Source organism: Oncorhynchus mykiss, chromosome 28 (genome assembly GCF_013265735.2).
Source record: "Oncorhynchus mykiss isolate Arlee chromosome 28, USDA_OmykA_1.1, whole genome shotgun sequence".
NCBI lineage: Eukaryota > Metazoa > Chordata > Actinopteri > Salmoniformes > Salmonidae > Oncorhynchus > Oncorhynchus mykiss.
The window spans coordinates 14,600,961-14,672,698 of record NC_048592.1 but is presented as its reverse complement, the minus strand read 5'-3'; the positions used below and the strand labels follow the sequence as shown (position 1 = coordinate 14,672,698).

Below are 71,738 nucleotides of genomic sequence, written 5' to 3'. Positions count from 1 at the left end.
AACATCTGTATTTCTATGAACTATTGATCCCTATATTGATTACACATGCTCAGTCTTTGACTCTCTCTGTGTGTTTTACCTGTGGATCCTCAAGCATACCTTTGAATTAGTACCACACAAAATTACTGTGGTGTTGTTTCTCAGCAGGCAATTCGCTATGTGTGTTAAATGTCTTGTATATTTAAATGTCTAACTGAGTGATGAATTAAGAGCATAATTTATGAAATTATTCACCAAATAAAAGTTTAAATGCAATACATCAGGGGGCTGATAGGCTTATTAAATACATTTATTTGCCATGAATCAAATGCCTCTTGCTCGATCTCCCTGCACTCTTTCATTTACTAAATGTATTCATCTATTCTCTTTCATCCATCTGCGATGTTATCCAACCTTTGCTGTATCAGTGTAATTGCAGTCTACAGAAAGTGTCACCGTACTGTGGTCATCTACTCCTAAAACTCCATCGATGGTCTTTTACTTTACTTGATATTACTCTTGGTACATTTTGAAAACACAGACAAAAATGGCATGTTTTGTAATGGATTAAATACCATCTGTAATTATTGTCCATGTTAAATTAATAATCTTAACTGTTCAGATTGAATGATTTTTTACACATTTTCCAAGACCATGCACAAGAAAATCTCATTTCCGTAACACTTGTAAAGTAAAAACAAACAAAAAACATAGGAAGGTAGAAATGTTTTTTTTTAATTTTTTTTAAATAACATCTGGAGAGTTTCAAAAATATACGTTTGATAAAATGACAGTTTGAAAAAATGACATTTTGATTTTAAATATATTTCCATTTGAATCCGTTCTCATTACTGTAACGTGTGGCATGTTCATAACCTGGATTGTTTATTATTTATGTTTTAAACAATTATTCTAATTATTGTTTCAAAAGTACACAAATATAGAGAGCAAATCATTTTATGTACAGCTCAAATATTTTGAATTCTGTAATAATATTCTAGGAATATTTGATCATTGATGTTGCATTTTGGTAATGAGATCCATGTTACAGTAGATGAGAGACTGCATTATGGTAATGAGCAAATGAGCAAACAGTGCTTCATCAAGAGCAAAAAATATATAATTTTTAAACATAGTAACAATCTGAAGCATTAAGCAATGCTTTAATCATCACAACAAAGGAATCATTAACTCCCCACCACTGCCCAGCTCCTCCCTATTCCTCTTGTGTAATTTCATGCACATCTAAACTCTATTAGCATGCAATTACAATGCAATAACATGATTACAGTTTTACTAGTGTAGACTTACAATGTTACAACCAACGCCTAAAATAATGCTAATCGCTAACTAGCTAGCTGGCTAGCTAAATGCCATTTAGCTAAATGCACTAGCTAGGGCAAAGCAAACATTAGCTCTAATACAGGTTGTTACAAGTGGTGGTGCTACAATCTAGATCAGCATGTTGTTTGTGCAACGGCATGTTCTGAATCAGCCTATTCTAAAATCTTTGTTTAAATGCTATTCAAATGTGATTAGGGTCCCCTGGGAAACATCAGCCAACACTTTGGTTCCTACCCTACCATAACTCCTACCTGGCTTTTTCATTTGATGTCATGCCAAACAGCACCAACCATAGAATTAGAATAACTAATATATTTCTGTGATTAAAACAGTTAACCCAAGTGTTCTGATCTATAGCGCAGGTCAAATCGCAATCTTTGGTTGAAAAATAGCAATAAGATGTTTTTGGGCCCATATCGAGCAGCCCTACTAACAACTTGGTGACAGTATATGCAAACATTTGGTGGCACAGAAAGAAAGGAAAATGACTATCTTCTTCAGGAGATGAGCTTCAAACGTAAGTAGGGATTCACATTGGCCCAATGTAGGCCAAATCTCAATCAATTTAAAAAATCTATTTTTCTGGTGCTTCTAAATTGTATGTGGTGCTCCTAACATTTCTACCAATGAAAAACAGTGTTACCATTGAACATTATTAAAAAAGTATTATTATTATTGTTATTAAATCATTATTATTACAACACAGGCATGAAAGCAACGTTGTGCATTGTTACCAAACACTTCTGTAAGGACAAGGGAGTCGGCAATAACACTCTTGTCTGCAACCTTTCTCTATATACCTCTTTTCCTTTCTTCTGTACTCCTCAAGAAGCTCTAGATTCATGTACAGTTACTATCTATGCTTTTCCACCCTGGCTTCTGATGCAGCCCTCTTTCCTTATCTGCCAATCTTAACAACAAGACGTTTAGATTAACACAATTGTTCTGTTTATTAGACTACTACATCACTACACAACCCCTACATTTTGAGTCTGTCGGATGTTTTGATACCTGAAAAGTAGACTTATGGGGACAGTTCATCCAGATTGCATCATTGGTACATCGGTTTCCTTAACCTGTAAGCAGTCATTGGACAAGGTAAGACCGCATTCTCTGCTTTGGTTTTGTTTAGCATTTTATAGCACAAAACCAATGCAAGGGGGTTATCCTCAATATAAGCATTTTCACATTCCAAGTCCAAATCATCCCAAAGGTGTCAACAATTGATTGCCTCAATAAAGTTGCCTCAAGATGATTTGGAAATGAAAAGCGAAAAAATGCTAATATCAGGGATTTTCACTTGCATTGGTTTTGTGCTCTGAAAGCTAAAAAGGAGACAGTGACCAGGTAAACAAAACCCAAGCATGGATTGCTGTCTTATGTTGTTCATAGACTGCTGAGAGGGTAGGGAAACTGATATGTCATTTGTGTGTTTAAGTCCACATCCCAGGGCATTAATTGTGTAGACACACCTCTATGCAAAAACCCCCACATGAATAAGAAAAGATAAGCAGCAAATAAGATATGGAAATCATATGGCGTTCCTTTTTTTTCCTGTTGGTGTTGAGGCATACAGCTGGCTCTACACAATCAATTTGCATAAAAGTTAGTAGAGGTGCTGATTAACGATGAGTAAGCTATAAAATAAAGATAGTCACACACTATGTATAAGCTCCCAGTAATGTCTATGGGTAAACCACCGTTTCGTCAACCTTCTTGTACTCAATCTGACAATTGATCTTTTGACGTTTGAGTGTGTAACGCCCCTTTAACAGTTTACATCAAAGTTTGTCAGGTGTTTTCAGATCTCAAAAGTAGCACAATGTCAAGAGTCCACTACGCATGCAAACAATTAGAACATCGTGCTATATGCCTCCACCCCAAATGAATAATTGTATTTATTTTTATTTGGATCCCCATTAGCTGTTGAAGAAGCACCAGCTATTCTTCTTGGGGTCCACAGAAAACATAAAACAGATCAAATACAGAACACTAATGGACAGGAACATGAAACAGAAATTTAAACTACGAATAATTAACTGGCCGAACAGACAATTTGGTACTTTCAGCATGTCAATACTTATAACAAAGACCAGTAGTGATGCAGTCAATCTCTCTACCACCTTAAACAAGTAAAGACTAACCTGCATGTTATTGACGTTGGCCCTCTGTGTACATTTGAGAGCCAGACGTGCTGCTCTGTTCGGGGCCAGCTGCAGCTTTTCTGAGTCCTATTTTGCCACACCTGACCATACAACTGGAAGGTAATCAAGACGCGACAAAACCTGAGCACTGCAGGACTTGTTGAGTCGCATGTGATGTTAAAAAAAGCAGAGCATTTCTTTATCACCGACAAACCTCTCCCCATCGTTTACAACAATATAATCAATATGCTTTGAACGTGACAGTGTACAATCTAAAAGAACACCAAGAACTTTAGTTTTTAGTGTAAAAGATGAGCACAACAAATCTGGAAATTATTTGGGAGTAATTTTTTCCATTCGTTTTGGATTGTTTGCAAACAGCTGGATCTACAAAACAGATGGTGTAGGATGGGAACATTTGTTGACAGAAGACCACTTCTGCGTTCTGAAAACAGACAAACTTTAGATTTGTAAGTGTAATGTGCCTTTAAAAAGCCTAATTATAAATGGTAACTCAGTGTGGCCCCTACAGTATATTTTCTCTAGCAGTGGTGGTACTGAAAAGGCCGTGAAAGGGGGAAGGGGTGGCGGTTGTTCAGATTTTTTCTTCAGGTTTTCACACTGTCACACCTTTCTAATACTCTGAATGATCGGCTATGAAAAGCCAACTGACATGTATTCCTGAGGTGCTGACCTGTTGCACCCTTGACAACCACTGTGATTATTATTATTTGACCCTGCTGGTCATCTATGAACATTTGAACATCTTGGCCATGTTCTATTATAATCTCCACCCGGTACAGCCAGAAGAGGACTGGCCACCGCTATTAGCCTGGTTCCTCTCTAGGTTTCTTCCTAGGTTCTGGCCTAGGGGTTTTTCCTAGCCACTGTGCTTCTACACCTGCGTTGCTTGCTGTTTGTGGTTTTAGGCTGGGTTTCTGTACAGCACTTTGAGATATCAGCTGATGTAAGAAGGGCTTTATGAAGCAAACGTAGCTAACAATTTCAGAAGCCATTACGGCAGAAAAAAAATACATAATCAATTAATGCTATTTCTAATCTATTATGCTGTAAATAGTTGAATCAATCATTTTGCTCAAACATCAAGTATTACAAAACGAAAACGCTAGCTTACCTTGTAGCCATCGTTGATCTTCTCTTCTTAGTAATGCGTTATGGGTAAAACAAAACAAAACATTTTAATAAAAAAATTATAAATTACTTTGTACAGGAACTTGAAGAATGGTAATCAGAAACATCCACTCGGACACACGTTTTTTTTTGTCTAAAATGTAACTAGTTTGTAATATGAGTAGCCAGGAATGATAAAGTTCTTTGAGTATGCAACACTTTAAACAATATATCATTGGTAGTAATTAAATAAACTGAACAAAAATATGAATTAGTTACAGTTCATATAAGGAAATCAGTCAACTGAAATAAATTGGTCACCGATACATAAAAAAGACGTAGGGGCGTGGATCAGAAAACCATGGTACTTATACAGTACCAGTCAAAAGTTTGGACACCTACTCTGTCACACCCTGACCTTAGAGAGCTGTTTTATTTCTCTATTTGGTTAGGTCAGGGTGTGATTTGGGGTGGGCATTCTATGTTGGCCTGATATGGTTCTCAATCAGAGACAGCTGTTTATCGTTGTCTCTGATTGGGGATCATATTTAGGCAGCCCTTTTTCCCACTTCCTGGTGTGGGATCTTGTCTACAGATAGGCGCCTATGTGCACACCAGTAGCTACACGTTTCGTTTGTTCTTCATTGTTTTGTTTGGTGAGATTCAGTTTATAAAAAATATGTGGAACTCTATGCACGCTGCGCCTTGGTCTCATCATTACGACGAACAACGTGACATACTCATTCAAGGGTTTTTCTTTGTTTTACTATTTTCTACATTGTAGAATAATATATATATAGATATATATTTTTTACATTGTTTACATCACAATAGTGAAGACATAAAAACTATGAAATAACACATTTGGAATCATGTAGTAACCAAAAAAAGTGTTGGTAAAAGACCAAGTCCATATTATGGTAAGAACAGCTAAAATAAGCAAAGAGAAATGACAGTCCATCATTACTTTAAGACATGAAGGTCAGTCACTCTGGAAAATTTCAAGAACTTGAAAAGTTTCTTCAAGTGCAGTCGCAAAAACCATCAAGCGCTATGATGAAACTGGCTCTCATGACGACCGCTACAGGAAAAGAAGACTCAGAGTTACCTCTGTTCACCCAGAAAATGGCGTCGGAAGAAATGGCAGCAGTTTTACTGGCGCCCAAAAAATTGTGCTATTGTGTGGGGGTTTTTCGCGTTATTTGTAACTTATTTTGTACATAATGTTTCTGCAACCGTATCTTACGGCAGAAAAGAGCTTCTGGATATCAGGACAGCGATCACTCACCTCGGATTAGACAACGCACCAGACATTCTCCAAACACCCCACAGGGCCGACATCCCCGTTATTTGCAAGAGGAAGCAACGCAGGTACAGAGGACAAAGAGCAGGATGCCTGGTCAGGACCCGAAAAAGGCGGGTGGAAAGCTGCCATTACCGTCAATACTACTCGCCAACGTGTAATCATTGGACAATAAATTAGATGAGGTACGATCACGAATATCCTACCAACGGGACATCAAAAACTGTAATATCCTATGTTTCACGGAATCGTGGCTGAATGACGACATGGATATTCCGCTAGCGGGATATACGCTGCATCGGCAAGATAGAACAGCACACTCCGGGAAGACGAGGGGTGGCGGTCTGTGCATATTTGTAAACGACAGCTGGTGCACGAAATCTAAGGAAGTCTCTAGATTTTGCTCGCCTTAAGTAGAGTATTTTGTGATGAATTGCAGGCCACACTACTTGCCTAGAGAGTTTTCAACTATACTTTTCGTGGCTGTTTATTTACCACCACAGATAGATGCTGGCATCAGCTGTATAAGGAAATAAGCAAACAGGAAACCACTCACCCAGAGGTGGCACTCCTAGTGGCCGGAGACTTTACTGCAGGGAAACTCAATTTCTATCATCATGTAAAATGTGCAACCAGAGAAAAAAAATCTAGATCACTTTTAATCCACACACAGAGACATGTACAAAGCTCTCCCTCGCCCTCCATTTGGTAAATTCAACCACAACTTTATCCTCCTGATTCCTGCGTACAAACAAAAAATTAAAGCAGGAAGCACCATAAAAAGTGGTCAGATGAAGCAGATGCTAAACTACAGGACTGTTTTGCTATCACAGACTGCAACATGTTCCGGGATTCTTCCGATGGCATTGAGGAGTACACCACATCAGTCACTGACTTTAACACGGAAGCGTACAAGAAATCCTGCTATGCCCTGCGACAAACCATCAAACAGGCAAAGCATCAATACAGGGCTAAGATTGAATCATACTACACCGGCTCCGATGCTCGTCTTATGTGGCAGGGCTTGCAAACTATTACAGACTACAAAGGGAATCACAGCCGTGAGCTGCTCAGTGACACGAGCCTACCAGAGCTGCGGGGCCAGATGGATTACCAGGACGTGTGCTCCCGGCATGTGCTGACCAACTGGCAGGTGTCTTCACTGATATTTTCAACATGTACCTGATTGAGTCTGTAATACCAACATGTTTCAAGCAGACCCCCATAGTACCTGTGCCCAAGAAAACAAAGGCAACCTGCCTAAATGACTACAGACCCTACGTCCATAGCCATGAAGTTCTTTGAAAGGTTGGTAATGGCTCACATCAACACCATTATCCCAGAAAGCCCAAAAGATCCACAGATGATGCAATCTCTATTGCACTCCACACTGCCCTTTCCCACCTGGACAAAAGGAACACCTATGTGAGAATGCTATTCATTGACGACAGCTCAGCTTTCAACACCATAGTGCCCTCAAAGCTCATCACTAAGCTAAGGATCCTGGGACTAAACACCACCCTCTGCAACTGGATCCTGGACTTCCTGACTGGCCACCCCCAGATGGTGAGGGTAGGTAGCAACACATTTGCCACGCTGATCCTCAACACTGGAGCTCCACAGGGGTGCGTGCTCAGTCCCCTCTTGTACTCCCTGTTCACCCACGACTGCATGGCAGGCACAACTCCAACACCATCATTAAGTTTGCAGACGACACAACAGTGGTAGGTCTGATCACCGACAACGACAAAACAGCCTATAGGGTCAGAGACCTGGCCGGGTGGTGCCAGAATAACAACCTATTCCTCAACGTAACCAAGACTAAGGAGATGATTGTGGACTACCGGAAAAAGAGGACCGAGCACGCCATCATTCTCATTGAGGGGGCTGTAGTGGAGCAGGTTGAGAGCTTCAAGTTCCTTGGTATCCACATCAACAACAACTAGAATGGTCCAAACACACCAAGACAGTCGTGAAGAGGGCATGACAAAGTCTATTCCCCCTCAGGAAACTTAAAAGATTTGGCATGGGTCCTGAGAACCTCAAAAGGTTCTACAGCTGCAACATCGAGAGCATCACTGCTTGGTACGGCAATTGCTCGGCCTCTGACCGCAAGGCACTACAGAGGGTAGTGTGTACGGCCCAGTACATCACTGGGGCTAAGCTGCCTGCCATCCAGGACCTCTACACCAGGCGGTGTCAGAGTAAGGCCCTAAAAATTGTCAAAAACCCCAGCCACCCCAGTCATAGACTGTTCTCTCTACTGCCGCATGGCAAGAGGTACCGGAGTGCCAAGTCTCGGACAAAAAGGCTTCTCAACAGGTTTTACCCCCAAGCCATAAGACTCCTGAACAGGTAATCAAATGGCTACCCGGACTATTTGCATTGTTTCCCCCCCCCCCCCCCCCCCCCCTCCCACCCCTCTTTTTATGCTGCTGCTACTCTCTGTTTATCATATATGCATAGTCACTTTAACTATACATTCATATACATACTACCTCAATTGGACCGACTAACCAGTGCTCCCACACATTGGCTAACCGGGCTATCTGCATTGTGTCCCGCCACCCGCCACTCACCACCCGACAACCCCTCTTTTACACTACTGCTACTCTCTGTTCATCATATATGCATAGTCACTTTACCATATCTACATGTACATACTACCTCAATCAGCCTGACTAACTGGTGTCTGTATGTAGCCTCCCTACATTTATAGCCTCGCTACTGTATATAGCCTGTCTTTTTACTGTTGTTTTATTTCTTTACTTACCTATTGTTCACCTAACACCTTTTTTTGCACTATTGGTTAGAGCCTGTAAGTAAGCATTTCACTGTAAGGTCTACACTTGTTGTATTCGGCGCACATGACAAATAAACTTTGATTTGATTTGATTTGCAAAGGATACGTTCATTAGAGTTAACTGCACCTCAGATTGCAGCCCCTAAAAATTATTCACAGAATTCAAGTAAATGCTTTACGGAGTTCAAGTAACAGATACATCTCAACATCAACTGTTCAGAGGAGACTGCGTGAATCAGGCCTTCATGGTCGAATTTCTGCAAAGGAACCACTACTAAAGAACACCAATAAAAAGAAGAGACTTGCTTGAGCCAAGAAACACAAGCAATGGACATTAAACCAGTGGAAATCTGTCCTTTGGTCTGATGAGTCCAAATTTGAGATTTCTGGTTCTGACTGCCGTGTCTTTGTGAGATGCCAAATAGGTGAATGGATGATCTCCGCATGTATGGTTCCAACAGTGAAGAATGGAAGAGGAGATGTGATGGTGTGGGGGTGCTTTGCTGGTTACACTGTCAGTCATTTATTTTGAATTCAATGCACACTTAACCAGCATGGCTACCACAGCATTCTGCAGCGATACGCCATCCCATCTGGTTTGCACTTATTGGGACTATCATTTGTTTGTCAACAGGACAATGACCCAACACACTTCCAGGCTGTGTAAGGGCTATTTGACCAAGAAGGAGATTGATGGAGTGCTGCATCAGATGACCTGGCCTCCATAATCACCTGACCTCAACTGCAGAGTATTGGAAAAGCAGCCAACAAGTGCACAGCATATGTGCGATCTCCTTCAAGACTGTTGGAAAAGCATTCCAGGTGAAGCTGGTTTAGAGTATGCCAAGAGTGCGCAAAGTTGTCATCAAGGCAAAGGGTCGCTACTTTGAAGAATCTAAAATCAAAAATATATTTTGATTTGTTTAACACTTTTTTGGTTACTACATGATTCAATATGTGTTATTTCATAGTTTTGATGTCTTCACTATTATTATACAATGTAGAAAATATTTTTTTAAATTAAGAAAATCCCCTGAATGAGTAGGTGTGTCCAAACTTTTGACAGGTACCGTATGTTCAAACTACAGACGCACTGACAGATATGTAAATATTTAATGATCAATATGCCATTGATCGTCAACTAATATGCAAATTCATTATTGATGACCACATGATTGAAATAAAATGAATATCAAACTGACATATAATTTTGCTGACACCTCAATAACAATACTTCCATCTGCTAGCTTGACCTTTTTTTTGCTGGGTCGTCAACTCTGCACTGCACACAAACTCTCTGCCTCTATCTAACAGGCATGGTAGGAGTCAGTTGTATTATATGAGAACATTGCCCCCTGCTGATATACACAAGCAAATACTATTAAAAACAGAAGAGTCACTACCTCCCGAATGGAGCAGCGGTCTAAGGCACTGCATCACATTGCAGTTCTTGAGGCATCACTACAGGCCTGGGTTTGATCCCAGGCTGTGTCACAACCGGCTGTGATCGGGAGTCACTTGGGGCTTCGCACAATTGGCCCAACATTTTTAGGGTAGGGTTTGGCGGGGGGGGGGGCGCATCGCGCTTTAGCGACTCCTTTTGACGGGCCGGGCACCTTCAGGCTGACTTCGGTTGTCAGTTGAACTGTGTTTCCTCTGACATATTGGTGTGGCTGGCTTCCGGGTTAAGTGGATGGGTTATCAACACAGCATTATTTCACACTGGGAACCTTAAGGAAAGAATAAAAACCAGTAGTGATGTGATCCTTAAATGTTGTGATTGAATAGCTCTGGTATAGGACGAAACTTCCATGTACTGGTTTCTAATATTCCATTTAGTGAACTCCAATTGGATGTCTCAAATGTCTCATGAGGCTAAATCTTTGCTGAACCAACAATGTGCAGTACACGGATGAATGCCAATGAATGATCAATAGCATAGACACCAGCTCATTCTGAGAAAAAAAAGTAGCTTGAAGCATACTGTGTAGAGACCAATGATCTTAATAGATATATTTCTTATAGACCTGACATACACTGAGCCAAAAAAATCAAAGCAACATGTAAAATGTTGGGCTCATGTATCCTGAGCTGAAATAAAATATCACAGAAATGTTCCAAATGCACAAAAAGCTAATTTCTCTCAAATGTTGTGCATAAATTTGTTTACATCCCTGTTAGTGAGTAGGCTATGATAATCCATCCACCTGACAGGCAACATATGTCAAGAAGCTGATTATAATCAAAATCTAAGCTGTTGGGGGGGGGGGGGGGGGGGGGGGGGGGGGGGGGGGGGTACTAAGCTAACATATGGAATTGTTTTAAGATGGTAATACCATGGATCATTTAGCTATTTGATTTAGAATTTTAGGAACCCTTAAGGTATACTAGAAAAATTGAAGCGCATTGAATTACACATTCATAAATGGTAAAAAAGGCAGTCAGAAATTAAATCAGAAGGAATACGATTTTGAAAAATGTCCTATATCTAGGAGGTATAAGAAAGCTCAGGAAATGTATGTTATTTATCTTTTGTATTTTTTTTCATACATATTCGTTTGTATGGGTTACCTTCAGATGAGTCCTGTGACACTTGTGGAGAACACCATCGTGTTTGTGGGGTCATATTTGTCAATAGGCCAAACTTTTAGGACGCTACAGGCGTTTTCGTGAGAAGATCGATTTTCGGGATGTCTCATGGTCTGACAAACACCGCTCTAGCTCGGCCACCTTCCACCGCAGATGCGGAAAGTCGCCATAGGCGGAGGCGGCAGATTGAGACACAGCCCATGAAAACGCTAGCGATATCCCCTCTATTGCTACCATCGCCTCCACCCCTAATATCCCCTCCACCCCTATTATCCCCCCCCCCCCCCCCATAGTAGGGGTGGAGGGGTTAGTAGGGGTGGAGGGGATATCTCTATCTTAAACTGACGGATTTTGATAGGGATTTTTTTATTATGTTACTTAAATTGACACACGGGTGTGTCACTAGACTCTTGAGGATTAAACAGCATGATCATTAGATAGGTGCAGCTTGTGCTCGGGACATTAAAACAACACTCTAAAATGTGCAGTTTTGTCACACAACACAATCCTACAGATGTCTCACGTTTTGAGGGATGTGTAATTGGCATGCTGACTGAAGGAATGTCCACCAGAGCTGTTGCTAGAGAATTTAATGTTAATTTCTCTACCATAAATCACTGTCTTTTCAGAGAATTTGACCTCACAACCGCAGACCACGTGTAACCACGCCAGCCCAGGACCTACACATCTGGCTTCTTCATCTGCGGGATGGTTTGAGACGAGCCACCTGGACAGCTGATGAAACTGTGGGTTTAGACAGCCGAGGAATTTCTGCACAAACTGTCAGAAACCATCTCAGGGACGCTCATCTCGTGCTTGTCGTCCTCAGCAGGGTCTTGACCCGACGGAGGTTCAGCGTTGTAACCAACTTCAGTGGACAAATGCTCACCTTCGATGGCCACTGGCACGCTGGAGAAGTGTACTCTTCACGGATGAATCCCGGTTTCAACTGTACCGGGCAGATGGCAGACAGTGTGTATGGTGTTGTGTGTGCGAGCGGTTTGCTGATGTCAACGTTGTGAACAGAGTGCCCCATGGTGGCGGTGGGGTTATGGTATGGGCAGGCATAAGCTACGGACAATGAACACAATTTGCATTTTACCAATGGCAACTTGAATGGACAAAGATACCTTGACGAGATCCTAAGGCCCATTGTCGTGCCATTCATGATAATGCATGGCCCCATGTCACAAGGATCTGTACACAATTCCTGGAAGCTGAACATTTCCCCGTTCTTCAATGGCCTGCATACTCACCAGACATGTCACCGATTGAGTGTGTTTGGGATGCTCTGGATCGACGTGTACAACAGCGTGTTCCAGTTCCCGCCAATATCCAGCAACTTCAAACAGCCTGATCAACATTCCACAGGCCACAACCAACAGCCTGATCAACTCTATGTGTACGAGAAGTGTCGCGCTGCATGAGGCAAATGGTGGTCACACCAGATACTGACTGCTTTTCTGATCCACGCCCCTACTGTTTTTTAAGGTATCTGTGACCAACAGATGCACATTCCCAGTCATGTGAAATCCATAGATTAGGGCCTAATTAATTTTTATTTCAGTTGACTGATTTCCTGGTATGAATTAAAACTCAGTGAAATATTTGAAATTGTTGCATGTTGCGTTCCATATTTTTGTTCAGCGTAGCTCTTCTTCAACTGAGTACCACGTACTGTTTTAGCCTTAGGCCTTGCATCACAGACAATAGGACCATCTCAAATATAATTCCTGATGGAGATGTATGGATACAGCTATTAAACATGAAGGTCCATGGACCACAATAAATGGGTAACATAGGCCCCGAGTGAGCAGAATCAGTATTCCAGGAGCGGCCCTTCCACAAACTGACGCTGTTAATCTGTATTCGAGCAGGCTGCCATGTCAGATGAAAGCATCCAATTAGTAGTCAATTCTATGCAGTATCTCCCATCATGCCAACAATTTACATTCTCACTCAACGCACGAGAGAGATTGCTGCCTGACAGACAGTTGCGTTGGCGGGGATCAGTCCTGATGAGAATAGGGGGACCCCTACTGTGAACAAAGTGTGCAAACAAGTGTTTTATTGTAATCAAGAGTACGGTAGACTGGTAATACCACCCAATCCCTGCTTCATGGCTGTGACTAGGCGGCATGTTAAAATGCCATCCTTTTCAGTCTTAACCCCGAGATGAAAAAGTGAAAAATCCGGCGAAGAGATGAAACATCCCCCGATGCTTTGAATTGGAGCGTCATGCTGAGGGTTTAGCAAAGACCCACAGCGTGACGCATGTCCCCTCACCAGGTGTTCTAAGTAGAGGTGAGCCTCTGATTAAATTTTTACTCTACCACCTACATGCCTCTACTGCTATACTGGATGTATTTGCTTGAGCACAATAGTTTATATCCTGTTCATTCCCATTGCAGCACAAAGGCAGAGTATCATAGTACTATATGACCAAAAGTATGTGGACACCTGCTCGTCAAACATCTCATTCTAAAATAATGGTCATTGATATGGAGTTAGTTCCCCCTTTGCTGCTATAACAGCCTCCACTCTTCTGGGAAGGCTTTCTAGATGTTGGAACATTGCTGCAGAGACTTGTTTCCATTCAGCCACAAAAGCATTAGTGAGGTCTGGCACTGATATGGAGCAATTAGGCGTGGCTCGCAGTCGGCGTTCCAATTCATCCCAAAGGTGTTCGATGGGGTTGAGGTCAGGGATCTGTGCAGGCCAGTCAAGTTCTTCCACACCGGTCTCGACAAACTATTTATGTATGGACCTCGCTTTGTGCACGGGGGCATTGTCATGCTGAAACAGGAAAGGGCCTACCCCAAACTGTTGCCACAAAGTTGGAAGCACAGAATTGTTTAGAATGTCATTGTATGCTGTAGCGTTAAGATTTCCCTTCACTGGAACTTAGTGGCCTCTTACCCCCGACCTTTGCCGGTTTGGTGTACAGAGAGAACCTTGTGGTAGCGGTATTAATCACTTAAGTAGGAATGTGAGTGAAATTAGTGAGTTATAGAATAAAGATATGCATTGGGGCAATATTTTTTTATTTCACTTTTATTTATGATCTAATAAGCACGTGCAATGTAGCCTATAGCGCAGTAGTCAATACAGGCCGAAGGGTCAAGTGCAAAAAGGTCAGGGCAATTCCAGCCAGGAGGTTCACAGTGGGGTTCCACCCCAGAGGAGATAGGTCAGGCCAAGTTCAAAGTTCACTCAACAGGGCCTTGGCAGCTTCAGCTCAGCTCTGTCAGGAACTGATGGCTCCCCACTGATGCTATGTCTAGGAAGATAAATGGAGAAGGGTACATCAGAGACAGTAACATTAAACAGCAAAAGTGTTAAACCATTTAAGTACCAGAAGAAAGGTGAAGAATACTTCAACCATGGAAGTTCCAGTGTTAATTGCTAAACATGTGCCCAAAACCATATGATTTCAAATTCAAGAAATTGTTCAATTTAAGGAATTGTTTATGTCAGTGAATGTATTCAAATAGATGGTAGTAAATGTACAATCTTTGGTATTCATTGAGATGAGTGATATTTCCTCATGCAGACAAATTATGAACAATGTACAGATGGCTCTGAGACATAATTCTGTGCACTGACTAAACATACCTTTTGGGGGCAGTATCAACAGGGATACTTCAACAAGTTACTTAAAGTATCCCTAGTATCAACACAAGGAAGCGTCATTTGGCTCGTATTGTGGACGGGAAAAGGGATGAAAGCCTATTGGTTTTAGTGCTGTATCATGACGTTTGAAAGTGTATGTGCAAAACCCACTACAATGTTGCAAGTGTAAGAAGTAAGCCGTGGAAATAGTTGAAGGATGGAATGGAGATGAGGAAGACATGGCTGTGTATGTCCCTGCAGTATGCTGAGAATGTTGTTCAGACGTTAAGGAATCCTGAAACACTGATCGTGAAGAAAGTGGACTTTTTGCATTTATTGCGCAGATGATAAATTATACTGGCCAAACTAACAAGACATCTAAGAAACGGGATATCATTGTGAATGCAGGTAAAAGGTTTTTGGATCTCACAGCCAAAAGACGTTGCAGGGAATACTCTCAGAATAAGTCCCCCCCCCCCCCCCCCCCTCCTCTCAGGCCCCAGAGCCTTTGTAGGGATCTGAGTAGACATGAATAAGACTGAGGTTTTTTGTTGCCTCTTTGATTTCAGTTTTTGGGGGAATTTTATGAATACGTTTTCACCCTTGCATTAAAGTTTCTCAGTTTGGGGGGGGGGGGGGGGGGGGGTGGTGAGCAGCAACATGTGAAGATGCGTTTTCTTGGTGCTCCTATCCAAGGCGAACAATTTACTATTAATACTTGATCAACACCTCCCCCACCGTGTTCATTTTGTAACATTTCCTTTGGAATCAAACCCAATTTACTATTCTGGCTTTTTTGTCTGAAAATGTTGTCCTTTTAATGGTAAAATGTCGAGACAACAGCCGCGGGCCACAAAGGAGCAGGCTTCTGTTGAAGCCTCGGGCTCACCTGACACGGGCTCACCTGACACGGGCTCACCTGACACGGGCTCACCTGACACGGGCTCACCTGACACGGGCTCACCTGACACGGGCTCACCTGACACGGACTCACCTGACACGGACTCCCCCCGACCGAGCCAAGGTAATGGCAGCTATCATTAAATCTGAACAGACTGTGATGGCAAAGGTGGAGTCATTATCCACTGACCTATCCACACAAATAGCAATTCTCGCCACCGAGGTCAACATAAAGATCAACTCCGTTACCGAAGAATTGGCGAGACATGATATTTATTTCTTTAAGCAATGGCTTTTTTTCTGTCCACTTTTCTGTAAAACCAAGCTCTGTGGAGTGTATAACTTAAGGTGGTCCTATGGACAGATACTCCAATCTCTGCTGTGGAGCTTTGCAGCTCCTTCAGGGTTATCTTTGGTCTCTTTGTTGCCTCTGATTAATGCCCTGCTTGCCTGGTCCGTGAGTTTTAGTGGGCGGCACTCTCTTAGCAGGTTTGTTGTGGTGCCATATTCTTTCAATTTTTAAATAATGGATTCAATGGTGCTCTGTGAGATGTTCAAAGTTTCTGATATTTTTTTATAACCCAACCCTCATCTGTACTTCCCCAAAACTTTGTCCCTGACCTGTTCGAGGAGTTACTTGGTCTTCATGGTGCCGCTTGCTTGGTGGTGCCCCTTGCTGAGCGGTGTTGCTGACTCTGCGACCTTTCAGAACAGGTGTATATATACTGAGATCATGTGACAGATCATGTGACACTTAGAGTGCACACAGGTGGACTTTTTTTAAATTCTGAAGGTAATTGGGTGCACCAGATCTTATTTAGGGACTTCATAGCAAAGGGGGTAAATACATACGCATGCATTACTTTTACGTTTTGTTTTTGTCTTTTTTTTTTTTTAAACAAGTTATTTTTTCCATTTAAGGGGGATTAATACCTTTGCAAGGCACTGTATTTGTGTATCTATGTGTATGTATGTATGTATGTATGTATGTATGTATGTACTGTAACTGTTGATGCACCTTCAGGCAGTACATACCGTCTAAACCCGCAAAATTTGGAATCAAGATCTGGGCTGCCTGTGATGCTGTTTCATCATATGCGTGGAACTTGGAAGTGTATACAGGGAAGCCAGGTGGAGGAGCTGTGGCGTTATGTGGCGTCATTACGTCATGTACCTACGTTATATAGGTATGCACATCAGCTTAGACATTGGTTTTGCACATCGGTGTTAAACTAGACATCGGGCCGATGCCTATGTTGGCATTTTTAGCTAATATCGTCTGATTCCGATAAATTGACCGATATAACGTGCATCCCTAGTTTTTAACATTCTAGATTGCATCCCCAGTAGCAACAAGAAGATGCGCTGCGATGTGTGTGGACCCAAGAAGGTCAGAAAGACACAGTACACATGCATCAAGTGCAAAAATACATTTGCAACAAACACAGTCAAACTCGGTCCATCATGTGGTGTGTAGACCTGCCTTAATTTGTGTTTAATGGGGCTCATTTATAATTTCCATAAAATACTATATGTAAAATTTGTCCTTCCAATTTGTTCAGTTCAAAGCAATAAACATCCATAGTAATGAAAACCTTGTTTCATTTATATTTGTTCAAGATAAACATGATTTACTCCACCCATGTCTTGATTATTAGCATCGAACAGCCCCCGTGATATGCAACTTTTCAGGGAAGTTAGGAACAAATATACACAGGCAGTTAGGAAAGCTAAGACTAGCTTTTTCAAGCAGAAATTTGCATCCTGTAGCACAAACTCAAAAAAGTTCTGGGACACTGTAAAGTCCATGGAGAATAAGAGCACCTCCTCAAAGCTGCACACTGCACTGAGGCTAGGAAACACTGTTACCACTGATAAATCCACTATAATTCAGAATTTCAATAAGCGTTTTTTTTACGGCTGGCCATGCTTTCCACCTGGCTACCCCTACCCTGGTCAACAGCCCTGCGCTCCCCACAGCAACTTGCTCAAACCTTCCCCACTTCTCCTTCACCCAAATCCAGATAGCTGATGTTCTGAAAGAGCTGCCAAATCTGGACCCCTACAAATCAGCCGGGCTAGACAATCTGGACCCTCTCTTTCTAAAATTATCTGCCAAAATTGTCGCAACCCCTATTAATAGCCTGTTCATCCTCTCGTATCGTCTGAGATTCCCATAGATTGGAAAGATGCTGCGGTCATCCCCCTCTTCAAAGGGGAGACACTCTAGACCCAAACTGCTACAGACCTATATTTAGTCTACCCTGCCTTTCTAAAGACTTCGAAAGCCAAGTTAACAAACAGATTACCGACCATTTCGAATCCCACCGTACCTTCTCCGCTATGCAATCTGGTTTCAGAGCTGGTCATGGGTGCACCTCAGCCACGCTCAAGGTTATAAACGATATCATAACTGCCATTGATAAGAGACATTACTGTGCAGCCGTATTCATCGACCTGGCTAAGGCTTTCGACTCTGTCAATCACAACATTCTTATTGGCAGACTCAAAAGCCTTGGTTTCTCAAATGATTGCCTCGCCTGGTTCACCAACTACTTTCTCGGATAGAGTTCAGTATGTCAAATCGGAGGGCCTGTTGTCCGGACCTCTGGCAGTCTCTATGGGGGTGCCACAGGGTTCAATTCTCGGGCCGACTCTCTTCTCTGTATACATCAATGATGTCGCTCTTGCTGCTGGCGATTCTTTGACCCACCTCTATGCAGACGACACCATTCTGTATACCTCTGGCCCTTCTTTGGACACTGTGTTAACTAACCTCCAGATGAGCTTCAATGTCATACAAATCTCCTTCCGTGGCCTCCAACTGCTCTTAAATGCAAGTAAAACTAAATGCATGCTCTTCAACCGATCGCTGCCCGCACCTGCCCGCCCGTCCAGCATCACTACTCTGGACGGTTCTGACATAGAATATGTGGACAACTACAAATACCTAGGTGTCTGGTTAGACTGTAAACTCTCCTTCCAGACTCACATTAAACATCTCCAATCCAAAATTAAATCTAGAATCGGCTTCCTATTTCGCAACAAAGCATCCTTCACTCATGCTGCCAAACATACCCTCGTAAAACAGACAATCCTACTGATCCTCGACTTCGGCGATGTCATTTACAAAATAGCCTCCAACACTCTACTCAACAAATTGGATGCAGTCTATCACAGTGCCATCCGTTTTGTCACCAAAGCCCCATACTCTACCCACCACTGCAAACTGTACGCTCTCGTTGGTTGGCCCTCGCTTCATACTCGTCGCCAAACCCAGTGGCTCCAGGTCATCTACAAGTCTCTGCTAGGTAAAGCCCCACCTTATCTCAGCTCTGGTCACCGTAGCAGCACCCACCCGTAGCCTGCGCTCCAGCAGGTATATCTTACTGGTCACCCCCAACGCCAATTCTTCCTTTGGCCGCCTCTCCTTCCAGTTCTCTGCTGCCAATGACTGGAACGAACTTCAAAAATCACTAAAGCTGGACACTCTTACCTCCCTCACTAGCTTTAAGCACCAGCTGTCAGAGCAGCTCACAGATCACTGCACCTGTACATAGCTCATATGTAAGTAGCCCATCCAATCTACCTCATCCTCATACTGTATTTATTTATTTATCTTGCTCCTTTGCACTCCAATATCTCTACTTGCACATTCATCTTCTGCACATTCTTCCATTCCAGTATTTAATTGTTATTTGTAATTACTTTGCCACCACGGCCTATTTATTGCCTTACCTCTCTTATCTTACCTCATTTACACATGCTGTATATAGATTTTTCTACCGTATTATTGATTGTGTGATTGTTTATTCCATGTGTAACTCAGTGTTGTTGTATGTGTCGAACTGCTTTGCTTTATCTTGGCCAGGTCGCAGTTGCAAATGAGAACTTGTTCTCAATTAGCCTACCTGGTTAAATAGAGGTGAAAAAAAATGTTGTTTACAAAAATCACATTTTATCAAAGCAAACAAACATTGCTTTTATTGATAAATGTGATCTAGCAAAGGTAAATGGCACATATTAACAATGTAAGCTGCCTATATTGCTTGTAATTGATGTAAGTCAACATCTAAGTACTAAGTATTTTTACGTAAATTGTTATGGCTGTATTGTTTTAAAAACCCAATAATGTTGTGGGTCCATCAGACCCGCGAACATTGGGTGAATAACAAAACATGAACACCACACAAGGGTTAAATGGTGGTATATAGGCGTAGGGTAAATTGGTGGTGCAATTTATGCCTTTCCCCTTTATTTTTGTTATCGCAAAATGCAACGTGATTGACCACACACTCCGACACAGTAGGTGGCGGCATGCACAACGAAATGTGCGAACGGAATGATAGCAAAGAAGAACATCAAGGAAGCTGCTAGTGTGGGCGGCTCTATCAGATGTTCAACATCAAAACAACATTATTAGCGCGTCAGATGCATTTACGACTGCACTGACATTTAAACAATTTTGGTTAGATGTATACTGTATTGGAAGTGCTACTAAAAGTAACCTGATGTATAGCTTATACTGTTTACCGTCTTTCGCTCAATAGCTATCTCAAAATCGCCATTTTACCTTCTGGTTGTGCCTTGGGCGGTGGGTTGAGCGGCCAGTGTCAAAATAGTTGCTAGCTGGGTTGCTCACTATTTTAGACGTTAACCCAGTACAACGAGCTTTTAAAATATCATGCTAGCTGTCTAACAAGCTTGGCTACATGCTTGGTAGCTCATGGTAGTAGTTTCAAATTACGACGTTAGCCAGGTAGCTAGTTAGCCAAGCGACTATCTAGTTGGCTAACAACAAGCCTTATCAGATAATCAACTGTAGCTTGTGGTACTGGCTAGCTACCTAGAGGACTTTATACAATAACCAAACTGGATAAAACGTTGGATTTGGTCGGTTTTAAGTCGGGCTCAGCGGGTTCGCTGACCCCACAGAAGAGGATGAAGAAGAGGAAGGAACTCGATGCATTAATCGGACTTGGGGACAGTAAAAGGAAGAAAACCAAAAAGGGGTCCGGGCACAGGCTCCTCAGAACCGAGCCTCCACTAGACTCAGAATCCGAATCAAGTTCAGATGATGATGAATTCAGCAACTTTGCTACTGTCGCTGCTTTTGGAAAGTAAGTGATCGATCTAGCTACTTAGCCCCTGTGTATTTTCCGCTGACACAACGTCCATTCCAAATATGTGACTGACGTGCCTCACTTTGGTCTTATGTAGCAACATTTTAAATAGTTTATTTTTTATTTTTTTACATATGATAAAAGTAGAGACTCAGAGCTACAACATGATATGTAATAATACACTGCAGTTGAGGAACAATGGGAAAGTAATTCTGCTTTGAAAGTTGATAAACTTGTAACCCCACTTTTGTGAAAATGGCCCTTAGATGTGTTGGTACACCTACTAGTGGCACAGCGGTCAAAGGCACCAAATCTCGGTGCTAGAGGCGTCACTACAGACCCTGGTTTGATTCCAGGCTATATCACACCTGGCCGTGATTGGGAGTCCCTTAGGGCGGCACAAAGTTGTTAGGGTTTGGCCGGGGTAGGCCGTTATTGTACCTAGGTGTCTGGCTAGACTGTGAACTCTCCTTCCAGACTCATATTAAACATCTCCCATCCAAAACCAAATCTTGAATCGGCTTTCTATTTCGCAACAAAGCCTGCTTCACTCACACCGCCCAACTTACCCTAGTAAAACGGACTATCCCTCCGATCCTCAACTTCGGGGATGTCATCTACAAAATAGCTTCCAATACGCTACTCAGCAAACTGGATGCAGTCTATCACAGTGCCATTCGTTTTGTTACCAAATCACCTTATACCACCCACCACTGCGACCTGTATGCTCTCGTCGGCTGGCCCTCGCTACATATTCGTTGCCATACCCACTGGCTCCAGGTCATCTATAAGTCTATGCTAGGTAAAGCTCTGCCTTATCTCAGTTCACTGGTCACGATAACAACACCCACCCGTAGCACACGTTCCAGCAGGTATATCTTACTGATCATCCCCAAAGCCAACACCTCATTTGGCCGCCTTTCCTTCCAGTTCTCTGCTGCCAGTGACTGGAACGAATTGCAAGAATCGCTGAAGTTGGAGACTTATATTTCCCTCACCAACTTTAAACATCAGCTATCTGAGCAGCTAACCGATCGCTGCAGCTGTACATAGTCCATCTGTAAATAGCTCACCCAATCTACCTACCTCAACCTCATACTGTTTTTATTTACTTTTCTGCTCCTTTGCACACCAGTATCTCTACTTGCACTTCATCATTTGCTCATTTATCACTCCAGTGTTAATCTGCTAAATTGTAATTCTTCGCTACTATGACCTATTTATTGCCTACCTTGTGCCTTTTGCACACACTGTATATAGACTTTCTTTTTTATACTGTGTCATTGACTTGTTTATTGTTTATTCCATGTTATTCCATGTGTAACTCTGTTGTTGTCTGTGTCACACTGCTCTGCTTTATCTTGGCCAGGTCGCAGTTGTAAATGAGAACCTTGTTCTCAACAAGCCTACCTGGTGAAATAAAAAAAATAAAAAATGGTACATTTAGAATTAGTTGTTAACTGATATGCCTAGTTAAATAAAGGTTAAATAAAAAAAGGAGCTCTTTGTCTACACCTACTCAGCATCGTTCACACGAGGTTGACCGATTAATCGGCATGGCCTATTAATTAGTGCCGATTTCAAGTTTACATAGGATCTTCATAATCCTCGTGGATTACATTGCAATCCACGAGGAGACTGCGTGGCAGACTTGACCACTTTTTACGTGAGTGCAGCATCAAAAAGACCTTGTGGCTACAAGGAGCCAAGGTAAGTTGCTAGCTAGCATTAAACTTATCTTAAAAAACAATACATTTTCACATAATCACTAGTTAGCTACACATGGTTGATGATATTACTAGGTTAACTAGCTTGTTCTGCATTGCATATAATCAATGAGGCGCCTGCTAATTTATCATTGAATCACAGCCTACTTCAACTTGATGATTTAACAAAAGCGCATTCACGAAAAAAGCACATTCGTTGCACAAATGTACCTAACCATAAACATCAATGCATTTCTTAAAATCAATACACAAGTATATTTTTTAACCTGCATATGTAGTTAAAAGAAATTCATGTTAGCAGGCAGTATTAACTAGGGAAATTGAGTCACTTATCTTATGTTCAGTGCAAGCAGGGTAAGGGTATATGCAGCAGTTTGGGCCACCTGGCTTGTGAACTGTTGAAAGACCATTCATTCCTAACAAAGACCGTAATTAATTTGCCAGAATTTTACTTAATTATGACATAACATTGAAGGTTGTGCAATGAAACAGTAATATATAGACTTAGGTTGCCACCCGTTCGATAAAATACGGAGCGGTTCTGTTTTTCACTGGAAGAATAAACCTTTTGTTTCCAGATTTGACCATATTAATGACCAAAGGCTTGTATTTCTGTGTGTTTATTATATTATAATTATGTATATGATTTGTTGTTTGATAGAGCAGTCTGACTGAGCGGTGGTAGGCAGCAGCAGGCTTGTAAGCATTCATTCAAACAGCAGCTCTTAGCAATGCTGGGATGCACAGCGCTGTTTATGACTTCAGCCTAATTTCGGGAGTTGATAGGCTTGGCAATACTAAAGCTCCTATAAGAACATCCAATAGTCAAAGGTGTATGAAATACAAATGGTATAGAGAGAAATAGTCCTATAATTCCTATAACTACAACCTAAAACTTCTTAACTGGGAATATTGAAGACTCATGTTAAAAGGAACCACCAGCTTCCATATGTTCTCATGTTCTGAGCAAGGAATTTTAAACGTTAGCTTTTTTTGCATGGCACATTGCACTTTTACTTTCTTTGCCAACACTGTTTTTGCATTATTTAAACCAAATTGAACATGTTTCATTATTTATGAGACTAAATTGATTTTATTTCTGTATTTATATTAAGTTAATTTAAGTGTTCATTGTTCATTCAATATTGTTGTAATTGTAATTTATTACAAATAAATAAAAATTGGCCGATTTAATCGGTATCGGATTTTTTTGGTCCTCCAATAATTGGTATCGGTATCGGCGTTGAAAAATCATAATCGGTCGACTTCTAGTTCACACCCTCGAAAGCCTAAGCCCCACCTATCTCTTTAGGGAATCACATGTGAGGCCATGTACTAAATAGAGTGAGTAAGGTAGTGTAATAAACAACCAAAGATTTCAAGACTAAAAGTGGTGAAAGTAGTAGCTTACAATGAGGAAAAACTCCAGGTAAAAATACACTTTTTCTAGTCCTATATCCTAATCTGACTTTGGTGCAGGTCATGTTCTTCTCAAGTTTATTTGTCACATAGGATACAGTATAGTGAAATGGTTATTTGCATAGTAGCAATATCAAAAATAGAAATTGTCCAGATAAAAATATTGTATCATGATTAGATGATGCTTACCCAGACACTAAGGGTGTGCTGAGTAGTCAGACAAAACGAGTATCGTAATGGATGTGTACAATTTTCTGGATACGGTTATGATCCAAGTATATATATTTTTATTATCTATGATAAAATATTTTAAAAATGTGGGTGCCAGCAAGCATGTTTCTCGTGTCAGTCAGACTTTCTAAACCATACTGTACTGTCTTTTGAGTCAGTCATGTGCGTGGTCAAAACTCAACTGTCTACTTTGCCTGTTTTCAAAGAGAAGGGTGGGCTGTACATTGATCCTGCTGCTCTGATTGGATAGAATTAAGCTGTATTTGTCCTGTCCCACTCGCTTCATAATTTCACCGATCACTTTTCCTTGCATGTTTTCAGTCTGATCATTTAGATTGCTGCTTCCTGCAACTATGATAAATCACATGGCGAGGACATTTGATATCAAGCTGTGAATGTGCATAATATCTAACAAGTGTGGCAAGGGTAGGGCAAAAATATGAAACTAATGTACATTCTGACTTTAGTTGGTTAGCTAAGTTCAATGTTAGCTAGCTAGTTAACATTAGGCAATTATTAGAAATGCAAATGGCTTACTGAGATACGACTAGTATTACTACACGGATCATACACTTAGCTTGCTGGCTCGCTAGCTAACGTTAACGTAAACGGTAAACGGTACGCTTTAATTTTCAATGAAAACAACTTTCTGACAAAATTAGAAATGTAAAATATATGAAATGTAGCTAGACTCTTACCCGTATACATGGATGAACGCTCCACAGCAGCGTGTCTTTCCGTTTGTTTTGTAGCTAGCTACAGCTTGTTTGGCCCGTTGTGTCAAGTCACTCCGGTTGACACTGGCTGTGTGCAAAAAGTAGTCCATCACAATCTTTTCCCACTGATCTTTGTCGATAGTGCCTGCTAAATTCTGGGCAGTTGATCCATAGCAACACTTTTGCAGTTCTCCATGGCTAACGTTATATCTTTCAAAAAGGCCACATTAGCAAGGATTATCTACACATGCTGAGTACCTCATGTTATAGACAGAAGCGTGCTACGTGGCAGACCAATCCAAACTCCTCTTTCGGCATGTCCAAGCCCATCCATTTTCTCAGCCAATCATGGCTAGCGGGAAGGTTCCTGTCTTTTTTCTGTGGCTAAACCAACTAGGCTCGTAATTCTGTTTTATTCGTATTACCAGATGGCATACAAGTTTGTTATTAAGGCAGATGAAAGTTAACATGTTCCAGAAAGCATTTTTGCCCCAAAAAACATACGCCAAGCTTCTTGAAACGGGTCACATATGTCTATCAATGATGCATGTAGCCTTACTTGATCATGACTCTTAGTTCCATTTACATTACACAAGTCATTGGACGAAGGCTTCTTCCCTATGGGGAAGTTTTGCTAAGAGCCCTGACTCTCGGTCTGAAGATTAACACGTATCGCTTGCGGACCTTATTTTTAATATCGGTGAGAAATAATAAAACAAATGTTTAAAAAGGCTAAATTGATATATACATTTTTATAGGGTTAAGGTTCCCACACGGTCATATTTCCATGTTACAGTGCTTGTTTACAGAAACAGACAGAGGGCAGAGTGGACTATGCCGTTGTCCACCATATGCGTTTTCTTTTGCCGGATGTCTAGTCAGCATTTTCCTTACTTGATGCTCATGTGCTTCAAGCTAGCTACAGTAGTTGGAGTCTGTGTACTTCCGATAGTACCACCGCTCGGGAAAACAACGCACGAGTTGTCAATGGAGCAGTCTGCAAAGTTAGGGATGCCGCACTAGGTTACGGTGGGTTCAGTGTACCGCAAGCGTTCAATACTTTCAAGTTGTGAGTTGCATTGCCATGCAGTGGTACAAACGGAAGTTCGTAAAAGTTCCAATGGGGTGGCACCATACAGAGGCCAAATGATAATGACTATTGTGAGAAAATACCAGCTGAACGACTGGAAATTTGTCTCAGTTAAGAATGACGCTAGGACAATTTGTCATTACTACACTTGCTTAGTGAGCTAGTTTTCACAAAACTAGCCAACAAGAATGGCATGCAAAATGAATACGTAATTTAGCAAGCTAGTGTTTTGAAATCAGTAGTCTATATGGGAACAACCAGTTCAATTTATTGATGTTGCTAGAGATGGGTGACTGAAGAATAGAAACAAACTAGATTAATTGTTGTAATGCGCCCTTGTGCACACTTCGACAACCACTGTGATTATTATTATATGACCCTGTAGGTCATCTATGAACATTTGAACATCTTAGCCATGTTCTGTTATAATCTCCACCTGGCACAGCCAGAAGAGGACTGGCCACCCCTCATAGCCTGTTTCCTCTCTAGGTTGCTTCCTAGGTTCTGGCCTAGGAGTTTTTCCTAGCCACCGTGCTTCTACACCTGCATTGCTTGCTGTTTGGGGTTTTAGGCTGGGTTTCTGTATAGCACTTTGTGACATCAGCTGATGTAAGAAGGGGTTTATAAATACATTTGATTGACCAGTCTGTTGGTAGCCCTACAGTATATGAAACCAGTAGCTTGATTGGTCGAACAGGGCGAAAATTATATACTTCGTGCTGCAAACTGTTCTGCAGCTCTGCGAAGCACCTGTGCATTAAGTACAGGAAAATACGGGCTAGACATCCGGCAAAAACAACATATGGCAAAACGCATGCGCATCTGGTAGACATGGCATAGTGCGGCACCTCCAACATAGCGTTGACAGACTGCTCCATTGACAATGGAGGCATATACTATGCTAATGAGCTATCTGTGTCTCCGAATGGAAGATGGACGCCACAAGCATGTTGTCACTGTGTTAAAACAGTGTACAGTAAGTGTGTATTTTGCATTTGTGAAATTATTTTGATGTGATATGAAAGTAGAGGGATTTATGTTTCTAGAACCATATTGGACTTGAGAATCCATTCACGTTTAGATGGAGTATTTGGCTGTTTTGGCTGATGGAGCCAATTCATCTCTGAACAGAACGTGTACGGTCCTTGGACTATAAGGAGTAACGTTAGGCTCCTTTAGTCCATTATTTTGCTATGGTGCATAAAGCTTGTGAATGTAAAATATTAATAAAAACTTTCTCATTCATCATAGAAGAAGTTACGTGAAGTGCTGCAATGTCTGCTATCCCTTGTTCCTGTTCATCATACTGGCTGCCTGTGTTACGGCTTGTGCCGGACTGATATGGATGCAGATTGCCCTGAAAGAAGATCTAGACTCCCTCAAAGAAAAGCTGCATACAAGTAAGCCATCAGACAAACACTGCAACCTGTCATTTGTCCCATGTCAATCTTTAGAAAAGGCCATCAGGTTCAAGCATGAGTTCAGCCACAATAGTACACACTATCCCACTTTACTTCGCAATAAATAGTAGGCTAACCTTTGCACATCAATTGCTTATGGCTGAGTTTTACAATCATACAGCCCAGTAACTACAGTTTTAGTACATTGGGTTTTTTTTTTTTTTTTTTTACTGCATATTTTCTCTACAGTGGAATCCGGCCAGAAGGTTTCGTCACATGAAATACCAAAACTAAGTGAAGATCTGAAGACAAAGCAGAGAAAACTGGAGGACATTGAAAATGGAGACAAGGGTCTGAACAAACTGTGGTCCAACCTTACAGAGATTAACAGAAAGGTACAGTGCTTAAAGGAAAGTGATGTTATCTGTAGAACTGTCTTGTTTTGTCGTCCGTCAGCCCCATTGTTGTGAAACCTCTCACACCATGGCAGGTTAAATCAAGGTTAAAACAAGGTAGAGTGAAAGGGAAGTCTGTTTGCCACGTGTAATTGAATGTTCTGTGTTCTGGAATGCTTCTCTCTCATTAGATCAGTTTTCTGGACACTGCGGTGAACCATCTAAAGGCCAACATCAAATCAGCCTCAGACTTAATCAACCTTCCGACTACAGTTGAAGAGCTCCAAAAGGTAGATCTAAACTTGATCACTTCTGTGAGATATACAAAAAGCATAATTGAGACGCAAAAGAGAGACGAGTAAGGTTTCTCATATGTACAGTTGAAGTCGGAAGTTTACATACACTTGAAGTCATTAAAACTCGTTTTTCAACCACTCCACAAATGTCTTGTTAACAAACTATAGTTTTGGCAAGTCGGTTAGGACATCTACTTTGTGCATGACACAAGTCATTTTTCCAACAATTGTTTGCAAACAGATTATTTCACTTATAATTCACTGTATCACAATTCCAGTGGATCAGAAGTTTACATACACTAAATTGACTGTGCCTTTAAACAGTTTGGAAAATTCCCGAAAATGTCATGGCTTTAGAAGCTTCTGATAGGTTAATTGACATAATTTGAGTCAATTGGAGGTGTACCTGTGGATGTATTTCAAGGCCTACCTTCAAACTCAGTACCTCTTTGCTTGACATCATGGGAAAATGAAAAGAAATCAGCCAAGACCTCAGAAAAAAATTGTTGACCTCCACAAGTCTGGTTCATCCTTGGGAGCAATTTCCAAATGCCTGAAGGTACCACTTTCATCTGTACAAATAATAGTACGCAAGTATAAACCCCATGGGACCACGTAGCCTTCATACCGCTCAGGAAGGAGACACGTTCTGTCTCCTAGAGATGAACGTACTTTGGTGTAAAAACTGCAAATCAATCCCAGAACAACAGCAAATGACCTTGTGAAGATTCTGGAGAAAACAGGTACAAAAGTATCTATATCCACTGTAAAACAAGTCCTATATCGACATAACCTGAAAGGCCGCTCAGCAAGGAAGAAGCCACTGCTCCAAAACCGCAATAAAAAAGCCAGACTACGGTTTGCAACTGCACATGGGGACAAAGATCGTACTTTTTGGAGAAATGGTCTGATAAAACAAATATAGAACTGTTTGACCATAATGACCATTGTTATGTTTGGAGAAAAAATAGGGAGGCTTGCAAGCCGAAGAACACCATCCTAACCGTGAAGCACGGGGTGGCGGCATCATGTTGTGGGGGTACTTTGCTGCAGGAGGGACTGGTGCACTTCATAAAATAGATGGCATCATGAGGCAGGAAAATTACGTAGATATATTGAAGCAACATCTCAAGACATCAGTTAATGCTTGGTCGCAAATGGATCTTCCAAATGGACAATGACCCCAAGCATACTTCCAAAGTTGTGGCAAAATGGCTTAAGGACAACAAAGTCAAGGTATTGGAGTGGCCATCACAAAGCCCTGACCTCAATCCCATAGAAAATTTGTGGGCAGAACTGAAAAAGTGTGTGGGAGCAAGGAGGCCTACAAACCTGACTCAGTTACACCAGCTCTGTCAGGAGGAATGGGCCAAAATTTACCCAACTGTATGTGGGAAGCTTGTGGAAGGCTACCTGAAACGTTTGACCCAAGTTAAACAATTGAAAGGCAATGCTACCAAATACTAATTGATTATGTAAACTTCTGATCCACTAGGAATGTGAAGAAATAAATAAAATATTAAATAAAGCATTCTCTACTATTATTCTGACATTTTACATTCTTAAAATAAAGTGGTGACCCTAACTGACCCAAGACAGGGAATTTTTACTAGGATTAAATGTCAGGAATTGTGAATTACTGAGTTTAAATGTGTTTGGCTAAGGTGTATGTAAACTTCTGACTTCAACTGTATATTCAGAAGTATTTGCCATGTTTGTTTGCAATTATTGCCATCAATATTGCTCGGTATTCACCCACGGTCTATTGGGTTGTCATATTGCCATGAAAAAAAGTTTATGCATCTGGATCTGAGGCTTAAATGTTTTCATTTGCAGAGTGTGGCTTCAATCGGCAGCACTTTAACCAGTGTGCAGCATGATGTCAAGACAATACAGACGGCCCTTGAGGACCAGAAGAAAGAAACAGACGACCTCAAGAGGACCATGGTAAAGAACATAAAAATACTGACTTCCTTTACACTCTGCTCTTTTCAGCTTGAACCTATGCCTGCTTTTAGTTTGTCTGAGCCAGTTAGCGGTACCAATATCCAAATGCATGAGCTGCAGAATGAACTAGATGACAGATTATACAACATCTAGACCAGTAGAAAGAAGTAACTGAGGTCAGTACACTAATCTATCCTTGAACTAGCTACAATTTATTTTTATTTTTATATAGCTGGCAGAACTAGCAACTCTCCACACTGATTTGTTGTGCACCTTTTGAATGTTGTGGCAGATTATAGGTAAATTAAACATGGGGCCCTATGTTCAATGTGTAACATGGATGGGATTATCTGTGTGTGCGTGCGTCATCCACTTTACATAAAACAATCTAACAGTATCCGCACAAGTGCTGATCCCTTTTTTGGCACAAGCCAGCCTGCAAAGTGAATCTGGGTCAGTTTCTGTCAGATCAACTAAATACTTGCTATTTTATTCTCTGTGGGCAAAAAAAATAGGATGCCGAGGCTAAAGAATCAAATGTGAAATCGACAGCCTCAGTTGAAAAAGAAACAAGCAACCGCTCATCAACATTAGCTCAAAACCAGGTATTGGTACACTACTCTTACTGTTGATCAATTTCATTCTCATACCCTTTCAAAGCATTCCATTTATGAAGGGTAGAATACTGACTATTCTTCTCATGGATTCATTTTCTCACACAAAAGTAATTTGTTGGGATAAAATAGAGCGTGGTTCATTTAATCTGATTTTACAAAGTCAGTTTCTTACATATTTATCTAATCAAACTGGACTGATGGTAGTGCTGATCAGTTCCTTAATCAAAAATTCATTTTTAACACATATGTCCATCAATCAGATTAAGAAATAATATATATTTGTTTGTTTGTGTTGTATTCTTACAGGATGTAACTCACCTGAGAGAGGTTGTGAGCGAAGTTAACAAGACCCAAGGGCTGTACCACTCCTGGACTGGTGACCAAATCCAGAATCTCCAAACCGCTGTGTCCAACCTCACTCACAGGGTGTCTTCCATGGAGCAGGGCTCTCCTCAGACAACACCACACAGTGTGAGTAATGGGAATATTTACGATTAATAAATATTCAGTAATTTAAGACTTCAAAATGTATTCAACATTAAAAATATTTATATGAATATCTCAAAGTACCCTTTTTGGTTGATCTTATTTTTGATGTTTTATGTTATGTGGAACATTACAGTACTCTCTCAACGTGTCACATTTCCAGAGTGGGTGCTCTGCTACTTTTGAAGATGTGATCCATTTTATACATGATGAGTTTATTTCTAAAACGCTATATCCACCAATTTTTCACTTTTTTTTTTACCAGAAATTATTGCGCTATATACGCTATATATCCATTGTTTAGCTGGAATGGAATATTTGTATATTTGACTGTGATATTTAGTTGTCTCAGCTAGCTATCTTAAGATGAATGCACAAACTAAGTCCCTCTGGATAAGAGCATCTGTTAAATGAATAAAATGTCTTAAACTGTAATTGATGATGATAATAATACAACATGTATAATAATATTGATGCCAAATGTATCATTTGTGCAGTGCTTTATTCAAAATTTAGTTGTGTTACATTTGACTGTAAAACCTAGCAGTACTACTTATTTATATAGCGTTTTGCATTTTTTATTATTTTTTTGTCTCTGAAATGAAACCATCAATGATAGATTTCAAACAAGTACACCATCCCATGCCATGATTAGATGGTGAAAAAACACACCAATCTCTTTAGTTTCTTTAAACAATAAACATTTCTGAACATGGATATTTATATAGCGTTTTGGAAAGAAACTACATCATAGAAATGTATATTTCTAGGTCATCAACAAATCACCAGTAGAAGGAGTTCTCTTTGAATCCATTTTCCCATTCACTGTGGTGGTACTCATAAAATGTATCATGACTTCAGAAGTACTGTAACAGAGTACCCACTCTGATAATTTGATGTACTTGTAGAGTATTGTTTAAAGTACATGTCTAAAAATGTACAAAATCATAAAGGGTACTTTTGAGATATTCATACACATTTTCACTAATGTAAAATACATTTATGTGAAAAATTGTATTTCAGAATCTAGACTTGCTCCATATTTTAGAGCACATCTATAATGAGTATAATGACACCACGATGTCTGTATCATGTACGGTTCACGGATCATAGGTTCTTACAGAAGGCATGTATAGGTCTAAAAGGGGCCTAAAATGGCCACTTTCATCATGATTTTCTCATATGGTTTGTGATACAAATGTAAAAAGCATATCAAATAGCCTTCCTCTCAATGTGAGACTTGAGAACAACAATCTGAGAGGCAGAAAATATTTCTGGGCCTTCCTGCCGTGGAATCGCCCCATATCGTTTGTAGCAGCTGGCAAAGTCATTATCTTTTGATTTGACTTTGTACATGGTTCAAGCTTCTCCGGCTGAGGTTTAGAGGACATTTGTCACTTTCTGATTAGAATGTAAAGGGCCTGTCTCCAAGAGGCCCGTAAAAAAAAAAATCTGGTTCTGTTCTGTAGGTGTCTCTCTGTTGCAACTTGGAATAAACCGGATTTATTTATGATTGAGTTTATCAATGATTGCTCTCCTTTTGGTTCACCTTGAAATTCCTGTTACAGATGGTTCAGATTATATAGTCCTGTTATGGCACACAGACCGATAAGATACAGATTCAGAATGAGCTGTAGAAAGAGCTGCTTGCCACTCAGTGGCTTTTTCCCCAGATAAGATGTACTGTTCTTACTGCACTGGAGTTGAGCTGCATTTCAAATTGGAGCGTTCATGATTTTATAGTTGTGCTCGCATGTATCAAAACACCATCAATTATGCTATGATCACTTAAATGTAAAAATATATATATATATCTACAGTGCATTCGGAAAGTATTCAGACCCCTTGACTTTTTCCACATCGTGTTACGTTACAGCCTTATTCTAAAATAGATTCAATTGTTTTTTCCCCCTCATCAATCTACACACAATACCCCTTTATGACAAAGCAAAACGTTTTTAGTTTTTTTTCTTTTTTACAAAAAAAAAGTGTTCAGACCCTTCACTCAGTACTTTGTTGAAGCATCTTGGCAGCGATTACAGCCTTGAGTCTTGGGTATGACGCTACAAGCTTGGCACACCTGTATTTGGGGAGTTTCTCTCATTCTTCTCTGCAGATCCTCTCAAGTGCTGTGAAATTGGATTGGGAGAGTCGCTGCACAGCTATTTTCAGGTCTCCAGAGATGTTCGATCGGGTTCAAGTCTGGGCTCTTGCTGGGGCCTCAAGAACATTCAGAGAATTGAAAAATATATTTAATCAATTTTAGAATACGGCTGTAACGTAACAAAATGTGGAGAAAGGGAAGGGGTCTGAATACTTTCCGAATGTACGGTGTATAAAACAAAATTTACATTTCAACCTCTAAGGACCTTGTGGAGGTAGTTGAACAATTGCCTGTCAGTGGAGATGCAACAGAACCAGTGAAGGACCTGGCCACAGAGATGGACACCAATGCAGATGGACTTAAAGCAGCAACTTCAGAAGCTACACATGGTATAAATAAGACAAGAAAGCTTAATTGTCTATTACATTTTCATTAAAAAAATAAGTACGGTGATGTACAATGTTACCTTTGGATGACTTTGGCCTGTTCTTTCTCCAGAAAAATCCACAGGTTCAAAGCCAACGAGGCGTCCATGGTTTTTGACTCCAAACCGCACCAAGAGAGAGTCTGGAACAGAAAGCCCAAAGACTGTGTCATTCCCTGGAGTCAGCTCTCTGAAAGGTATTGGATACATGTTTAGTCAGTAATATCTGTGATCATACATCACAATCTCAGTCATACGCAGTGGTGGAAAAAAGTACCAAATTGTCATATGGCGTCCCGGCAAAATAAATAGTGGGGGTACTCCGTCCCGGTAAAACATGAGCCTATCGCAATTAATACAACATGCTCAATAAACTATAGGCTATTACCCTATTAGTTAGCATTACTGTATGTCAGCCGCATGGAAAAGTTAGTGAATTAACTGGAAACCGTGTGGTATACCCTGTAAATTGAGTTGTGGTTCGAGGAGAACACTTACATTTTGTCAAGTCGGAGATGAGTGGCCAAGACCGAGGCGTGCGTGGACAACAGTGGATGCATCAATTCATGTTACAAGTCCAGGCCTAATGACTATCGCAGAATGTAGCCTACAGGAGTACCTTTAAGTGATTGTTTGACAATCGGATGAAAACATGACTGGTTGTGTTTACGCCACATTAAAAGGCATAGGCGGGGTGTTCATAAGGCATGGGGAAGCTAAGCTTTCCCTAAAGTAAATAGAATTAAATAGCCAAAATTAGCTTACTCCTGTCTATACAGAAATAAATCAAATCATTCAAAATAGGCTACTACACCAGAAAAAAAGGATTTGATCACAGAGGATCATTAGCTTCTAACAACAACAAAAAAGTAGTAGATTGTTTTAATCTCATAGCCTACAGTTGGAAGGGCCTACAATTTGTGCAGGGCTCACTGCAGATACCAAATATGTTGTTGAGTTGCGACTGTCAGTGAAAGCAGAGCAATCCGGCCAGGCATATAGCAATATTTAAAAATACCATCGTGGAAAAACAGTTTGGAAAGCAAATGGCTATTGCTGTAAAGAGATGACAATGAAAATACTCCAATCTGTCTTTTAGTTATCAAAATTCGTAACTTAATTGAGCGAACATCTTATTGGCACCAGCGGAGAACATTGGCCATATTGCCGGTGAGTGTGCATATTCACTGTCTTTATCATTGGGTCAGTGCCACTTTTGTTTGTTTTTGGACAATAATTTCCTCCAGGTTAGATGGACGTTATATTGTATTTGTGTCTCCCCTTTTCGTTGGCCGATTATATGGATCAGACATTGTTTTTATTCATCTGTTTTTTTTTTGTTGTTGTCAATGTCGGCAGAGTAGGCTATCCAGTAATTTTTGTAGTATTAAAAAAAGTGTACGCGCACTTGGGTGTCCCGTACCGGTAAGAAATTAAATCTACTTTCACCGCTGTACTGGAGTAAAAGTATACATACCTTAACCCCCAGAGTCGATGTCTGTGCCCCCACGGAAGTCTAATTAGCGCATATATTTTTAAATCCCCATAAAAATCTGTCAGTTTAAGCTAGAGAGATCTGTTGTTTTTCCACACAAGCACAGATATTTATCTGTTCCTTTCATGCCGAGTCTCCTCCTACACATCTGAACAAACATCGTTATTTACTGCTAGGCAGGACACTAGTGATATGGGCCATAAACTTTTATTTCTCCCATCAACAACATTGATGTATACGCTGTTTTGATGAGCGAGTTTATTAGTAAGTGCATCGGTGAGGTTGTACCCACGGCGACTATTAAAACCTTCCCCAACCAGAAACCGTGGATTGATGGCAGCATTCGCGCAAAACTGAAAGCACGAACCCAACTGCTTTGAATCAGGGCAAGGCGACCGGAAACATTGCCGAATACAAACAGTGTAGCTATTCCCTCCACAAGGCAATCAAACAAGCTAAGCCTCAGTATAGAGACAAAGTGGAGTCGCAATTCAATGGCTCAGACACGAGCGGTATTTGGCAGGGTCTACAGTCAATCACGGACTACAAAAAGAAAACCAGCCTCGTTGCGGACCCCGATGTCTTGCTTCCAGACAAACTAAACAACTTCTTTGCTCTCTTTGAGGACAATACAATGCCACCGACACGGCCCGCTACCAAAACCTGCGGGCTCTCCTTCACCGCAGCCAACGTGAGTAAAACATTTAAACGTGTTAACCCTCGCAAGGCTGCCGGCCCAGACATTATCCCTAGCCGCGTCCTCAGAGCATGCGCAGACCAGCTGGCTGGTGTGTTTACGGACATATTCAGTCAATCCCTATCCCAGTCTGCTGTTCCCACATGCTTCAAGAGGGCCACCATTGTTCCTGTTCCCAAGAAAGCTAAGGTAATTGAGCTAAACAACTCACTTCCGTCATCATAACGTGCTTTGAGAGACTAGTCAAGGATCATATGACCTCCACCCTACCTGACACCCTAGAGCCACTCCAATTTGCTTACGGCCCCAATAGTTCCGCAGACGACGCAATCACACTGCACACTGCCATAACCTATCTGGACAAGAGGAATACCTATGTAAGAATGCTGTTCATCGACTATGGCTCAGCATTTAACACCATAGTACCCTCCAAACTTGTCATTAAGCTCGAGACCCTGTGTCTCGTCCCCGCCCTGTGCAAGTGGGTGGTGGACTTTCTGACGGGACGCCCCTAGGTGGTGAGCGTAGGAAACAACAACTCCACCCCACTGATCCTCAACACCGGGGCCCCACAAGGGTGCATTCTCAGCCCTCTCCTGTACCTCCTGTTCACCCATGACTGCGGGGCCATGCACGCCTCCAACTCAATCATCAAGTTTGCAGACGACACTACAGTGGTAGGCTTGATTACCAACAACGACGAGACGGCCTACAGGGAGGAGGTGAAGGCCCTCTGAGTGTGGTGTCAGGAAAATAACCTCTCACTCAATGTCAACAAAACAAAGGAGATGATCATGGACTTCAGGGAACAGCAGAGGGAGCACCCCCCTATCCACATCGACGGGACAGTAGTGGAGAAGGTGGAAATTTTAAGTTCCTCGGCATACCCATCACGGACAAACTGAAATGGTCCGCCCACACAGACAGCGTGGTGAAGAAGGTGCAACAGCCCCTCTTCAAACTCAGGAGGCTGAAGAAATTTGGCTTGTCACCAAAAACACTCACAAACTTTTACAGATGCACAATTGAGAGCATCCTGTCGGGCTGTATCACCGCCTGGTACGGCAACTGCTCCACCCACAACCGTAAGGCTCTCCAGAGGGTAGTGAGGAGGTCTGCACAACGCATCACCGGGGGCAAACTACCTGCCCTCCAGGACACCTACAACACCCGATATCACAGGAAGGCCAAAAAGATAATCAAGGACAACAACCACCCGAGCGAGCCACTGCCTGTTCACCCCGCTATCATCCAGAAGGTGAGGTCAGTACAGGTGCATCAAAGCTGGGACCAAGAGACTAAAAAACAGCTTCTATCTCAAGGCCATCAGACTGTTAAACAGCCATCACTAACATTGAGTGGCTGCTGCCAACATACTGACTCAACTCCAGCCACTTTAATAATGGAAAAATTGATGTAATAAATGTATCACTAGTCACTTTAAACAATGCCACTTTATATAATGTTTACATACCCTACATTACTTGTCTCATATGTATATACTGTACTCTATATCATCTACTGCATCTGGTCTATGCCGTTCGGCCATCGCTCATCCATATATTTATATGTACATATTCTTATTCATTCCTTTACACTTGTGTGTAAAAGGTAGTTGTTGTGAAGTTGTTAGATTACTTGTTAGATATTACTGCATGGTCAGAACTAGAAGTACAAGCATTTCGCTACACTCGCATTAACACTGGCTAACCATGTGTATGTGACCAATAAAATTTTATTTGATCACCAATCCATGGCTCTCTCCCCTTATCAATGCCTGCCACATATAATCGCTTCCCTGCACTCAACACATTCCAAGCTTAGTTGAGCACACTATATACCTTCCTCCTATATCCATTAACTTCTGGTGTAGACCCTCTAAACCTCAGCAGTCCATCAGTGACATGAATAAGTATATTTTCATATTCTCAGAACCCCAACAACTGGATGCGTCGCAATCCACTGCATCCACCAATGTTGCACTTCCACATCTGGAGTGAAAGGTGACGAAGCAAGAGCAGTGTTTGTCAGACCATGAGACGTCCCGAAAATCGGTTTTCTCACAAAATTGTATGTAGTGTCCGAACGGTTTGGCCTACAAACTATTACGAACAAGATGGTGTTCTCTGTTTTGCTCTACAACCCCCACAAAGCGTCTTGGCACTTGTCTGAAGTCGGGAACAGCAAATCTGCCAACTTCTGTCTGTTGCATCCGAACAGTTTTGGCTACACACTAATTTGAACCCTCTGTGGAAAGGTGAGGCTCCCACAGGCCTCACAAGACTTGTCTAAAGGTCCCCCGGTACCAGTTGAAAAAATGTATGGATGTATATATGGAGATAGTTTAGTGCCAAAAATAATCCGAATTAAAAACATGTTTCCTGATCTTTCTTAAAAATATGTGGACACCTGCTTGTCTAACATCTCATTCCAAAATCATTGGCATTAATATGGAGTTGATTCCCTCTTTGTTGCTGTAACAGCCTCCACTCTTTTGGAAAGGCTTTCCACTAGATGTTGGAACATTGCTGTGGGGACTTGCTTCCATTCAGCCACAAGCATTAGTGAAGTCGGGCACTGATGTTGGGTGATTGTGCCAGGCTCGCAGTCGGCTTTCCAATTCATCCCAAAGGTGGTTGAGGTCAGGGCTCTGTGCAGGCCAGTCAAGTTCTGGCCACCGATCACAACAAACCATTTCTGTATGGACCTCTTTTTATGCATGGGGGCATTTCATGCTGAAACAGGAAAGGGCCTTCCCCAAACTGTTGCCACAAAGTTGGAAGCACAGAATCGTCTAGAATGTCATTGTATGCTGTAGCATTAAGATTTCCCTTTACTGGAACTAAGGGGCCTATCCCAAACCATGAAAAACAGCCCCAGACTATAATTCCTCCACCAAACAATGCTTGGTATTGCTCATGGTGATCTTAGGCTGGTGTGTGGCTAATCTGCCATGGAAACCCAATTCATGAAGCTCCCAACGAACAGTTCTTGTGCTGACGTTGCTTCCAGGGTCAGTTTGAAACTCAGTAGTGAGTGTTGCAACCGAGGACAGAATATTTTTTTCGTGATACGTGTTTCAGCACACAGTGGTCCCATTCTGTAAGCTTGTGTTGCCTACCACTTTGCAGCTGAACCGTTGTTGCTCCTAGACGTTTCCACTTCACAATAACAATACTTAAAGTTGACTGTGGCAGCTCTAGCAGGGCAGAAATTTGACTAACTGACTTGTTGGAAAGGTGGCATCCTATGACGGTACATCGAAAGTCACTGAGCTCTTCAGAAAGGCCATTCTACTGCCAGTGTTTGTCTATGGCTGTGTGTTCGATTTTCTACACGCGTCAGCAACGAGTGGCTGAAATAACCTAATCCACTAATTTGAAAGGGTGTCCACATACTTTTGTATTTACATTGCATTCGGAAAGTATTCCGACCCCTTGACTTGTTCCACATTTTGTTACGTTACAGCCTTATTCTAAAATGGATTAAATTCAATCTACACATAATTCCCCATAAAGACAAAGCAAAAAATGTTTTTTTAGACATTTTTGCAAATTAATAAAAAATAAATAAAAAAGGAAATTATATTTACATAAGTATTCAGACCCTTTACTCAGTACATTGTTGAAGCACCTTCGGCAGCAATTACCGCCTCGAGTCTTCTTGAGTGTGACGCTACAAGCTTGGCACACCTGTAGGTGGGGAGTTTCTCCCATGCTTCTCTGCAGATCCTTTCAAGCTCTGTCAGGTTGGATGGGGAGCGTCGCTGCACAGCTATTTTCAGGTCTCTCCAGAGATGTTCGATCGGGTTCATGTCCGGGCTATGGCTGGGCCACTCAAGGACATTCAGAGACTTGTCCCGAAGCCCCTCTTGCGTTGTCTTGGCTGTGTGCTTAGGGTTGTTGTCCAGTTGGAAGGTGAACCTTCACCCCAGTCTGAGGTCCTGAGCGCTTTGGAACAGGTTTTCATCAAGGATCTCTCTGTACTTTGCTCCCTACATCTTTCCCTTGATCCTTACTAGTATCCCAGTCCTATCAGCTGAAAAACATACCCGCAGCATGATGCTGCCACCACCATGCTTCACCGTAGGGATGGTTTCAGGTTTCCTCCTGACGTGACGCTTGGCATTCAGGCCAAAGAATGGTTTGAGGGTATTTAGGTATCTTTTGGTAAACTCTAAGCGGGCTGTCATGTGCCTTTTACAGAGGTGTGGCTTCCCATCTGCCTACTCTTCCATAAAGGCCTGATTGGTGAGTGCTGCAGCGATGTTTGTCCTAGAAGGTTCTCCCATCTCCACAGAGTAATTCTGGAGCTCTGTCAGAGTGACCATCGGGTTCTTGGTCACCTCCCTGACCAAGGAACTTCTCCCCCGATTGCTCAGTTTGGCCGGGCGGCCAGCTCTAGGAAGATTCTTGGTGATCCAACCTTCTTCCATTCAAGAATGGATTAGACAGGGCTTAGACTGCTAATGGATTTTTAATAGAAAATGACTCAAGTGAAAGTTACCCAGTAAAATACTACTTGAGTAAAAGTCTAAAAGTATTTGGTTTTAAATATACTTAAGTGTCCAACTTAAAGGTATACTTTTAAATGTCCTTATATTAAGAAAACCAGACGGCACCTTGTTTTTTTTTAGCCACTCCAATGCATAATTTAAAACGTATTTGTGTTTAGTGAGTCCGATAGATCAGCGGTAGTAGGGATGACCAGGTATGTTCTCTTGAGTGTATAAGTTGCATTTTCCTATCCTGTTTAGCATTCAAAACTAAATGAGTACTTTTGGCTGTTAAGGAAAATGTATGGTGTGATAAGTACAAGATAATCCACCGAACCGGTGTGGCATATTAAGAACCTGATTAAACAGCATTATCATTACAATGGTGCACCTTGTGCTGGGGAGAATTAAAGGCCACTCTAACATGTGCAGTTTTGTCACACAACACAATGTCACAAATGCCTCAAGTTTTGAGGGAGAGTGCAATTGGCATGCTGACTGCAAGAATGTTCACCAGAGCTGTTGCCAGATAATTTAATGTTAATTTCTCTACCATAAGCCGCCTCCAACGTCATTTTAGAAAATTTGGCAGTACGTCCAACTGGCCTCACAGCCGCAGACCACATATAACCACGCCATCCCAGGACCTCCACATCCCGCTTCTTCACCTGTGGGATCGTCTGAAACCAGCCACTCGGACAGCTGATGAAACTGTGGGTTTGCACAAACGATGAACTTGTGCACAAACTGTCAGAATCCGTCTCAGGGAAGCTCATGTGTGCTCGTCGTCCTCACAAGGGTCTTGACCTGACTGCAGTGTGCCGTCGTAACTGACTTAAGTGGGCAAATGCTCACCTTCGATGGCAACTGGCACACTGGAGAAGTGTGCTCTTCATGGATTAATCCTGTTTTCAACTTTACTGGGCAGATGGGAGACAGTGTCGTGTGGGTGAGCGGTTTGCCAATGTCAAAGTTGTGAACCGAGTGCCCCATGTTGGCAGTGGGTTATGGTATAGGCAGGCATAAGGAATGGACAACGAACACAATTGCATTTTATCACCGTCCATCATTAACCACCATGAAGTTCATTTTATTGAATCTGTCTATAAACTCTTAATGCGTTTCACGTTGTGGTGGTAGTACAACGTAGTATTTCATCCTGTGACTCCAAGTTTTCTTCAACATGGTTTATGATATCAATATTTGCTCATAAAGGAGTTTCCAAGACAATTGATGCATAATGATTTTACCGACACAAAGATGTCGAACAAATAAATTCTCTCAACATTTGACATTGTACCGACACTTCCTGTTTCCATCACACCTGTCATTTTATTTTATACTGCATGACTTTACTCACATAAAAACTGTGGATGGAAACGTGCTTGTTTACAGAGTATCCTGCATACACAAGGAGAAATGCAACTGTAAAAGTCAGATTGCATTTTATTTTGTGGCCAATTAACAATTGCCTGAAACCTCTCTTCTACTTCCAATAGATCTCAAAGAGCTCTTTGAGCGCTCGGGTACCGACCCCACCACTCAGGGGATGTCTTACCAAGTCCTGAAGAAATTATTTGACACAGCAACGCCAGATCCCCAAAGCCTGGAACGCTACGACAAAGACGGGGACCAGAGGTTCTCACTGGCTGAAATGAAAGCTGCTGCAGGTCTGTGAGAAGAGGAGTGGCAGAGGCAACAGTGGAAGGAGAAGTGGTCTCTGGTGTGTGTGGAGTGCCTCACAGTGAAGATAGTTGCACTTTTATTGAACTGAGTATTTAATAACAAACTGAATGTTGAACGGTAGCACTGGCTAGCCCCCCCCCCCTTCCACACCTTACTGGTCCTACACGCCTAAGCTAGAGTAAGCAACTCAGATCCAAGCTTTGATATTTCTATATTATTTTCCAAAACAGTTTACAAAATGGTACTGTTCAGAAATATTTGTTTTATTCATTTATGACCAGTTGATGTCAAATGAATTGTTGAGAAGGGTCAAAATATCACCTATTATAATGTAGTTCCTACCACACACACACTCCCATTTTAGATAAGTTCAGATCGTCTTTGCTCATTTTCTGTCTTCTTTATACATGTTTTGTTGTAAGTCTCGAGTTATTTTCTGCATTCTTATTTGGATTTTAATGTAACACAGAGACTGTAGACATATCCTTAACCCAACCATAGTTTATTTTTAAGTTGTTTTTAAGTCTGCAATATTTGAAGGGCTATAAACACACACTTTTAACTAGTTCAGAATGAATCATGTTGAAATATTAACTCCTGAAGCATATGTAGCAATAATACAATGTAAATGAGCTTATACTAACAGACTATAGTGATCACTTCAATTTGCAGTATATATACAGTACCAGTCAAAAGTTTGGACACCTACTCATTCAAGGGTTTTTCTTTATTTTTACTATTTTATACATTGTAGAGTCATAGTGAAGACACAAACTATGAAACACATATGGAATCATGTAGTAACCAAAAAAGTGTTAAACAAATATATTTTAGATTCTTCAAAGTAGCAACCTTTTGCCTTCGACAGCTTTGCCTTCTCTCCAACCAGCTTAACCTGGAATGCTTTTCCAACAGTCTTGAAGGAGTTCCCACATATGCTGAACACTTGTTGACTGCTTTTCCTTCACTCTGCGTCCCAACTCATCCCAACCCATCTCAATTGGGTTGAGGTCGGGTGATTGTGGAGGCCAGGTCATCTGATGCAGCACTCCTTCACTCGCCTTTGTCAAATAGCCCTTACACAGCCTGGAGGTGTTTTGGGTCAGTGTTCTGTTGAAAAACAAATTATAGTCCCACTAAGCGCAAACCAGATGGGATGACGTATCACTGCAGAATGCTGTGGTAGCCATGCTGGTTAAGTGTGCCTTGAATTCTAAATAAATCACTGACAGTGTCCCCAGCAAAGCACCCCCGCACCACCACCATGCTTCGCGGAGGGAACTACATATGCGGAGATCATCCGTTAACCTACTCTGCGTTTCACAAAGACAGCGGTTTGAGTCAAAAAACGCAAATTTGGACTCATCAGACCAAAGGACGGATTTCCACCAGTCTAATGTCCATTGCTCGTGTTTCTTGGCCCAAGCAAGTATCTTCTTCTTATTGGTGTCCTTTAGTAGTGGTTTCTTTGCAGCAATTCGACCAGGAAGACCTGATTCACGCAGTCTCCTCTGAACAGTTGTTGAAATGCGTCTGTTACTTATACTCTGCAGCATTTATTTGGACTGCAATTTCTGAGGCTGGTAACTCTAATGAACTTATCCTCTGCAGCAGAGGTAACTCTGGGTCTTCCTTTCCTGTGGCGGTCCTCATAAGAGCCAGTTTCATCATAGTTCATCATTCGTCATAGTGCTTGATGGTTTTTGTGCCTGCACTTGAAGAAACTTTCAAAGTTCTTGAAATGTTCGGTATTGACTGACCTTCATGTCTTAAAGTAATGATGGACTGTCGTTTCGCTTTGCTTATTTGAGCTGTTCTTGCCATAATATGGACTTTGTCTTTTACCAAATAGGGCTATCTTCTGTACCTTGTCTTACCTTGTCACAACAACTGATTTGACTCAAATGCATTAAGGTTAGAAATTCCACAAATGAACTTAACAAGGCACACCTGTTAATTGAAATGCATTCCAGGTGACTACCTCATGAAGCTGGTTGAGAGAATAGCAAGAGTGTGAAAAGCTGTCATCAAGGCAAAGGGTGGTGACTTTGAAGAACCTCAAATATAAAATACATTTTGATTTGTTTCACACTTTTTGGGTTACTACATGATTCCATATGTGTTATTTCATAGTTTTGCTGTCTTCACTATGACTCTACAATGTAGACAATAGTAAAAAAATTAAGAAAAACCCTGGAATGAGTAGGTGTGTCCAAACTTTTGACTGGTACTGTAAGTGTTGTGTGTAGTACAGAAGAAAGACAAAAGTAAGCACACCTGGCTGATAGTGAGAGAAGCACTGATCCCTCTTTACTTGATTCTGTCATTTTGTGTGGGACTTTACATAATGAAATGCAAATGTACAAATCAGGACATGTGAAATCCCTCAACACTGTCGTATGATGTAAATATGGTAGAATTGTTTTATATGGCATCATGTAAGATTGACTTGTATGGGGGGGACTTGGGCTGCTTTGTATAGCTAGAGGACTGTAGATAATCCTCAGCATTGTAACGGAAATAGTTTTGAAGTTGTGCTTTGCATGTTTTTCAATGTAACATGAATAAATGTGTAATTTATCAAATTAACATAAAGGACTGTTTGAACATAATTTTGGTTTGCAGGGTAATGGTGTGGAATTCTGTAACTCAATTAGGTAAAACAGATTCTGAATTGTCATTTAGATTTCCGACAGGAATATTGTCCCTACAAAGATGTGTGCTTTGGGAATTTTATTGTTTTGTGCGAGCACTAATGAATAAATGAACATGCGGATTAACAGGATTTGACAGTCTGTAGTTTCCATACTTTTTCAAACATTAGACGGTATTCAAGTCAAGGTTCTCATAAAGGACTCTGGTTTTTGTTTTGGAATGCAGTGTATCATGTACTAGTATGCACCAGGTTCCAATAATGAACACATGGGGTGTAAATTGAATATGTTTTGTTTGTATTAGCTGTGATTGTATATTTGTTGTGCAACCACAGAGGAAACACAATGAGTGTGCATTTTATTATGTGTCTGAGTTGTGTGTAAGGGCTCCAGGAATGAGAATTTAGGATTTGGCTCCTGTTCATTTTTTTTTTATGAATGCTGATAGTACAGTATTTCCGCAAGTGTGCGACAGTCTGACAGTATTTACCACAAAATCATGTTATATAGACATTCAATATCCTCAACAAATGTTTGTCATTGACATGGAGGGAGGAAAGAAGTGGCTTCCTATGCAACTTCGCTCTTATTTATAATCTGGAGAAACCTTTTGATCAAGTTAGGGTCAAAATGCCCTGGGAATTTTAAGCAAGGGCCCCTTTGGCCCTCCAATCCCTTGACAACAAGTGGAGCAGCTCTTCTTCATCCTCATCACTTCTGCTGGAGTCTTCCTGGTCTTCTGTTTTCTCCTTCACAACCTTCTTCACCACATCTTGCTTATCTCTCAATACCTCAACCCTCCGGTAACATTCAATTTGCTCATCGATTTCATCAATCTGACGCTCAAGACGACCCTCCTCGTCATCCTCTGCTACAATGGCCTCTGATTTGGTGTTCACCTGCCTCATTTCCTTTTGGAACTCTTCCCACTCCTTATCCATTTGATCTTTGGGAGCATCGACATTACGGACTTTGGCATCTCTCACTGGGTCGTCAAAGAAGCCTTCTGGTAGAGCTTCAGGTGTATTTCCCTTCTTCTCCACACTCTTCTCAGTTTCATCTGGTTTGAGGATAGACCCTGAATGAGAAGCAGCTGGGACAGCTGGAATGGTGCTGTTGTCGAAGAAATCAGATAGGAGTCCTGAGGCAGGTGCCCCCTTCTGCACACCCAAGCTAGAATCTGCCCCCTGGTCACCAGCCTCCTCTTCATCACGGTCTTCATCATCGACTCCGGCCAAAAGACTCAGCCCAGCAGATGTCGTTTTTTTCAATATTCCTGGTAGTTTCTTCGGCCCCGGCGGGGCAGGTTTAGCAAAGAAATCATCAGGTAGCCCTGGCGTAGACAACTGCTCTGTACCTGCCACTGGTTTAAACTTCTTCCCATTCGTGTCTTCAGAAGCTTTCCTTTTAAGCAGAGGCTGGGGTCCTTGACTTGTAGAACTTTGTTTAGACCCCTTGAGCTCGGAAAGTTTCTCCTTGTGCTGTTTTCCAAGAATGTGAGTCTGCCACAATAGTTCATTCTTTACTCGCTCGTTGCAGAGTACGCAGCTAAGGTGATCGAGACTGTTGTACTTGGCATATGGGGATTCGACACGCTTCTTATCTATCGTTTGCCTTTGTTTCTCTCTCATTAACCGTCGCAGTTCATCTTGATGTATCACTTTCTTCTGCTTATTTTTTGGAGGCATTCTTTCATTGAGTTTCAAACCAAATTTCAGAAACCTTGGCAAAGAAAAAAACACTGTCTTCATTCAGGACCCATAGTTGGCGTCAAACATATTGCCAGATTTAAGTTTGAGAACAAATACTGTAAATTATACCCAAAGCTGGTACTTTTACATTGCATGTATCATCACGAGTTTACAACAATATATTTTGTGTGCCTTAAAAAATATTTTGCATTTCTAAATAGATTATGCATACCTAATTATCGCGATATCTAAGGGAACGTGGTCTGATGTTTGTCATTCTGGTGAGATACTAAGCGGAAAATGGCAGATGGTCTTTTCACTCGGTAGTCTTGTTTTCTAGCTAGTTAGTTAACCAAGGCAAGCAAACAACCGCACCTCAAGCTGCAACGGGCAATTTTTTTGAAACAAGTGTTATCAAGGATGTAGCCGAAAAAAATTGGTATTTCCATTCTTAATCGATTGTTACAACAGTGAGAGTATATTTTCCAACTGCATTGTTTTTACGTGTGTGTGTGTTGTTTCTGCTGTTGTCAACACCTCACCTCTACCCACATCCATTCTATGCTAGCAAAACTGCTAACTAGGTTAGCTAAATACTAACTGTTAAGGTAGCAATTGCAGGTGTCGTTGGCAATTAGTCAACATCATTAATACATTTATTTTGGGTAGTCTGCTTGCTGGTTAGTTACGTTAAATCATGACCGGGGAAAAGATTCGCACGTTGCGGAAAGACCATAACAACAAGCCCAGTAAGGATGGGGATATAATGGAAACCTATGATGAATCTACAAATGGGACAATATCATCTCCAACCCCCAACGGTACCACCATCACGTACAAATCAAACAAGAATTATAACAAGACGGTGAAACCTTTGGTACTGCAGCAGTTGTCGAATATCAATGCAAACAATATCAATGGCAATCAATCAGTTGTCAGCATCATCGATGACAATAACAAGAACCCAATCCTTCTGACCAATGGCAATGAGGGCTTCAATTTGGAATTCCCTGTTCACGAATGTGTGTTCAAAGGAGATGTGCGTCGCTTGTCCTCACTCATTCGGACCCAGAACATCTCCCAGAAAGATGTACATGGTGAGTGCATGGTAACCCTTACCCATTTATAGACGCTAACTACCTTTAGCGCCTATTGATGATAGCTAGTACCTTCTGTCAGGGGTTGTTTTGATAAGGCCCGAACGCTCGTTAAAACGGGTTTCATATAAGCAGGAAATAATTGTCAAAAAACAAAAGGTTAAATTACTACACACTACTTTTTTATAAGGGTAGTGTTCCCATACAGCCATATTTCCATGTTACAGCGCATGTTTATGGAAGACATTGGCAGCCACTTGGGCTTCAGCTGTCTAGCATCCTCTGAACACCTGTGTGTACGCATAACTGGGGAGGAAGTGTAGTTTGTCAATTTGAGGCACACAGCGTATGAATCTATGCAACACTGCTGTGTGTTTTTTTTGTTTTTTTTTAAGATTATCTCTAGCTGATATAAAAGATAAAGGGCATATCAAGCATATGTTTTAAACTGTTTTGCAAGCAGTGGTTATTGACGTTTCTAAACGTTAAAACACAGTCAGAATTGGAGTTAACATGCAGCCAACTGGGAGATAACTGCTGAAAACCCTGCAGATAAGAAGGGTTTTCAAAATCTAGGTAACCCAAACTTAGTACATGTAATTGAGCTAGGAAATCACATAGCTAGGCTATCACTTCTGGATCCATGAAATCTTACCTGACAATCATGTGACCAACATAGTCAGTGCTTGCTCACAACAAGTACATTGATTTACACAAACATTGTCCTTGTGCACCAGCTCTGACAAATGATCTCATAAGTTATCTGTCTATCTTTCCAGGAAACACACCTCTTCACTTAGCTGTGATGATGGGCCACAAAGGTAAGGGCTTTGACTTTTGTAAATCAACAATATCTGATATGGAGAATAACAGCTACATAGGCAGGACAGAGACATGCAAACAGCCTTGTTTCCCATTGGGAGCAGACTGACCAGTACATCTGTACTACTTTCCTCTAAACATCACATATCGCCAGAGTTTGACGGGATGTTTTGCCTCATATTCTCGTCTCTGGCCTAAACCTAACCCCAGCCAGGGGTTTTGCCATTCACATAACATAATCACCATGTTTTCCAGCTCTCCTTCAGTAAATCCTCCGTATGCCTTTTTTTTTTTTTTTTTCTGGGATAAAATTCCCTTTCTGTTCTGCCGTACTGAGCTTATCCTGGCTGACCTCTGCCGACTGCAGTGTGTTACATAGTCTAGTCGTCTCATAGCAGCATGGCAGCGGCTGGTCCCATGGGTGGGACAGGTCCACAGGATCCCTTAATCCCGTTGATTAGTTTGACTCAAATGCAAAGCAGCATCTCTCTTATGTGAAGGTCATAGACACAGTAAATGAACTGTCAAAATGTAATATACTGGTAACATAATTAACTATGGTAATGAGAATCCACTGTCCAAGTACAAAGGCTATGGAGACGGGTAGTAGGCTTAGCCCAAAAAAAATCATCTTAAAAGTAGCTTGATGTTTGTTAAATTCTTTTTTTTTTTTTTTTTTGTGCTACAGAGTGTGCCCTCCTGCTCCTGGCCCATAATGCCCCTGTGAAAGTGAAGAATGCACAGGGCTGGAGTCCCCTGGCAGAGGCCATCAGCTATGGAGACCGACAGATGAGTAAGGATATGGGATATTTTATATTTAAGCTATTATTTTATATTATAGATACTGCATCATTGAACAGTGATGTTCCATCCTGTTTTTTCTTTACATATATTTTAGTTTATCCTGTGTTTAAGTCTACACATTTACACTCAGGTTCTCTCAAGTTCATGGTCCTCCCTCTATTTGTTTGATCCTAATTGGATCCTTCCTGGGCTGTCCGGCTGTAGACTAACTCTGTTTACTCTCTGATGCTGAGGTTGGGTTGTAGGTTGCCCTAGCCAGCCAAAGCCATGCAGGGGATTTTCTCTGAGCACTCTATCCACATCCATACGGCCTGGAACACAGCCTGGCCAAGGGCTTAGTGTGACTGCGAGGGCACTGAGCAGCTTTACAGCTGGCTGGCTTCCTCTCTGTCTGTTCACATTTAATGCCCCATCCTAATGCTTTTAACACAGCACTGTAAACTAAAGGCCACAATATATGTTTTATGTGTATTGATTATTTGAATGTTTGTAAGGAATGCCAGTTAAGTGGAGTGTTTTTTTAAATGGTGGGAGTAGTGTAGAGAAGGTTGAATCCAATGCCATGTTTTCCCCATGGGCTTTACTAGCTTAATGTTTTTTTCTGTTTTAATGCCTTGTTAGCAAAAAAAATCAACCTGCAAAATATAAAATAATATTATAAAGGACAAGAATATTCCATGTGAGTAGTTGTTAAGATTAGGCAAATAATTTTACTCAAATAATACTTTAAGATACTGGTAATGTACACTGAACAATGCAACAATTCAAATTATTTTACAGCGTTAGTTCATATAAGGAAATCAGTCAATTGAAATAAATAAATGAGGCCCTAATCTATTGATTTCACATGACTGGGCAGGGGCACAGCCATGGGCGGGCATAGGCCAACCCACTTGGGAGCCAGGCCCAACCACTGGGGAGCCAGGCCCAGCCAATCAGAATGAGTTTTGCCCCACAAGAGCTTTATTACAGACAAATACTCAGTTTGCTCAGCTGTCATTAGCTTCCCGCAGGTGAAGAAGCCGGATGTGGAGGACCCGGGCTGGCGTGGTTACACGTGGTCTGCGGTTGGACGTACTGCCAAATTCTCTAAAACAACGTTGGAGGTGGTTTATGGTGGAGAAATTAACATTACATTCTCTGACAATAGTGCATTCCTGCAGTCAGCATGCCAATTGCACACTCCCTCGCCTTGAGACATCTGTGGCATTGTGTTGTGTGACAAACTGCACATTTTTAAAGTACCATTTTATTGTCTTCAGCACAATGTGCACCTGTGTAATGATCATGCTATTTAATCAGATTCTTGATATACCTTGGAAAAGGAGAAATGCTCATTAACGAGGATGTCAACTAATTTGTGCACACAATTTGAGAGAAATACATTTCTTTGCATATGGACCGTTTCTGGGATCTTGTATTTCAGCTCATGAAATATGGGACCAACACTTTAAATGTTTTTTATATTTTTGTTCAGTATACAAATCTTTATTTCCCTCCTATTAAATTCCCTGATATATGTTGAGCGGGTTAGCACTATGACCCTGTCACCCTAGCATGCATTAGTATGCAGCTCCAGGCCTGCAGCAGGGATGATTTGGCAGACTGGGGACACAGAGGTCAGGCATGGGAAGGTCAGATCTCAGTGAGGGGTGTGGGGGGCAGGGATCAGAGGAAAGGACAGCATGGCTCTAGCCACACAGTACAGCAAGGACACGCAAAGGCCGCCAAACTGGCCAGTGACTGGGTCAGTACTAGTAGTGGTAAAATGAAAATAATGCAGCGTATACTAGGGCAGAGCTTCCCAACTCCAGTCCTCGAGTGCCCCCAACAGTACACATTTTACTGTAGCCCCGGACAATCACACCTGATTCTACTTGTCAACTAATCACCAGGCCCTCCACGAGTTGAATCTGGTGTTTTTTGTCCGGGCCCACAACAAAAATGTGTTATGTTGGGGGTACTGTGCTATGGTTTATTATTGAGAGGGATACAGAGAGGGAGGCCTACGGCGAGAAGAGAAAGAAGGTAATCTCGTATAGATGGAGCCTTGATTTCCCCCCCCCCCTTCTTTTTCAATTGCATAAGATCAAATAATGTCAAAGTAACGAGGCTTTCATCTCTCTCACACACACGCACTGCGACAGCAGCTCACGCTAGGTGTCCATATCTGCCATGCAACACTGCTCTGCCCCTGCAGCGAGTGCTTGCTTTGTCAGCACTTCCTCACACTCAAAATCCCCACTCTAATGTTTCTCACTGGTCAAGATTACTGGATAGAAGATCACCCCAATTATAATTCATTGCAAGAGAGCACACACTTAGCAATCTGTCCGAAAACTCACAAGTCCTAAGTGGGGTTATATAACTGAGGTTCAGCCTGTATTAAATTGCATATTAGAACGAGCCGTGTGTAAGGTGACTCATGTCATGCGTAGCCTCCCCTGAAAACTCTACTGCATCAACAAGCCATGGTCCAGATTGCTGGCTGCGTCAGTTTTGAGCCTTCATGTCTTGTAACAGTCACACACGTGTGTTTCATGATGATATGCAGCGACGTGACACGCTTTGGAGAGAAGAGCTGGGGTCACCTTACCACTCACTTACACTGTCGGTGTCAGTAGTATCGTCCTAAACCCCATCGGATTACTGTTACAGTATATCACTTGGTTGAATGATTTATTGCTCATGACTTTCACTGTCATTGAAGTGTGGGTTTGCTAAGTTCACTTTTCGCTTTTTGCTTTTTGTTGCTTTTTGAAAGATCATGTGACCGTGTAATCCCTTCTGCTGTGTGTAGAAACATACACATATAGAATGTCTAGGGCTATGGAATATATTGTCTCTTTTGTGTGGTGGTGTGCTTTGTTAAGGCTTTGTTAAGGCTTTGTTTATCTCCCTCCTCTCCCCTCCTCAGTTACGGCTCTACTGCGGAAGCTGAAGCAGCAGTCCAGAGAGAGTGTGGAGGACAAGAGGCCCAAACTGCTAAGAGCACTGAAAGAGGTGAGGGGTTCTGACAGCCGACTAGACTAGGGACTACTACAGTATCTGGTTAGAAATAGGATATTTGCACTCTATATACATATGTCAAATACTTGAGCTGCATTGCACTTGATTTAGTTTGGCCGGTACAGTGGAATAAATGGAATAGTCCCAAAAGTATTTGGACGGATTTGATATGCATTTGAGGCAGGTCTGGTCCACTCCATACCGAGTTTCGGTTTACAATTACTATCTTGCTATACCTTTACCCCTTTTCTCCAACATTAGCATCTGTCCAATGTAACCGCCCCTACCGCTCACCAAAACACGCTCTTTCCCTTATTAAAATGCTCTAACAAGTTATTCCTCCAGCTATAAAGAAAAAGTATGGGTGGATTTTGTTTTGGTGTTTTGTGGCTTGCATGACAAGATAATAATTTACAACTTTTTTTTTTTTTTTCATAGCTTGGGGACTTCTACTTGGAGCTTCACTGGGACTTTCAAAGTTGGGGTGAGTCGGCTCTACATCATATTGCAATACGTTAAAATAAGCTAAAGCGATGGGCCAACATCTCCTTTCACACGCTCTGTCTCCGTTCATTGTTATTCTTGGTGGAGGACACCTTAGTCAAGTCAATTCATTCTCCAATCTAATTAGCGTTTTGTTCCCATTTTATGCTGGCTGTTAGTGTGACGTGTTAGTTGCTCAGTGGGTTTGGGGCTCTCTGTCTCTTGGCTCAGGGATTCAGCGCCTAGCCACGGCCGTGTTCATTTATAAACCACGTAATGATACCACGTATTATCTCTTCAGTTTCTTAGTTAATCTTATGAATTAAATGCTGTCGATCATTACTTTCTCTTTCTCCCGTCTCATAGTGCCCTTGCTCTCCCGGATTCTGCCATCTGATAACTGCAAGATCTACAAGCAGGGGATCAACATCAGGTAAGGCATCAAATACACGTCTGACACAGACGCCAGCTGTACTCCTCACAAGTTGTGAGGAGTATAGCTGGCGTCTGTAACCACTCACCTTCCAGAGTTAACCCTGTACACACTTTCTCTCCCCTCTCACCACTGACAGACTGGACACCACTCTGGTAGACTTCACAGATATGAAGTGTCAGAGAGGAGACCTCAGCTTCATCTTCAATGGAGACGCTCCGCCTGCCAAGTCCTTCTATGTTCTGGACAATGAGCAGAAGGTGTACCAGCGTATTCACCACGAGGTGAGCTATCTGGTCTGCATTTAACATCACCATCCTCCAAGCCAACCGCTCTTACAGAACTGCTTGTATTGCAAATGCTTGTATTGACTGAAAGATCTGCAGGGGGTCACAGTAAAATTAACAATTGCACAGATTCAATATTGTGCAGAAGTCATGTCACCATCCAGCGTGATACTATCTGGCTGACTGCCTGTTGTGTCCCTGCAGGAGTCTGAGATGGAGACTGAGGAGGAGGTGGACATCCTGATGAGCAGTGACGTCTATTCTGCCACCCTGTCCACCAAGTCCATCACCTTCTCCCGCAGTCAGATCGGCTGGCTCTTCAGGGAGGACAAGACGGTAAGCACCCCTCCCCGTCCTGGGTCCTGTTCAGAGGGGGGCAAAATGTTTTGAAATGGGGATGGGATCTACCTGGAGTTGTCCAATAAGAACACTGATTTGTTTGACCGGTTGCAAAACATTTCCCCACTGTGTGTCCTACTGAATACGACCCTGTGGTCAAACCAGGCCAGTCACTGGAATATAAAGCTTGTAATACAATGGATCTCATAATCTGTGTACTGTATGGAGAATAGGGTGTCCTAACTCAGCCAGTGTGTATTATACATATGTCTTGTGTCTGTCCCTGAAGGAGAGGGTTGGTAACTTCCTGGCAGACTTTTACTCTGTGAACGGCCTGGTGCTGGAGTCCAGGAAGCGCAGGGAGCACCTGAGTGAGGAGGACATTCTGAGGAACAAGGCCATCGTGGAGAGCCTGAGCAAAGGAGGGAACCTGGTGGAGCAGAACTATGAGGTGAGGGATGGAGGGAGGCTTTGGGTCTTTAGTCTCTTCTTCCGTGGTGGTTGTGGTGTGGTGCACATTAGATGGATATTAAAGTAAGCCTACATGTGATCCTCTCCCTCGCGGTCTTTCCCTCAGCCTCAGAGAAGGCTGTCCCTCATGGCTCCAGGTCCTAACACTATCTCCTGGGAGGAGTACATCTCTGCAGAGCACGGAAAGTAAGCCCTGCATAATTCCTTTTAAGAAAGGTCACAGATGACACTACTGTCCGGAGGAATTTCAAGTAACTGTGTTCATTATTGAGTTATTGACAAGTCGGTGCATTGAAGATCATTACTAGCAGTGGCTTACTGTTAATCCTACAAATGTATACGCCAATGATGCTGACTTAGCCAGTGTGTTCATCCCTAGGGCACCTCATCTTGGGAGAGAGCTTGTGTGTAAGGAGAGCAAGAAGAACTTCAAAGCGAACGTAGCCATGAGCCAGGACTTCCCTTTGGGCATTGAGTCGTGAGTAGAATCCTTCCTCTTATTGGCTAATATTCTCTGGTCAGTCTCATCGCTGACTGCAGTGCTATTGGAAACGTCCATGTATTGATCACTGTTGTGCACACAGGTTCTAGTTCAATGTGTATTAGGCTGTTGCAGATTTGTGTCTAGCTAATGCCTTTCAAAGGCCTCTTTTTTAAAATGTTTTATTACTTATTGGTTTTATTGTTTTATTGACCTCATCAAATAATGTACTGTAAGAACATTTTTGAATTAACCCCGACCCTAATGATTTAACGTTTCCCCTTTTTCTACGGTCTTCCAGGTTACTGAACGTGTTGGAGGTCATAGCCCCATTTAAGCACTTCAACAAACTCAGAGAATTTGTTCAATTGAAGCTTCCTCCTGGGTTCCCAGTCAAACTTGGTATGCATCTACTGTACATTGTGTGGCCACATGGACAATTTTATTTGAAAGTTAAAAAATAAAGTGAAATAATGAAGAAATTGACAAATATTAAACACTCTAAATATCCTCTCCTATTTCTGTGTGCCAGACATCCCTGTGTTCCCCACTATCACAGCTACGGTCACCTTCCAGGAGTTCCGCTATGATGACTTTGAGGAGTCCATCTTCTCCATCCCAGCGGACTACAAGGAGGATCCCAGTCGCTTCCCTGACCTCTGACCTGGTTGTCGTAGCAACCAGAGGTTTCCCCGGCCCCGCCCATTCGGAAACTGACAGAGAAACAAACTCTACCTACCTACACTATTAAAAGGAAAAGAACCAACTAACGACAGTTGAGATTAAATAAGAGGATGCCAATGTATTATTTGATATCTGTCTGTGTGTTCTGATGAAAAGGGGGAATTATCTCTTGGCCCTGAGTTTTTTTTATTTTTTATTTTGTAGATATTTCCTTATAGCAAACACAAATCAACCATTTTCAGCTGTGTAGCAACAACAGCACGAGGTCAAACTCCAGAAGAGAAGAATTGAGGGGATGAGGAGTTTGAAAAAATATTTGATGTCATCTCCGTAACAGCTTATTGTTCACCGACTACGTGATCACTGCTTTGTACTGCAAACCAGCTCCTGTGAAACGTCATGGAGTTGGCTTCATCTGTGACATCTTAACCGTGCACTTCTCCAGGTTTAGCACTCACTGCGCCCAGTTTATCTAGCGTCTGCCCTTTGGGGACTGCCCCTTTCTCAACATGTTTAAGTACCCTTGGACATTCATTGCCTGTAAATGACTATGGTATAAATGGAAGTGTCAGAAATATGAAGATGTCAGAACTGAACTGAGAAAATGATGTACCAAACATACTGTATGTATGTCAAAGGAGCAACACTGTGTAGCAATACATTTCCAGTACATAAGAATGTTTTTTTAAACCAGCTGGGAGGAAAGTATGGTGTAAAACTGCATTCTTTCAAAGATATCAACACCCAAGCCTTTTCTCTCTAGTGCAGGTTAGCTCATCTATCTTACCTCCCGGCTATCACTGTCTGTTTCAAGTGACTGTGAATTTAATCTGTTTTGTGTGTGAGAGAGGACTTTAAAGGGTGTTGTGTGTGTGAGATTGTGTGAGTGAACCCAGATGGGGTATCAGGAAAGCTGTTCTAGTTTGATACTGCACTGACATTAAGTATATTTAATCGCATGCTACATTGACCCAATTGGATTCCTTGTATACTCTTGAGCGTATATTTCCTACACTTGTTATACCTGCTACCATCTCCCTATCCTTTCTGATTATTCAGGAAGACTAACTTCTACCGTATAAATATTGTAATCACACTAAAATCCCTTTGGTCAAATGTACTTAGGTGGTTTAAGCATTAACTGCAACTTTCATTGAGTATACCTGTCCATATTACTTTACTTTTCTGTACAATTTCATTACATTTCAATGAGCTTACAGTTGGACTGTATAAGCTCATTAAAATGTAAGATCCGTATGGTCTTTGAAATCAGATGTGTATCTGGCTTCGGGCCTACTGGTATTTCTAAATGTACTGCAGCTTTCCAACTTCCCATCCCTTTAAATAAAGCACCAGCACCATCATGTCTCAGCACTGTCTGTTTCTTTGTATTTTATTCAGTGGTATTTTAATTGTAGTCTCCAGCAGACTGGAGCTAGGTGTCTCTGAATCCATGGAGTCAAGCCTCCAAGACATTGGCCATAATCCAATGGGAGTGTAATTTGGAGTCAATCCGATCAGCGATAACCCATAGTAGCCGACCGCTTTTGTCGGCGGTGTAACTACGTTGTAGCTGTCAAATTTGGTGAATTGCTGCTCTTGTGGTCATTGTCACAAAACCACACCCACCCTTATACCCTACCCATGTTACAAGTTAATGAGAAAGTGTAGGCTATATACCGTGAACGCAGCCTCCACTAACACAACACCATTGCCTTTAAAATTAAATCACAATGAACGTCCACGATACAGATTGATTAGAGCCCCTGGCCTAATGCTCTATTGATCAACCATACTATTCAGACCTCAGCTCAGCATTTGATACGGGGTCATACAAGGGCCCATGTTAAAACTTTGCCCTAAACCTAAAATGAGCACCTGAAGTTTAAAACAAAATAAATCAAATCTTTCCCCAGGTTTTTATTGTATATAAAAAAAAAATCACTGATAAAACAATACAAACTTCTAAGAATTACAACGAGCATCAGATCTACTGGGTATTGTGAATAGGTGAGAGATAGGACAGATTATTTTGGCGCCACAAGACCCAGTATAAGTATACGTCTTCCGTATAATAACGGATGGGATATAAACACAATATACCATGTATAGGAGTGACAGAAAATAGATGGTGAATTTATTGAGGCGACTTCCGTACAGAAGCTCAATACTAAAAAGCTAAGTCCACAGCGCTGTTCTATGTAGCAGCCATGTCTGATGAAAATGGACATACGGTGAACTTGTCAAGCAGTGTAACTGGCTGCTTCCGCTCCTAGCAATGTGTAGAAACTAGATTTAAACAAAAAATACACAAAAGCCATCATCATCATGTAAGCTCTATGCTTGAAAAAAGAAAATCAGGTCGCACACTTTGCCAAATAGAATCCACTTTCAAATTACAGCAATAAAAGTTTCAACCAACCCCACCCCTTTCACATTTTCACCATCAAAATAGGACCAAATAATTATAATACATACAGAAAAATCTGAAGGTTAATCTTTCGGTTCATCTTCTACTTGATCTATTTTGTCTAGTCAATCCAAAAGGAAAACTAACAATTCAACTGAGATAAAGAAGGATCGAGTTGAGTTGAATGAAGCCCGAATACAGTAAGCTCGGTGGGGCATGGAGGTTTTGGTACAATGGAGGGTTGGGTACATAGAGGTCTATACATCGGTCTCTATTATTGGGTGACTCAATCACTGACATCCATGTCGTCCTCTTCACGGTGGTCGCCTCCGTTGACTTTGGAAAGCCCAGTGCCATTGCCTTCCACCGAGTGAGGAGACTGGGCTCCGGAGTCCTGGTCGGAATCTTTCTTGTCCAGCCTCTCCCTCTCCTTCTCACTGTCGTAGCCCTGCTCTTCCTCATCATAGTCTCTGGTGACCTGCAAAGACGTCTAAGGAAATTTGAAATGACTAAGTTTAATATATCGGACGTTCATTTCATATTACTTGTTATTCTTTCATTAGGGCGAGTAAAACGCTGGATCTCTAACAGAGGTCAGAATACAGAAGGAAGAAAGAAAGAAAATGAACACGGACATCCTACACATCTTACATGAGGTGTATAACACAAGAAATCATTCAGTCATTGGTGCTGACCTTTACATCTCCTTTCTCCCCGTCAGTTTTCTCCCTTTCCTTTTCTTTGTCTTTACTCCTTTCTTTCTTTTCCTTCCTTTCATCCCGACTGCGGTCTTTATCGCTCCTGCGCTCACGGTCCTTCTCTCTTTCCTTGTCCCTCTTCTTGTCCTTCTTATGTCTGTAGGGAGAGGAAAGTTAAAAGCTTAAATCCAAAGAGAAGTGTAGTGGTTGACTGTCTAAAATGGCTTATTTCCAGGTTACCTTAAAGAAACCTTTAAATTTGAATCTAAATAAATTATTTGAGTGAGTGTTCTCAGGGCATTTACAGTTACACTTTGTAAACAAAATGTCTCGTCATTTTCAGTCTCAAAATAGCAATGAAATACCACTGGCAGCATATTGAAAATGTGTTCACTAAGGAAATTATCTTGTTCTATGAGAATCGAGAACCCCAAAACACCAACCTTCTAGGAGAGGGAGTCCTGGAGACTTTCCTCTTGGGGGATTTCTTAGGAGATCGGCTGGCACTGCGACTCCTTCTCCGCCTTCTATACCCAACAGCATGAAATTTTTTTTTTTGTAAATATCTGACCAATCAACAACATGTTGGGACAGCATGGTGAAACAGAGCCACAAGTCAGACATGCGGCTCTGACCAATAAAAGCAGCACTAACCGATCGATACTGCGAGACCTCCTGGCAGTACTGTAGCTTTTCGGAGGTGTTTTGGAGCGCTTTTTATCCCGCTCCTCCTTCTTCCTATCCCTGTGGATCGGAGACAAGTTAATTACATCTGATCAACATTTCTTACTGTATATTGGGATTAGAGTTGTGATAACGAGGTAGAGAGTAATCGCAGGGCGGTCTCAGAAGTTCAGATCGTGCAGCTTGAGGATTAAGAATGGGTCAAGTCTGTGCTCTGTGGCTCACCTGGACTTGCTTGGTGATGGTCTGCTCCGGTCTTTGGAGTGGGACCTCCCACTCCTCCTTCGGGGGCTCTTGGAGCGCCTCCTGTTCCTGGAGTGCGAGCGTCGCCTTGACCTGCTCTTTGAACGCCTGCAGATCACAAACACAACATTAGTTTCTACCCTTAATATAAAAAAAAAAATTAAAAAACGTACTACCTTTACTTTTAACACAATCCAAATGATTTGTCAGAGGAATAGAGTTTGTGTTCACCTGTGTCTGGAGCGAGAACGGGACCTTCTGCGTCTAGACCTGGACCTGGAACGCGAGTGCTTCCTCTTGCTCTCCTTGTCTGCACAAACAAAACATGAAATTACTTTGGTAGAGCAAATAATAGCTTATAGCTAGGGCTACCAGTAATTTATCAGATATAATATATCCTTTGGAGATGCAAGGCTTGGGCTACTCACTCCCAGGCTCGATGGCAGCAGAGATGAGTGACTGAGCCTCTCTGACCCTCTTCATGGCCTCTTCTATCTCTTTGTTGGAGGAGTCTGCCTTCAGGCCCGGATTCATGTTAATGTTCATGTTCATCCCTACACCCATGTGGTTCATTCTGAAGAAGAGGATATTATTTAGTGGGGATTATAAACCGGGTAGTTTGGGTCCGAGATGCTGATAGGCTGAAACAGCATTCCAGCCGAGTGTATATCAGACCATATACTAAGGGTATGACACAAAGCTACTTGTTTACTGTCATATGTATGTTAGCAAACGGTTTACAAAGCAATAAGGCACCTCGGGTTTGTGGTATGAGGAGGTGTGGTATATAGCCAATATACATCTGCTAAGCGCTGTATCTAGGCCCTCCATGCACAAAAACAGCCCTTAGGCGTGGTATATTGGCTATATAACACACCTCCTCAGGCCTTATTGCTTAATTAGAACACACTGGAGGGTCATCCAACAAATGAACAGCTCATAGGTGTTTGATGTCTTGTAATGGACATTTTCTAGAGGCATGATGACTTACTTTGGATCCACCTGCGACATAAACTTCAGAAGCTGGTCAGTGGGAAATGACTGTTGGGTAAGAAGAGTGAAGAAAAGTGTGAAATATATAATATACAAGTTAGATATCTGATATCCTTTAAACATTTCCCTTCAACACCAGCAGTTGTGTGCGCACACAAAAATATCACCAGATTTCAAGCCAACACTCACCTGGGGGTTCATATTCATATTGGGGTTTGGAAACCCGAACGCTGCCATCGCTTCCAAGGAGGGACCGCCGAAAGGATTGCCACCCATCTACAAAAAAACAACAGCACACCATTAACCCTTTCGTTGTCTATATATACACGAGCGGACAATTATCAAGTCATTAAGGCAGATGTTTCATTTGAATAACTTAAGGACCACAGAATTAAACAGAACAATTAAACATTGTATGTGCTGAGGACCCACCTGTGGATAGGACATGGGGTTTGGTGTTGGGAGAAGTCCTACCTGTGGATTAGACATGGGGTTTGGTGTTGGAAGGAGACCTCCTCCGGGCAGAATCCCTGCAACAGCATTTGCTGGCGCCAGCAGTGACAAAGCTTTAGCCTCCTCCGGGATAACACCTACAGAAAAACCAAACAGGCATTAGGGGAAGAAGAGAACATCAACGTCTAGACTCTACAGAAAAGGAGAGACATTTTGAAAAACAAAAAAAACAGATGACTTGCTCAAGTATTCTTTAAAAACATTTGTAAAGGTTTCAATACTGTTACCTTTGATAGCTGCTAGATTTGAGAAGGTTTGTTCCCTTTATTATTTTAACCAGTGTAGATTGAAAAATAACTACGATCGGGAAAATAGTATATCACAATACACACTACTCCAGTGAACACTGCCAAGATTGTATCACCTGAACGTGTTTTTTAAGTCATGAACCAAACGTTAGCTAGCACAGCGGCTTCTCCAGTGGGGTGTGCTCTCAATTTTCATTTAGATTGAACAAGCGACTCACGTTGGCGGCTTCACTACTAAGGAGCACACAGAGAAAAATCGAGATACACAAAACAAAAAGAATTTCAGAGAGTTGGAGGTCAACAGTGATTACTGACATTTTCTACTACTTACCAGCAATACAGTTATAAGTAGGAAAAAAAACCCCCAGCTAGCATTCACATTTTGGGTAGGTGATATCTACGCTCCCAAGAACCTTACCTGTCACTGCATTAAATATGCAACAAATGAACCAATGCCTTTTATTTATGTGTAAAATCAACTTGGCAACATTAGATTAGCTTGTTTGCCTAACATAGTGATCAGAAAAAGAAAAAAAAACTATGGTTTCAGATCTCAATGTTGCCATTGCTACCTAAAAAAAGAAAACATAGAATATCTTAATCAAGATACAATAGCAAAAATAACATTTTTTTTTTTTTACAGAAGACACACAAACACACTCACAAACAACATTTAAAAAGGGCACACGGGGGAGAGAATTTAGCTGCAGGAGACAAAACGGTTGGGTGGTATTTTCAGCGGGGCCTGGTATACAGGACTGGCTGAGCCAGGAAAAAGAACTGTAAAACACAACAACAAAAAAGAAAGACCACTGTTAAAGAGAGAGCACTGAACCAGTTGCCATTGCCATGTGGGGTGGATATCTAAGACAATTAACAACTAGATACAGTCAGGAACCTTAAAGTACAACATAGAAAACACACAGATTTGCTATTTTAATCCGCCAATTTCAGGGACAGAGTGGTGAGTGAGTGCATGTAATTTCTTGCTAAATTTAAATTGGATACTATTGGCCACCCAATTCCCCAAACCAGGAAGTGCCTTAACGCTAAAGGTGAAAAAAATATGAAATGCAGGTATACCAATAGCTGTGTTATTGAGAAGTGTATAGTTTACTGTTATGTTACTCTGCTATGGTTTACTTCTTACCACTTGGATCCAATGAGAAAACCAGATTGGACATTATACAGGTCAGATTATTAACACACCTGTTTTGATAAATATGTACTTGTGAGCAGTCAAGAAATATTTGTGTAATACATGTGATATGCATTATAGTATTAACAGTTATATATATGCTACTGCATTCAATTTAAACTAAAATACCCTAAAGAAGAGAAAATGAGAGAGAAAGAGAGAAGAAAGGACACAGGAAAAAAGAGAAAGAAGGGTCTGGGGGGGCTGCTTGAACGCTTGCTGGCCTTTTGTAAATGCCTACAATCCCCTGTTGGCAGGCAGAGGACCACTTTCAGCCATCAAGGAGGGGGCTCTGCTTTTGCCTTCTCCACTACAACAAATCACACACACAAATAACAGAGAGAAGTTTAATAGAGGATAGTCCAATATGGGGGAGAAAATAAAAAGCATGGTTAAGTTTTTATACACATGTAAGTTCATCTCTGCTTTCTTTTGAGGAGGTGCGTCTGTCTGCCCATGGGTCTGGGCTTGTTCAGCCCTCTCAGTCGGAGCAAGTCCCAGTCCCTAAAGCAGACCTTGGTATACTGTGCTGGTGGAGGAGGACAAAGAATTGGCTCTGGAGACTACTACAGACTACTCAAGGTCATCTGTGTTGTTTAGTGTCTACCAAGTCCAACGCATCATGGATGACATTATGACCTTACAGTGTGGCAGAAACTTTATATAAGACATACGTGTATGGTTATAGGTTTGGTCTTTAGTTCCACAGTATACCAAGGGTCTGGGTTGTGAGAGCTGGTATAGACACCTCTCTCATTGCAATTAGCAGAGGGATCGTACAAGATAGGACAGGAAGAGTGGCATGACATCATTGACCACAGAATCAGATAGGCTTGTCAGATGAAAAATGGTTACTATTCAATTCAATGGGGTTTATTGGCATGGGAAACATATGTTTACATTGCCAAAGCAAGCGAAACTGATATAATCTGAAATAGTTAGGATACACGCTTAACAGTGGCTCAAGCCACAGGCTCATATTACTCCATCCTGAAATCAATGGGGGCGTCAGGCGTCACTCTCCCATCACTACATCATACAATCAAGGATCATTCATACAGAAAGGGAAGAACAAATCACCAACCTTCGGCAAAAGGGACGACGATCAGCGCCCTGTCCACGAAGACTGTGTTGGTCAGATGTTGAGACACCCCCACGGACTCGGACTCTTTGAACTTCACAAAACACACACGCGACGTCACTGGCAGAGGCGACTCACTGCAATAGAAAACGTTTTTGTAGTTAACTAACGTTAGTTAGTCCGCTAGCGACAACATAATAGATTGTATATAGCAAATAATCCCCGAAGTAGCTAGGCAAACTATCGTTACCCAACTATAGTAGTTAATGATTCGCCTTCTTAGGTTTCGGGGACGGCCCGAGATGGGGCCTCCTGATGCTAACGTTAGCATCGTTAATAATACTACATTGAAATCAATTAAATCACAAAGTGGTAAAAAGTGATTAACTAAACAAACAATAATTGTATATAGTTAGCAACAAACGTTCAACAAATATAAGCTACTTACTCTGGTGGAAACAATTTGAGTTCTTCAATGGTTCCAAGAAACCCGAACAGCATTCGCATCTGCTCGGATGTTGTGCTTGGCGACACGTTCGTCACCTGCACTACGTTCGTGGTACAATTCATGTTTTCAGAAAATAGTAAAAACAAATATATATATATAAACAATTACCTCTCTATTTCAGAAGTATTATTGTATAAATATAGCCAATTAGTTGCTATCCTCGTCGAAGGCGTTTTATAAACTCAAATAAAGATCTCGATTCGTTTCGCCGCCATGTTGTTTAGCTTGAATATACAAAACAGCGCATGCGCATTGTGAAAGTCCTGCAGTAATGTAGCTAGTGGTGATGTGTGCCAGGAGAGGTCGCTCTCTTCCAGGAATCAAATGTGAAATTTCTCACGTTTCGGTGGCATGTAATAAACAGTGAATTTGATTTCTAGGCTAATTGAAATAGATGGTGCAACTCAGGCCAATAGATATTTTATGTTCAGATGGTAATCATAATGAAAACAGACGTTGACTCTTTGAATATGCTTTCACAAAAGTGAAACAAACAAGCAAGAGCAATTGTTACTCTTCTGTCTGGTCCTCACTGTTTTGCGCCATGTCTCTCAGCTCCTTTAGCTCAGTCCAAATCTCAGGGGTGGTGGTATTCTGGCCTATCGTCTGTTTGTCATTCATTTTTGGAGGTCATTTGTATCTGACGCTGTAAAGGGCTGTGGGAGTACACAACCTGTTATTCGGTTGAAGGTCCCTCTTTATCTCCATAAAGTCTGTAAATGTTTTTGGTTATGTCACTTGACCTCAACCAAGCGCTATTATAAGACGTATGTGTGCATTTAGTGTGTTTTCAGTCTGTACTGTGTGTTGTTTGTGAATACACTCTATTACCTTCATATCTAATTCGGTCTCACACACTCCTGAGCAAACACAAACACAGACACAGACATTAGTTGTAGTCCAGTCTGGTCTGATCCAGTCCTGGGCACTGACTGATTAGGTAGCCTACAGGTGGAGAAGTGGAGTATGCCACTAAAATAGTAATTAAACTAGAGATAGTTATTGAGCTTATTCCAAAATGACACTAATTAACTACAAGATTGCTGTAAAACACTATGACAGGGTAGTTTGATAAATCATGAGGTGAAAACTGAGCTGCACTTCCTAACCTCCTGCCAAATGTATGACCTTATTAGAGACTCATATTTCCCTCAGATTAGACAGACTCACAAAGAATTCCAAAAGAAATCCAATGTTGATAAACTCACATATTTATTTTGGTGAAATACCACAGCAGAAAGATTTGTGGCACAAGAAAAGGGCAACCAGTGAAGAACAAACACCATTGTAAATATAACCCATTGTAAATCTACGTTTATTAATCTTACGTTTATTTAATTTCCCATTTGTATTTTAACTATTTTGGAACTTTTCTGTGTCATTTTATTTTTTACACTTTTGTTTATTATATTCTATTTCACTTGCACTTGCACTTCACCATGCCGTCAAAAAGAGGTTGCTTATTTAAAAGCGTGGGGGGAGAGTAGTCTGAATTGGGTTCTGGAGGTGTACTCCAACTCATACATCGCACTCACATGCCAGCCATGAGTGTTTCCAAGCCAGTGAGGTTCACATCCACCAGTAGTGCTGGAGAGCTGCTCTGGCTGGTTTCTCCTGTAAAGACAGCTCACAATGGCCCATATTCTCTGTGCACTCACTCACCCAGATCAGGTGATACCCTGCTAGGGCAGTGATTGGCTCTTGTCTCAGACCTTCCCCAAGGTGATTGGTTGAGTGACTAGCACCCTGCATGTGACCTCTACAATGAGCTTCCACCCACATGACCAGAGGAAGCGTGAATGATCTTATATAGTTTCAAATCAGCCCAGACAATCTCTATTGCGGTTTCATGACAAAATTTAAAATTAACTTCTAAAATGAACCATAATTATAGCATACATTTTGAATATGTATTATTTCTATGAAAATTCCCACATAGGTACAGTTGTCTGCGTTTGTTTCTGCATCTACTACAAAAACAGACAAACTAGAGTGAAGCATCATGGGAATATGCAAATCAGGACAGCTATGATTGGCAGGTTAAGGGAGAGTTTGTGATTTTGGCAATCTACTTCCCCAAGTGGATACCACTCATGGATGTAATTTATGTTCATCCCATTTCAATCCAGTAGACAGCAGCAATGTACTTTAAGAAAATAATGTGTTAGTCTTAGTAAAATGAAAATCATACGAAAGAGGGCTTTTTAAAAACGTTCTTTATTTTGAAACTGTTTATTTTTGATAATTTGGGGCTTTAACCCCAGAACTGCTCACATCAGAAAAAAATATGTATATACACACCCAGAGGTCTCAAGCCAACTTCAAAAAAATGTTAGGTGGATAGCAATATTACAGGGATTATATTTTTAATATGTAAATATATAAATACAGTGCCAGTCAAACGTTTGGACACACCTACTCATTCCAGGCCTTTTCTTTATTTGTACTATTTTCGACATTGTAGAATAATAGTGAAGACATCAAACTATGAAATAACCCATTTGAGTTACTGTTAAGGGATTTTTTTTTAATCAATAATGACTAATTATGTATACATTTCAATCAGAATACTATTATGTTACTGTATAGATGTATAAATTGTCTTTTAATCCTAGTACTGAATATAATGTGTGTAATTATAATCAAGAATTAGAACAATGACTGTCTGTTCCTTGGTAGAAATGAATGAACTTATCGTCAGACTGGCTAGAATGCTTATCTACACAGGAAGACCTTGGCTCGGTCATAAATTATCTAAATTGGTGGGAGAACTATACTGCCATTGTACCAGAGTGGAGAAGAGACGGGACAGTTCGAAAACTAATGACGTAATTTTCAGTTTATAACCTGTGGTAAATTGTATCGTGTTCAGTACTCTCGAGAATAAACGCTACTGATTGATTTTGAGACTGGTCTCTGTCCATTTTATGCAAATAAGGATCTTACAAATTCTTAGGAGTGGGCAGAGTGTTAAATTGAATTGGTTAAATAAAACATAAAGGAATTTAATTCCTGTAACAGTTACCTTTGCTGCAGAGGATAAGTTCATTACAGTTACCAACCTCAGAAATTGCAGCATGAGTTGGGCCGCAGAGTGAAGGAAAAGCAGCCAACAAGTGCTCAGCATATGTGGGAACTCCTTCAAGACTGTTGGAAAAGCATTCCAGGTGAAGCTGGTTGAGTGAATTCCGAGAGTGTGCAAAACTGTCATGAAGGCGAAGGGTATCTACTTTGAAGAATATAAAATATATTTTTTACATGATTCCATAAGTTATTTCATAGTTTTGATGTCTTCACTATTATTCTACAATGTAGAAAATAACCTAAATAAAGAAAACCCCTGGAATGAGTAGGTGTTCTAAAACTTTTAACCGGTAGTGTGTACAGTGGCAATAAAAAGTATGTGAACCCTTTGGAATTAACTGGATTTCTGCGTAAATTGGTCAAAAAATTTGATCTGATCTTCCTCTAAGTCACAAAAATAGACAAACGCAGTGTGCTTAAACTAATAACACACAAATTATTGTATTTTTATTGTCTATATTAAATATCTATTTTTAACCTTCACAGTGTAGGTTGGGAAAAGTATGTGAACCCCTAGGCTAATGACTTCTCCAAAAGCTTATTGGAGTCAGGACTCCGCTAACCTGGAGTCCAATCAATGAGATGAGATTGGAGCTGTTGGTTAGAGCTGCCCAGCAATATAAAAAACATTCAAAAATGTGAGTTTGCTATTCACATGAAGAATTGCCTGAAGTGGCCCATGCCTCGAACAAGAGTTCTCAGAAGACCTACAATTAAGAATTGTTGACTTGCATAAAGCTGGAAATGTTTATTAAAGTATCTCTAAAAGCCTTGATGTTCATCAGCCCACGTTAAGACAAATTATCTATAAATGGAAAAAGTTCAGCACTGTTGCTAATCTCCCTAGGAGTGGCCGTCCTGCAAAGATGACTGCAAGAGCACAGAGCAGAATGCTCAATTAGGTTAATGAAGACTTACAGAAATCTCAGGAAAATGCAAACATCTCTGTTGGCAAGTCTACGATAAGTAAAACACTAAACAAGAATGGTGTTCATGGGAGGACACCACGGAAGAGGCCACTGCTGTCCAAAAAAAACATTGTTGCACATCTGAAGTTTGCAAAAGAGCACCTGAATGTTCCACAGCACTACTGGCAAAATATTCAGTGGACAGATAGAACTGAAGTTGAGTTGTTTGGAAGGAAGGAACACATAACACTATGTGTGGAGAAAAAAAGGCACAGCATACCAACATCAAAACCTCATCCCAACTGTAAAATTTGGTGGAGGGAGCATGATGGTATGGGGCTGCTTTGCTGCTGAATTCCCAAGTTTATCAAGACATTTTGCAGGAGAATGTAAGGCTATCTGTCCGCCAATTGAAGCTCAACAGAAGTTGGGTAATGCAACAGGACAACAACTCAAAACACAGAAGTAAATCAACAACAGAATGGCTTCAACCGAAGAAAATACACCTTCTGGAATGGCCCAGTCAGAGTCCTGACCTCAACCCGATTGAGATGCTGTGGCATGACCTCGAGAGCAGTTCACACTAGACATCCCAAGAATATTGCTGAACTGAAACAGTTTGTGAAGAGGAATGGTCCAAAATTCCTCCTGACCGTTGTGCAGGTCTGATACGCAACTACAACAACAACATTTTGTTTAGGTTGTTGCTGCCAAAGGAGGGTCAACCAGTTATTAAATCCAAGGGTTCACATACTTTTCCCACCCTGCACTGTGAATGTTTGCATGGTGTGTTCAAAAAAGACATGAAAACGTGTAATTGTTTGTGTGTTATTAGTTTAAGCAGACTGTATTTGTCTATTGTTGTGACTTAGATGATGATCAGATCAAATTGTATGACCAATTTATGCAGAAATCCAGGCAATTCCAAAGGGTTCACATACTTTTTCTTGCCCATATATATATACAGTATATATATAATCTCTGTAATACTACTATCCACCTAGCAATTGTATGAAGTTGGTTTTAGCTACTCTACCCACACACTTTTACACACACTTTTACCGAAGCAGTAAAGAGAGTTGTTTTTTTCTTTTTTCTTTCAGATAAGTTTCATTATCGCATTTCCTTTAAAACAGCTCATATATATTCTTGTGTAAAAAGTACATGTTGTTAAAACCAATTAAACAACCATAAATACAAGCACTTTTCTATGTTACACCTCCAATTCTGTAAAAGCCATTTCAAACGTGTACAAATGAATTAACAAAAGTAAAACATTTTTAAGACATGGAAAACTGCTGTCTTCGGTCATTTGTACAGGAGCGGGGTGAGTCCTTAAACTCGCCTCCTCCTGCTCTTCCGAATATATCACCATCCTGTCCTTCGGGGCTAAGAGGAGATCCCTACCCTAGGCGCATCGCCCTAGGCGCCGCAGCGCTGTCAGGCTGTGGCCACAGGGACCTTGTGTGTTGTGGGGGACCCTTTGCATGGGGTCGAGGCCCCCTTTCTTCTGTACCACCCCAGGGCTTCTGTGGCTACCATGGCCACTGCCTGGGGGGTGGTCTCTACTCGTTTCACTACCAGCAGGTTGCGGGAGGACCACAGTGCATCCTTCAGACACGTGAGGGTGGGCCAGAGCTTGGTGAAGGCCTTCGGTGGAATAGGCCTTCGGCCCACCCCATACAGCACGAGCTAGGGTGTTAGGTCCTTCCCTGCAGGCAGACATGGGGAGATCAGGGTGCTTGCTTCCTTCCACAGGTCCCTGGCGGCTCTGCACTCCCAGAGCAAGTGCATCACCGACACCTCTTGGCAACAGCCTGGTCGGGGGCATGCGGATATCCTCGCCATGCCCCGGGAGTGCTTAACGGCCCTAATCGGGAGGATCTCGTAGGCACCCATCCAGGACAGGTCCCTGTGCCAATTCAGGAGAGCAGGATGGGTCATATTACGTCAATCCGTTATGGGCTTGCCTATAGCAAGCCCGCGCACTGGACACATTGGTTCCCGCTCCTGCACAAGAGAGAGAAGAGAGTGGTGTTTAAGTTATAACCGTGACTGCTTCTTTTTCCAGTTTAAAATGTCTTAAAAACTTCTGGAGCTGGACCAAGTGTGTGTGGGGCAGGAAAAAAACTGGGGCTCGCAGGTCGACTAGGATCCTGAACTAGGGTTCTGAGGTAAGATCCCAGCCAGAACCGTGTGAGGGCCTGTGTCTTGTTGTTGACCGGGGAGGTGGCAAGAGTGAGATGCAACGCTGTGTAGCAGCTGCCCAGGAACAAGTAGAGGTCAGGCAAGCCTCCCCCCCCCCCCTTGGACCTGGGCCTCTTGACCACCTCCCTCCTCAGCCTCTCCCACTTTCTTCCTCACAGGAGGTAGAACAGCATCCGTTCCAGAGCTAAAAGAGTTCTTCGTGGGGGGAAGAACAAAAAGTTTTGAAATGACACAAATATACATTTTCACAAAGTCTGCTGCCTCAGTTTGTATGATGGCAATTTACATATACTCCAGAATGTTATTTAGAGTTATCAGATGAATTGCAATTAATTGCAAGTCTCTCTTTAACATGCAAATGAACTGAATCCCCAAAAAACATTTCCACTGCATTTTAGCCCTGCCACAAAAGGACAAGCTGACATCATGTCAGTGATTCTCTCGTTAACACAGGTGTGAGTGTTGGCGAGGACAAGGCTGGAGATCAGTCTGTCATGCTGATTGAGTTCGAAATACAGACATGCTTCAAAAGGAGGGTGGTGCTTGGAATCATTGTTCTTCCTCTGTCAACCACAGTTACCTGCAAGGAAACACGTGCCGTCATCATTGCTTTGCACAAAAAAGGCTTCACAGGCAAGGATATTGTCACACCCTGACCATAGTTTGCTTTGTATGTTTCTATGTTTTGTTTGGTCAGGGTGTGATCTGAGTGGGCATTCTATGTTACATGTCTAGTTTGTCTATTTCTATGTTTGGCCTGATATGGTTCTCAATCAGAGGCAGGTGTTAGTCGTTGTCTCTGATTGGGAACCATATTTAGGTAGCCTGTTTGGTGTTGGGTTTTGTGGGTGATTGTTCCTGTCTCTGTGTTTGCACCAGATAGGGCTGTTTTGGTTTTTCACATTTCGTTTTTTGTTAGTCTATTCATGTATAGTTTCTTTATTAAAGAACCATGAATAATAACCACGCTGCGTTTTGGTCCGCCTCTCCTTCGACTCAAGAAAACCGTTACAGATATTGCTGCCAGTAAGATTGCACCTAAATCAACCATTTATCGGATCATCAAGAACTTCAAGGAGAGCGGTTCAATTGTTGTGAAGAAGGCTTCAGGGCGCCCAAGAAAGTTCAGCAAGTGCCAGGACCGTCTCCTAAAGTTGATTCAGCTGCGGGATCGGGGCACCACCAGTACAGAGCTTGCTCAGGAATGGCAGCAGGCAGGTGGGAGTGCATCTGCACGCACAGTGAGGCGAAGACTTTTGGAGGATGGCCTGGTGTCAAGAACGGCAGCAAAGAAGCCACTTCCCTCCAGGAATAACATCAGGAACAGACTGATATTCTGCAAAAGGTACAGGGATTGGACTGCTGAGGACTGGGGTAAAGTCATTTTCTCTGATGAATCCCATTTCCAATTCTTTGAGGCATCTGGAAAAAAGCTTCTCAGGAGAAGACAAGGTGAGCGCTACCATCAGTCCTGTGTAAAGCATCCTGAGACCATTCATGTGTGGGGTTGCTTCTCAGCCAAGGGAGTGGGCTCACTCACAATTTTGCCTAAGA

The 71,738-nt window shown here is 41.7% G+C and overlaps 4 protein-coding genes across 6 annotated transcripts; 2 read left to right on the top strand and 2 right to left on the bottom strand.

Annotated features, from left to right (window-relative positions):
• The first annotated feature begins 20,107 nt into the window (after window positions 1-20,107).
• On the top strand, window positions 20,108-43,164 carry LOC110508612 (EF-hand calcium-binding domain-containing protein 14). Of its 2 annotated transcripts, none has more exons than XM_021589265.2 (10): window positions 20,108-20,925; window positions 27,366-27,511; window positions 27,761-27,906; window positions 28,098-28,196; window positions 30,039-30,149; window positions 30,665-30,754; window positions 31,073-31,237; window positions 33,619-33,745; window positions 33,855-33,977; window positions 41,967-43,164. In XM_021589265.2, the coding sequence occupies exons 1-10, from the start codon at window positions 20,747-20,749 to the stop codon at window positions 42,143-42,145; spliced, it is 1,365 nt and encodes a 454-aa protein (XP_021444940.2). In that variant the 5' UTR covers window positions 20,108-20,746; the 3' UTR covers window positions 42,146-43,164. The 2 variants fall into 2 exon arrangements, with proteins under 2 accessions (XP_021444940.2, XP_021444939.2); XM_021589264.2 differs by having other exon boundaries at window positions 20,112-20,925; window positions 27,363-27,511.
• A 2,080-nt stretch (window positions 43,165-45,244) lies between these two features.
• On the bottom strand, window positions 45,245-46,694 carry LOC110508610 (zinc finger protein 830). Its single transcript, XM_021589262.2, has one exon. It carries the CDS (start codon window positions 46,556-46,558, stop codon window positions 45,452-45,454), a length of 1,107 nt encoding a protein of 368 aa, XP_021444937.2. The 5' UTR covers window positions 46,559-46,694; the 3' UTR covers window positions 45,245-45,451.
• Window positions 46,695-46,797: 103 nt separating this feature from the next.
• LOC110508608 (ankyrin repeat domain-containing protein 13C) lies at window positions 46,798-56,782 on the top strand. The gene is made up of 13 exons (XM_021589259.2): window positions 46,798-47,595; window positions 48,375-48,416; window positions 49,106-49,210; window positions 52,139-52,224; window positions 52,669-52,714; window positions 53,080-53,146; window positions 53,286-53,430; window positions 53,638-53,769; window positions 54,062-54,223; window positions 54,350-54,429; window positions 54,623-54,721; window positions 55,026-55,126; window positions 55,257-56,782. The coding sequence occupies exons 1-13, from the start codon at window positions 47,196-47,198 to the stop codon at window positions 55,385-55,387; spliced, it is 1,596 nt and encodes a 531-aa protein (XP_021444934.1). The 5' UTR covers window positions 46,798-47,195; the 3' UTR covers window positions 55,388-56,782.
• Window positions 56,783-57,310: 528 nt separating this feature from the next.
• LOC110508609 (serine/arginine-rich splicing factor 11) lies at window positions 57,311-64,234 on the bottom strand. 2 transcript variants are annotated; one of them, XM_021589260.2, is made up of 12 exons: window positions 63,925-64,234; window positions 63,480-63,613; window positions 60,869-61,026; window positions 60,626-60,712; window positions 60,435-60,484; window positions 59,872-60,017; window positions 59,675-59,753; window positions 59,426-59,551; window positions 59,171-59,260; window positions 58,960-59,043; window positions 58,514-58,673; window positions 57,311-58,308 (listed from the first exon to the last, which is right to left on the bottom strand). In XM_021589260.2, the coding sequence occupies exons 1-12, from the start codon at window positions 64,044-64,046 to the stop codon at window positions 58,105-58,107; spliced, it is 1,440 nt and encodes a 479-aa protein (XP_021444935.2). In that variant the 5' UTR covers window positions 64,047-64,234; the 3' UTR covers window positions 57,311-58,104. The 2 variants fall into 2 exon arrangements, with proteins under 2 accessions (XP_021444935.2, XP_021444936.2); XM_021589261.2 differs by having other exon boundaries at window positions 60,911-61,026.
• Window positions 64,235-71,738: the final 7,504 nt, after the last annotated feature.

Excerpts from the sequence above, each read along its gene's own strand:
- LOC110508612 (XM_021589264.2), top strand. The coding sequence starts at position 20,747 with ATGAAGAAGAGGAAGGAACTCGATGCATTAATCGGACTTGGGGACAGT. Across the intron at positions 28,197-30,038 it reads CAGTTGAAGAGCTCCAAAAG|AGTGTGGCTTCAATCGGCAG; the intron begins GTAGATCTAAAC and ends TTTCATTTGCAG. Across the intron at positions 30,755-31,072 it reads CAACATTAGCTCAAAACCAG|GATGTAACTCACCTGAGAGA; the intron begins GTATTGGTACAC and ends GTATTCTTACAG.
- LOC110508609 (XM_021589260.2), bottom strand. The coding sequence starts at position 64,046 with ATGAATTGTACCACGAACGTAGTGCAGGTGACGAACGTGTCGCCAAGC. Across the intron at positions 59,261-59,425 it reads CCATCACCAAGCAAGTCCAG|GGATAGGAAGAAGGAGGAGC; the intron begins GTGAGCCACAGA and ends TCCGATCCACAG. Across the intron at positions 59,044-59,170 it reads AGGTCTCGCAGTATCGATCG|AAGGCGGAGAAGGAGTCGCA; the intron begins GTTAGTGCTGCT and ends TGTTGGGTATAG.
- LOC110508608 (XM_021589259.2), top strand. The coding sequence starts at position 47,196 with ATGACCGGGGAAAAGATTCGCACGTTGCGGAAAGACCATAACAACAAG. Across the intron at positions 49,211-52,138 it reads CTATGGAGACCGACAGATGA|TTACGGCTCTACTGCGGAAG; the intron begins GTAAGGATATGG and ends TCCCCTCCTCAG. Across the intron at positions 53,147-53,285 it reads AAGCAGGGGATCAACATCAG|ACTGGACACCACTCTGGTAG; the intron begins GTAAGGCATCAA and ends CACCACTGACAG.
- LOC110508610 (XM_021589262.2), bottom strand. The coding sequence starts at position 46,558 with ATGAAGACAGTGTTTTTTTCTTTGCCAAGGTTTCTGAAATTTGGTTTG.